General features: G+C 43.4%; 5 protein-coding genes, 2 long non-coding RNA genes and 2 pseudogenes across 7 annotated transcripts in view; 4 read left to right on the forward strand and 5 right to left on the reverse strand.

The window, feature by feature from the left end:
• LOC123072872 (pectin acetylesterase 5-like) overlaps positions 1–1,670 on the reverse strand; it is a 2,903-nt gene extending 1,233 nt beyond the window's left edge. Inside the window, exons 1-6 of the mRNA XM_044496541.1 lie at positions 1,448–1,670; positions 1,293–1,375; positions 627–753; positions 381–460; positions 217–306; positions 1–122 (exon numbers count right to left, since the gene is read on the reverse strand). The exon at positions 1–122 is cut by the window's left edge and continues 3 nt beyond it. Of these exons, the coding sequence (XP_044352476.1) occupies positions 1–122; positions 217–306; positions 381–460; positions 627–753; positions 1,293–1,375; positions 1,448–1,670 (725 nt within the window). The remainder of the gene's footprint in view (positions 123–216; positions 307–380; positions 461–626; positions 754–1,292; positions 1,376–1,447) is intronic.
• Positions 1,671–4,878: 3,208 nt separating this feature from the next.
• On the reverse strand, positions 4,879–7,905 carry LOC123072874 (pectin acetylesterase 5-like; annotated as a pseudogene).
• Positions 7,906–7,960: 55 nt separating this feature from the next.
• Positions 7,961–11,049, reverse strand: LOC123072873 (uncharacterized). Its single transcript, XM_044496542.1, has 4 exons — positions 10,577–11,049; positions 9,398–9,738; positions 8,466–8,752; positions 7,961–8,368 (listed from the first exon to the last, which is right to left on the reverse strand). The coding sequence occupies exons 2-4, from the start codon at positions 9,722–9,724 to the stop codon at positions 8,212–8,214; spliced, it is 771 nt and encodes a 256-aa protein (XP_044352477.1). The 5' UTR covers positions 9,725–9,738; positions 10,577–11,049; the 3' UTR covers positions 7,961–8,211.
• Positions 11,050–28,819: 17,770 nt separating this feature from the next.
• On the forward strand, positions 28,820–31,783 carry LOC123067053 (pectin acetylesterase 5). The gene is made up of 11 exons (XM_044490014.1): positions 28,820–29,165; positions 29,523–29,655; positions 29,774–29,853; positions 29,929–30,018; positions 30,148–30,272; positions 30,371–30,431; positions 30,694–30,747; positions 30,843–30,920; positions 31,007–31,112; positions 31,201–31,346; positions 31,468–31,783. Exons 1-11 carry the CDS (start codon positions 28,872–28,874, stop codon positions 31,576–31,578), a joined length of 1,278 nt encoding a protein of 425 aa, XP_044345949.1. The 5' UTR covers positions 28,820–28,871; the 3' UTR covers positions 31,579–31,783.
• A 3,543-nt stretch (positions 31,784–35,326) lies between these two features.
• Positions 35,327–39,278, forward strand: LOC123067054 (uncharacterized). Its single transcript, XR_006431510.1, has 8 exons — positions 35,327–35,866; positions 35,972–36,027; positions 36,266–36,331; positions 36,409–36,488; positions 37,623–37,709; positions 37,956–38,021; positions 38,314–38,376; positions 38,839–39,278. It is a non-coding gene; the product is annotated as an uncharacterized lncRNA (long non-coding RNA).
• A 1,008-nt stretch (positions 39,279–40,286) lies between these two features.
• On the forward strand, positions 40,287–41,768 carry LOC123072875 (uncharacterized). Its single transcript, XR_006435460.1, has 3 exons — positions 40,287–40,734; positions 40,907–41,116; positions 41,208–41,768. It is a non-coding gene; the product is annotated as an uncharacterized lncRNA (long non-coding RNA).
• A 3,847-nt stretch (positions 41,769–45,615) lies between these two features.
• Positions 45,616–48,004, forward strand: LOC123067055 (B3 domain-containing protein Os06g0194400-like). Its single transcript, XM_044490015.1, has 6 exons — positions 45,616–45,903; positions 46,112–46,152; positions 46,258–46,429; positions 46,585–46,791; positions 46,915–47,005; positions 47,758–48,004. Exons 1-5 carry the CDS (start codon positions 45,661–45,663, stop codon positions 46,948–46,950), a joined length of 699 nt encoding a protein of 232 aa, XP_044345950.1. The 5' UTR covers positions 45,616–45,660; the 3' UTR covers positions 46,951–47,005; positions 47,758–48,004.
• A 5,515-nt stretch (positions 48,005–53,519) lies between these two features.
• On the reverse strand, positions 53,520–53,977 carry LOC123067056 (protein H2A.5-like). The gene is made up of 3 exons (XM_044490016.1): positions 53,945–53,977; positions 53,801–53,911; positions 53,520–53,696 (listed from the first exon to the last, which is right to left on the reverse strand). Exons 1-3 carry the CDS (start codon positions 53,975–53,977, stop codon positions 53,520–53,522), a joined length of 321 nt encoding a protein of 106 aa, XP_044345951.1.
• A 1,693-nt stretch (positions 53,978–55,670) lies between these two features.
• LOC123067057 (protein H2A.5-like) lies at positions 55,671–57,831 on the reverse strand (annotated as a pseudogene).
• Between the last annotated feature and the right edge of the window lie 12,676 nt (positions 57,832–70,507).

Consider the following 70,507-nt stretch of genomic DNA (forward strand, 5'->3'; position numbering starts at 1 on the left):
TCAAGAAAAAACCCAGCATCGGCAAGGCATTTAACTGAAACCTCCTGAGGAAATTTTGCACTAAAATCATCGCAGTGTAGCATCGTGGCTAGACCACCAGCAGAGCAACCTGTAAGAAGAGACTGAAATGTGTAGAAAGATAAGTAATTTTTTTTCTTTTTCAGATTTTTCTTGTTCACATCTAATGTTTCGTCTAAAAACTATACGACGTATGACCTGGGTAGCATTGGCAAGTCCCCTTTCCATGACTTCATCAATAACTGCCTCATAGATGCGCAATCCTCTGAAGTGAAGTGTACTTCCATCCTGCATCCTCACCAACATAACATCACTTCAAGCAACCAAAATAGCGATATCGAAACAGGATTCAGAATAATCACCGGCGCTTGACCTTCCGCATCCCCAGAAAATGATCCCCCGTCGCAGTAGCGCACATACACTTTGTTCCAGTTGTAGAAATCTAATTGGAGATACACTAATATAAATTAGTGCAAGGACATATCAAAGAGGTAAAAATGAGACAAAAGCCTCACTTTATCCAACCAAACAGGAAGAGAGGCGATGTGAAATTATGAGCCATATGGAATGGAAGGGAGTGGTTTGTGGAGAGAAGCGTTGATGATTACCAGGATTCAATTGCTGATCGCTGCTGAGGATCCCAGCAAACAATATCGGTTTCATGAAGTTGGATGAACCGAGATCGGAATTGCTTCGGATGGAACAATCCTTGAGAGTGCTGCACCAGCCTCCTCCCTGGGTGTTTTTCAGTGGAAAAATATATATAGTTCAATCAACTAATTTCCCTGCCTTGAATCTACTTTGTACGTGAACAAAGGGAGTGAATATCAACATCATGTACAAGGGTATAAACAATACATGTGGTTACGCTTAGTTATGAACTAGAGGTTGGGACCGTCATTGCGGGCAGCTTGAGAGGAAGCTATGTACACCTCACCATCATGTCAAAATCTTAAAAAAAATATTCTCGCATCAGATGGACATCACAACCATCTTAAAAGAAAAAAAAGAAAAATGATAGAAAAAAACTTCTCTTGAAAAAAGTCTCCCTACCATTTAAAAAAACTCTAAAAAAAAAATTCTCACCGTGACCAACCAGCATGCGCCACATGGCGTAGCTGGTTGGCCACCATTCTAGCGCCTCTTAATGGGTTTAATAATATTGTAAGATGACGTCATCCTCGGTATGACTTTTTTGTTTTGCTGGTGGCTAAGGAAAGCATATATAGCAACGTATATAGAGAGTAGGAAAATGGGTGGGTGAGACTACCTACCTGTAGATGGATGAGCCAGTTGTTTGCGCCGGTGCCGGAGCCTCTCTGCAGGTGGTAGCCCGGCGGGGTCCCGTCCAAGCACACTGAACTCAAATTAATCCGAGATGAATGGACGGTAGAATCTAATATAGTGCGGCGACTGGAAGGCGGCGTACCTGCTCCCTTCTCCTGCGCACCGGCAAGGAGGGTCAGCGGGACCGTCTCCGGCGGCGGCGCGCAGAACATCATAGAAGGGTGAAGGCCGGCGGCGGAAGGCAGCAGCAGGAGCAGGACTGCCGCCGGGAGGCCCCATGCATGGCGGCAATCCCGCGCACGCCGGCGCTGCGCCGGGTCCGCGTGGAGGAGGAGCTGCTCGGCCTGGGCTGTCCCTGGCGCCATGGCAGTCAAGGGACAAGAGAATAAGAGAAGAATGGCCGCTGCTGCTTCTTCTTATGAAATATTGTTGCCCCATTCGTCGTTTTTTTCCCCGTCCCCCTTTGTAACTTGGCGGGCTGTTAGACAAATGCGCCAAATTTTCTTACATCCAAGATTAGATCAGCCAGATTGCAGCATCTACGTCATCCCCATTTACAAAAAGTACCTACAATTGCATTTCGTTCTTTTTTTTTTCTCCATTTTCCATTCTCAAGTTAGAGTGTTCACAACTGGATTTTTTTTAAAGGCAGTCCCTCCCGGTTCGCCCCCGCAGGCGACGGGAGGGAACCTTAGCCGCCTCCCAACGCCCCTCCTCCCGCTCCTCCCTTGCCTGCCGCCGCCAGAGGGCGTGACTGGGCGAAGCTCGGCCAGCAGCGGCGGCAGAGGGCTCTTTTGCCCCCTTGCGCGTGGATCCAATGCGGGCCGGGTTTGACGGGGCAAGGGCGTCGTGATGCGGAGGGTCGCGGCGGCGCGATCCGGCTTCCTAGCGGCTAAGTAGGAAGGCGGGTGACGCGGATGAGGCCTTCGTGGTGTGGCGTGCTGGATCTTGGCGGCGGCGGCGATCTGGCCCTGATCAAGCACCGCGCGGGCTGTGGACGGCGACGGCGGTCGGCTGGTGCTGCCTTGTGGGCAATAGTGGCCGACGGGGATGGTGGATCGGGGCTGCAGTGGCGGTCCTCGGTGTTCTGGCAGCTGTGTGCGTCTACTCGGCGAGGCACCACGCGGTTCCAGTCAGCTACTGGGTTGGGATGGCGCGACTGCCGATGAAAATCACGTCGACTTCAGTCTTGATGGACGATGGCGGCGTCATCGTCGTTGCAGGCAACTTCATCTCCCTCGGGCTGCTCCGGGGGGAAACCCTAGATCTAGGTCTTCCCGGATCGGACAATGATGGCATCTTCGATGTCATTCTCCCTCCTTGGGGCATCGTTTTGAAGCAAGTGCTGACTGGAAGGGCTCAGAGGCGGAGTGGGGTTTCATCTTCCGCATCGATGACGGTGGATCTCGGCGGCGTGGCTCAGTGGAGTCTCGGCTTCCGATGCGAGTTGCGGACTCGCGCAAGAGGATGACGCTATCTGGCTTGACGGTGGCGTCGACGACAGGCCTGGCAAGGTTGATGCGCTAGTTCATGTTATGAAGATGGATAGGTGGAAGATGGCGGTGGTCGCATCTGAGAGTGCGCCGGACCGGTGGGTGTCCCAGACCCGGCATTGTGGCTTGGTTGGGGCCTTTGGCTTTAGATAATACACATTGGTGCAAAGTCTGGCACCCCTTCGTTAAGTGGATAGGATTAGCGTCAGGTATTGCTGAGATGGTGGCTTCAGCCTTACTGATGTATTGCTTTATAAGGTCTTTATAAATAATTAATAAAATGGCTGTATGCATCGTCCAGATGCAGAGGTGGTCATCCTCCTTTAAAAAAACAACGGGAACCGGCGACGTTGTCGAGTACCCGCCGGTTTGCTAAGTGCATAATGTCTGACATATGGTAAAGGATAATGAAATCGAATGCGAAAAAACCCTTGGCAAAAGCCTAACAATCTCGGTAAAGACGTGCTTTGCTAAGTGTTGCCTGCACGGATTGAGATCCAGTGACTTGTTGTGGACAAGTCATCGGTGAATAGTACAGTGATTGGCCCCCTTCTCCAGACCGTCCGATCAAGGACGGATGAATCTGCATGAACAGTACTCGATCTACAGTGATCCGGTCTACAGGAAGGTCGTACACAGTACCCGGTCCACAGTGTTCGTCTACTGTGTCCACTGCATTGTTTCTGCTACAATAGTTAATCTAGGCTGTCCATCCTTCATCCAATGGTTGGCTGGCCGCCAGTCACGCCGTGACGGTTAGTCATTGGATCTATGTCCTGCCTGTACAACAGCAAAGACGTGCTTTGCCGCGTGTTCAGCTTTGCCGAGTTGGCATTCGTGGCAAACATTTTCTTTTTCTTTTTCTTTTTCTTCTTCTTTCTTTTCTTTTGTATATTGTTTGTTTCAAAAATTTTCCTTTTCTGCTATGTTCTTTTCCACGTTGATTTTTTTTTTTGCTTTCTTTCCCTCTCTCTATTTTACTTTATAGGCATTTAATGAATATAATTCAAATTTAAACTACAAGTGCATTAAAAAAATTGGTAAAATTAGGTTCAGAAATCATGTTTGTACTTTTAATCTACGTTTGCGCCTTTTCCAAGAAAGTAAAAGGAATTCCAAATATCCAGGTGTCAAGACTCGACCTCAAACATGAAGGTCATTATTTTTTTATTCCAAAAAGTGCATTGAAAGTCAGAGAAAACATGAAATTTAGTATGATGTCATTATATCACCCAATAGTCTATGGTGTTGCAAAAAAAAAAATGTGATGTACACCACCGCCTAGAAAGCTGCTCCCCGGCGCCATGACCGTCAAGGACAAGATGGTAAGCTGCTGCTTCTTGTAAAATAAGTATAAATATTGTTGCTCCGTTCCTCGTGTCCTCATTTCCTCATATTCCCTGTAAAATATTGCTGCTCGGCTGTTGCCGCCATGGCCGGCCGTCGCCGGCAAGAGAAATATATGGTTTGATTTCGGCTGCTATCGCTGCTTCTTGTAAAATATTGTTGCGGGTCAGGTCATGTGTCCTCTGCGCGTCGAGATCCACAACAATATTTCTTGAACGTTCGTCAGCTAACAATATTCTTGCATGATCTTGCATGATGGATACTCCTTCCGTTCCAAATTACTCGTCGCTGAAATGGATGTATCTATAACTAAAATACATCTAGATACATTTCTAAACGGATAGCACCATTTCGTGAGACAAGTAATTCGAAACGGAGGGAGTATATATCAAAAATTCAAGATCATATATACCAGACGGATAGCACCATCCCTATTTCTAAAAGGAGTACCTAATTGACAATATCTTCTGTTTTCTTCCCTCCTTTTTATATTCTCAGCCTACAATGTCAGGGAATTCTCCTTTCTGTTTCTCGAGACGAGAGCTATCTATGAATTGAAATTTGAAGCGGCCTTTGGTAAACTAAGAAAAACAACTCCGCTCCTTCTTTTCGAAACTCCACATGCCGGTTTGAAGCTTTAACTATGAATACAACAACAAAGCCTTTGAGTCTCAAACAAGTTGGTATAGGCTAGAGTTGAAACCTATAAGATCTCGAAACCAAGTCATAGTTATGGCACATGGGCATCATTTGGCGCTTTAGCTATAAATAACTCCAGTTTTAATCCTCATTCAATGAACATTTTCATTGGGTGCACCGTCATTTGCAGACCTTGATCTTTAATAACGGGGAGATCAAAGTCATGACAAATGTCAGCAGCAAAACTAACTGAAACAGGGTGTAGCCAAGTCTACACCAGAAGTTTTAGCTCGAATATCCTCATGATTATTGTCTTCATTCATGATGAGTATTATTTTCACTTTAATGGCCAGTACAATATGATGATTGCTGCCTCCCCCCTCCCCTTTTCTCGAACCTTTACTTAGTAGATCTCGACACGGTCGAATGCAGTAACATCCCGTGGAGGCGGCAAACTGTTGCATGTTGGGTTGCACTGATACTTGCAGTCAATCTCTTTGGCTCCTTGGCTCCTTCCAGAGTGCCAGTCTCCAACAGCTTCTGCAATGGTCTGCTCCAGAAAGATGGCGACCAAAATATATCAATACAACAAGAACATGGTGCACCAAAGATAACACGGGTACGCAATGTGATTTGGTATTCAGTTTTTTTTTAAACTCCATGCCTTATTTTCAAGCTTCGGGGAGGTTGGTGAATGCCAAGAGACGCCGGAGAGCGATTGGCAGTGCGTGAAGCATGAATCGATGAACATGCCCCAGTCCTCCTTGTCTTCGACGACCTTCAAGTCATTGACCATCTTATTCCTCAGTCCTATCGATGGAGAAGAACAACAATTTAGTGTTTCACGAAACCGGAAAATCATTTGTGCTGAAGGTGGGAGGAAAAGAAGAAATGGATTAACAGGCTAAGCCAACCATCGAGGACTTCAACTTGTGTAGAATTGCAGTTTCGGATATTTTCCTTGCAACTCAACCATGATTTGTCAGGAGCAGATGAATCAGGTACAAGAACATTTCGTATCTGGCAAAGAATCATCGACAAGACAGTGAGAATTCTAACACAGTCATGTGGATATAAAAACAAGAAGTAAATATTGAAAATTACCTGCCATGAATCATAACTAGGGTTGAGAATAAACATGGGGGTGCGGATGCTCTTAATAAGCTCTGCCGGGAAGAAGCACTAGGAGAAACATTATTTCAGCTAACGAACTTACTGACATAATTTGATGACAGGCCAATGTGTGGGAAGCAAATCAAATTATACAGTGCAAACTACCTCGGTTGGCTCCTTGTTGGCAAGGCAGTCCTTGGGCAACACTTTTCTAACATTCTGAAATAAATTTAGCAAAAAATGAACCAAAAGATCTCAATAGCATTTCGTACCAAATAGCATCAATCCCTAGAATAAAAAATTGTTGCACAAGACTATCCACATGAGAAAACAGAGTTTTACGAAAGCTTGTTCTTGTAGAGAAGTACAACAAGAATTAGAAGACGGCCAGAAAGTTTCAAGAATGTTCGGCAGCTAACCTGGAGGTGAATGACTATCGTACAGAGACCAAAGGGACCTTTTTCCGGATATATCCTTTCTGCCAGAAAAAGTTGGTACTTTAGTTCAGGTGCAATGCTAGTGCATTACTCTTTTTTTTCAAGAGCCCTACTCATCAAGGAAAAACCCAGCATCCGCAAAGCATTTAACTGAAACCTCCTGCGGAAATCTTGCACGAAAATCATCGCAATGCAGCATCATGGATAGAGCACCAGCAGAACAGCCTGTAAAGAGGGCCTGAAATGTGTAGAAACATGAGTTTTTTTCCCATTTCCGCCGCTAAGCTTATATTAACCCAAGAAATTAAGTATCTTTTTTCCATGAGTTCGTCGATAGCTGCTTCAAAGATACGCAATCCTCTAAAGTATAGCGTGGTTCCATCCTACATAAGTACAAACAGAACATTACTTCGAGCAACCAAAACAGCGATACACATCAGACAGAGGTTCAGAAAAAAAATCACCTGTGCTTGAGCTTCCGCGTCCCCAGAAAACGACGCCCCATCGCAGTACCGCACGTAGACTTTGTTCCAGTTGTAGAAATCTGTCAACACGCCGACCAAAATTAGCGCAAGGACATGGAAAGAGATGGAACAAATAAGGAGGCCAACCGAGGATTCTGTAGTTACCAGGATTCTGTAGCTGATCGCCGCCGAGGATCCCATTGCCCATGAACCGTATCGGTTTCATGAAGTTGGATGAACCTTTGGTGGACAGTCTGCTGTCCGAACATTCCTTGACTGTGCTGCACCAGCCTCCTCCCTTGAATGGTCGTTTTTATTTGGGAAAACATGCATGAATGTCAATTAATCAACTATTTGCCCTGCCTTGAGTCCACTTGCTAAATAAAGACCGCCTTTTTGATAGAAAAGAAAAAGGTGATACAGGGAGGCATGTGCTTGATGGCAACAGAAGTTAGGAGCCGGGTCTCTCTTTTGTCAAAGCAGATTTTGGTTATGAAATTTTGTTGTAATATACTATATTTTTGGTGGCGGCTAATTAGATTTGCCTAACTCATGAAAATGGAAAAAACAGCGCAATATTATTATAGCATAATGGATGGATGGTACGGTAGGTACCTCTAGATGGACGAGCCAGCGGTCGGCGCCGTCACCGGAGCCCCTCTGCAGGTGGTAACCAGGCGGTGTTCCGTCCACGCACACTGAAACCAGACCAAATAAACTCCAGATGAATGGCTGGAAGGAAGAAAGCTATATATACAGTATAGTGTACCTGCACCCTTCTCCTTCGCGCCGGAGAGAAGGGTGAGCGCGACGCGCTCCTGCGGCAGTGGCGCGCGGAACAGCCTAGGACGGAGAGGGCCAGCGGCGGCGAGCAGCATCACCGGCAGCAGGGCAGAGACGGCGAGCCCCCGTACCTGTCGACGGCGGCGCTGCTCCTGGGGGAGGAGCTGCTCGGTGGCGGCGGCCATGGCCATGAGGGAGGGATCAATGCTCTGCTCTGGCGGATTTGAGCTTCGTTCCTCCTCTCATGGTGTACACCAGCCTTGCCGCTTTAAGTAAGCAGCTAGCAAGCTAGCTCAACAGTCTGCCACTGATGACTGATGTGACCTGATACCAGTAATGAGCAATGCATGACATTGGACCCAAGATAAGATTAGCACAATGGATGACAACTCCCTCGAAAGGGGATTCAATTATTCTCAGATCTCACCAGTCCGTGGCTACAAACGGAACAGCAGCACACAACGTGTAGCACACTACACTACTTACTGATAAAGGATGCCAGCCAAAAGCTTATATAGAAAGGGCATCTCATCTCATCTCACACAGCCTGGATTTCTCTTATTTATGTACACCAACCGTATCTATCTACACCTCCTCCGGGGTCCGGGGGTCCCAGGCCACCGTCGGCACTCATGACGCCTCGGCGGCGGGGAAACACGTCCGCGCCGCGGCGATCTCGCGTGGGAAGCCGCCTCCGCACTTGGGCTCCTGACTGTCGAAGGCGCTGTAGTCCAGCACCTCGGCCTCCTCCACTTCCCCTAAGCCTAGTTCTTCAGGCGAAGACGGCCTGAGGAGAAAATGTCTGTCAGCGTACGACGATTTCACACGCGTGATTCCTGAAGCGTGGAACCGAAGGTGGTAAAACGAAATGCTTGTGGTCTTACCCGGGCACGTCGAGAGCAAGCGGGTTGTGGGCGGCGTCGTGGAGGCCGCCGCTCTTCTTGCTGTTCCCACGCGACTTCCTCTTCTTCTGCTTCTGTTTCTGCTTGCCCTTGTCCTTCTTCCTGGACCTGGAGCGCTGTTGGTGGCCCTTCACCGTGTGGTCGACAGAGGTGACCGGGGGGTCGTACACATCTGGGGCCCAATTAACGTGGCGGACTCCAGTTGGCGATGTTTCACCACTTCTCTCACGGCCTCCTTTCATAGCGGAGACGAGAAGCCTTGACGTCGACTAGACAGAAAATAGGAAGGGGATGTGTATAAATGATCCGAAGCAAGGCAAAGATAAAGTGCATTTTCCTTGATTACAGTATCATCATATTGTGAAAGCCTAGCTTAAATGTACAACTACAGCAAATGGGAACAGAACTGAACTCAGCGCAGTTTCATGATCAACTTAACATAACAAGTTTAAGCTTAGCTCATTCAAATTCACACCACAGATTGATGAGCCTACAGCCTACACAGCCGGACACAATAACTCAATAGGCACAACAAATCATATAATTGGCCTGGGAACTGAAAAGTAAATGGCATGGTCACATCAAACAAGAGAACTTTGGAAATCCAAATGCAGACAGGTGAAACATGTTTCACAACAAGAACACGGCTGAGAGGCTAGTAATACACCACAACATATTATTGCTGCCTTTTGAAGTTGCTAAACATTTTTCACCTAGGAAAACCAATGTCAGGATATTATAGCAAGAATACCCCTCTTCCTGGTGCCATTCATAATTTCCATTTAGGATGTGGCTACACCAGACCTGACGCACCCCTTTTCCATTCATAGAGATACTTCCTCTAACAGAGTATGCTAAAAGCATCATGGGCGTAGCTGAAGCAAACAAAGCATGGTTTAAAATGTTGAACTCACCGGAAAGGACGACGAACGCTCATAAGTTGAAGATTCCTTTGGTTCAATGTGATTGGAGATTGCATGGGAGCTCCCATCACCTCCTTTGCCTCTCTTTATTCCTGAGCTGGGAGAACCTGAAGTATCCACTTCAGTCTCCAAAGAACCAACATCCCTGCCTTGTTTATGAGTTCCTTTCTGGCTATGATGGAGTTCCACACATGAACGTGGAGCCTGCCCCGCTGGAGGAAGTGCCTCCTCTAGCAGAGCTATGTCATCCTTGCAGACAGAAGACATACCGTGACCCTCCATGGGTAATTTTTCAGAATCAGAAGCCAAATCACCCATAAAGTCACTTGTCACTGCAAGAAAGTAGTTTGATATTAGTGGTATGCATGGAAACTACAGGGTCATCAATCGATAAAATCAATGGTTATCTATCATCATAGTGTGACTGTGGACAGAGATATTATTTTCCTGTGTATGAAATACATTCGAGGTTTCCCGGAAAAATAAAAATACATTCGAGGTGTCATAAGAAGCAGAGGGGCCGGTCAAGTTTTCAACTAACTTGTCATTTGCCAAGCAAGGTTGACCTCATAACCAAAAGAAGTTAAGATGAATTCTCATATTTGTTGAACAAATTAAGTACATCACATCAAGGACAAACAGAAAGACATTAGCAACCATGCTCCACTGTCTCAAATCAAATACCAAAAACAAGAATGCAAACTAAATAACATCAATCTGTAAAGTTTATGGTTATCACCAAAGTGTGACTGTGGACGGACATACATTTTTCTTGTGGTTACAACATTTGAGGGGTCAGAAGAAGCGATGAGAAGTGCCAGCGACAGGCCAGATTACCGGCCAACTTGTAGTTTGCCAAGCAAGGTTTACTTCATAGTGAAACGAGTTTTGCATGATGAATCACATCAGTTGAACAGATCAAGTACATAGCAACCATGTTCCACTAATTCAAACACCAAAGACAACAAATGCCATATCAGCGGATAAAAAAAAATCTGTGAAATGCCAGTAGCAACCCACTCTATTCTTGCTAAACTCTGTCCAGTGATGATCTATCCTGCTGCGCACAAGAGTTTACTTACTAGCCCTTTATTAACTCCCCAATCCCCCAATCGTGGCCGGCTCATTCTGTGCGATCTTACTAGAAACAAACAGGGCAGGATCGCTCACCCTGTGGCGGCGCAGATCGGTACGGCGTGATCCCTGGTTGTAAAGTACCTGAGCTGCTGAGAAGCAATCGGCGATCAGCGGAGCCCACGGAGTAAGCAGATCCGGTCCGCGGTTGAGCGAGATCGGTCCGAGTTGTCGAGAAATGCCGGGGGAGGGGCGAGTGAGGGAGAGGGGTTAGATGGGTGAGGCAGCGCGTAGGTGAGGGGAGGGAGTTAGGAGAGGTGGGAGTGCCAAGGGCGGGGGGGAGGGGAAGGGGGCTTGAGGCGGGCGTCGCCGAACGAGGAGGAGGAGGAGGGTTCGGCGCCCGGCACCGGCTGCATCGTGCCCGAGCCGGCGCGCCGCCGGAGGGACGGCAGCGACGGCGTGGGGGAGGTGGAGTCGGCCGGCGTCGGCGAGATCTGGATGGATGGAAGGTTCTGTTGGCTTGTGTTTGGAGGATGGAATGGGAATGCGCCCTGTGGGAGGAGGACGACGACGACTGGACCTAGGCCAGCTTGTTTCTTCTGTCGGAAATATCTGCAGCAATGGGCCTCGGCTGGGTTCCGAAAGGCCCAGTCAAGATTGAGCCCAGCTCACTCGCTTACCATGTTTGGGAGCAAATCATTAGCTAAGGATTACCCCTCATCTTGTCAGCTGTTGACAAGTGATGCACTGCATGTGTGTCGAGATCTTAAGGACTAGACCCCATGTTAATAGGTTTCAGCAAATATTTTTTCATGAAAAAATCATAAACCGACGGAAACCAAAAGCAAATTCAGTTCTATTTATGAAAAAAAAAAGGCTACCGAGGAAAAAATATGGTTGCGGTTTTCACTTTTTTGAAGCACTGGTTGTGCTGTGGGGGGGGGGGGGGGGGGCACTGATTGTGCTTGTCGTGGAAGCAAGGTTATTCTTCTCTTAGGAGTAAGGGTGTGCTTCTCACAATTTGTGTGTCTTGCAGAAGCAAATTTGTGGTTCCACAAGTAGCACATCATAGTGGCAGAAAGCATAGGTTGTGCCTTTCGCATAAGCAAATCCTTGATGTGCATGTTGTAAATGCGCATGCCATTTTTTTTGGAAGCACATCTGTGGTTCTTGCAAAAGCACAAGTTGTGCCTCTTGCGGAAAAACCAAGCAAAAACGGAAAAGTCAAGAACCCAAAAAATCTAAAATTCAAAAACGCTCATGAAAAATATTTAAAAAATCCAGAGGGAGCGTCCAACACGCCACATGTGGTGGTGGCTGGGGCACCACTTGGCATGCTCGCAAGCAAAAACAAAACACCCTTGCTAGAGCATCCTAAGAGGTAACCTTTAGTTAGCTGCTCTCCTTTCACGCGGTTTATCATGGATGTGTTTGATCAGTTTTTTCAAGCGTTCTTTCTTTTTGTTTCTGTAGTGGTTTTGATAGGTTTTTTACATGGTATTTTTCGGTTTGTTCTCTGGTGATTTTGACTGGGTTTTCCCCGTTTGTTGATGGTTTATGTGTTTACTTCATCCGTCTTCCTCAATGTTCTGTGTGTTATTCACCTGTTTTTTTGTTTTTTTCTTCAATACGTGTCTAATTTTTTTTAAAAGACATGGTACATTTTTGTATATATGTGGAGCATTTTTTGATACACGTGAAATAATTTTCAAATATGGATCTACTCCCTCCGGTCCTTTTAGTCTGCATATAAGTTTTGTCCAAAGTCAAAGTATCTCTAATTTGACCAAACTTATAGAAAAAGTATCAGCATTCACAATAACAAACCAATATCACTGGATTCATTATGTAACGTAGTTTCATATTTTATATATTTGTATTGTACATGTTGATATTCTAAAATATATTTTTTGTCAAAGTTTGACTTGACACAAATCTAATACGCAGACTAAAAAGCACCGGATGGAGTACATGTTTTTGAAACACGTGTTGAAACATTTTTTTTCAATGATACACAACATTTTTACACTGTGTAAATTTTTTTAAGAGTTTTTTACCATTTATGCCGCTAGTAGCATCTCGCTACTCAGCTTTGCCATATGGACTTTCAGCTGCTCAAAAATGCCACTAGACATTATTACTGTCAGCTCAAAAGATATTTACCATGCCATATAACTAAAATAGCAATGGACCCACATGTCAGCACTGCCTCTTTCTCACTATGATACAATGTGGGTCTCACTCAATCCTCAAAAGCGTTCTTATTATCCTGTAAAATTATATGGTTGCTTACCGCTGACAAGTGGGGGCACACTTATCATTGTGAGATACTGTAGAGAGCTAACATGTAGGTCTAGAGGTATTTTGGCCATATAACATGGTCAACGAATTTGACCATACAATAACGGTGTCTAATGACACTTCTAAACAAATATCTAAGGGAACGATGGCATATTTTAAGTGTCTAATGCCATTTTGAGCCGACATCTCACGAAACGATGACTTTTTTAGCAGTGTAATTTCTAATGGCAAAAGTGAGTAGTGAGACATAGCTAGCGGCAATAATGATAAAAACCATTTTCTTAATGTCTTGAACATATTTTTTAAAACATTTGAGCATTATTTTAAATGTCACATGAATTTTCTTAAAGGTATGAAAGATTTTCAAAAAAATTACAAGAACTTTGTATAAACATTTTTTTTCAATGTTATAAATATTTTTTTGAAAAAATTGAAACTTTTACATACATTTTGAATGCCATTAAAAGTTTCTAAAAGTTGTGCCAACGATTTTTAACATTGCATAAATATTTTTTTTAAATGTCAGGGACATTTTTTAAGACACATGAACATTTTTTTTATTTACATTTCTTTTGAATGGCAATAATATATTTTGAAAGTTGCACGGACACTTTTAAGTGCTGCATAAACATTTTCAATATAATATCTGTATTCAGGTTTTGCAATGTAAATAAAATTATAAAGGAAAAATGGAAATAAAAAAATTGAAACCAACGAGTGAACGAAGTAGTGTCCGACGCAACTACGTTTCTTTGGTTGGCCCATTTAGGGAGCGATCTAGGCAACGATCTGCTGCGCTCGGGATCGTTGTAAACGGTACATTGCTACGGCCCGTCTCTTTAGTTGGGGTTTTTATTCTTCTTTTCACTTTTTATCTTTAAAAAAATAATTCGGTGGTTTTTTTATATAGGTTCTCACAGGTTTTATTCATTTTTACTTTATTTTTTACTTTTTAACACATGTTTACATTTTTGTACACAAGGCATACTTTTCGTAACATCAGGAATATTTTTTATGTACATTTAACATTGTTCAAACACATGATGAACATAGACTCAAAAAAATACATGATTAACATTTTCAAAATATATATTTTGATGTATATTTTTTTCATACACATTGTACATTTTTATATACATATAAAATGTTCTTTATACATTAAAAAATTCAAATACATTTTCTTGAATATGTTTTGAATACATACTAAATATCTGTTACATACACGTTGAAATATTTGTTTTCATGATACAAAAAAAATTCTAAACTACGTTAACGTTTTTTTACATTGTCCAAAATATTTGTTGAAAATGTCAAAAACATATTTTGAAACATGCGAACATTTTTTATATTTAAATTATATTTTTGAATTTTCAGGAATATTCTATCAATTACATGAATATTGTTTTGAAACTCCTGAACATTTACAATTTTTTGAAACTCGTGGACATGTTTTAAAGCTACTGCATTTTTTAAAAATTATACTAGTAAGAAAACATGTACATTGTGTTCACTTTTTTTTGAATTTGCAGTGAACCTTTTATAGTAAAATGAATTACATTAAGTTTTTATAATATACATATTTATTGTATATTAAAAATGTAGAAAAAGAATGAATGACAAAAAATGAACCCCGAGTTGGGCTGACGCATTTAGGGCGTCCTTGAGGCAACGTCGTCATGAGTCTCACAGAAAGCGAGACATATCTCCACCCCGTCTTTCCCTAAAAAAAATCGCCACCCCGTCTTCATCGCTTGAAGCGCCCCGAATTGGCACGACGTCCACGCGGACGTTACACCGTCCACAACCCAATAGCACTTCCCTCAATGGCCTTGCTCGATCTAGGTCCTGAGTCGCTCGTCGCTCGGTTGCCCTCACTATTTAAAAAACCATCAGTGGTTTAAGAAAAAGAAAATCAACTTTCAGTTTGCTACCTCGGTTTTGGATCAACACCATAGTATCAAGTTTAGAGTTATGGAGAAATAGAAAGGATTTATTTTAGCATGTGCTGGTTTGCTACAATGCAGCTCAATGACATCAACTTCTAGGGCATCGAGTTTAGGGTTTGAGGGAACTAGCACATGATCAGGGATGGAACTAGGAATCAATAAAAGAGGAGGCCAAACACAAAATACAAATCATTATTATTTTTCCTACTTTACATGAAACTTTGAAAGAATATATGTGCAATTTTCCCAATCTTGGAGGGGCGCCCACCCCTAGCTCCATCACCAAGCATCATAAGAAACTAACATGATAAATAATATTTAAACAATCATCAATAGCATGTACAATGTTTTACCAACACAATACTGGTAAGTGGAAGTAAAAGTCAAGTGGCTTGCTTCTTGCTAACCGGAAAATTCTTCTCTGGTGAATTTCTCAACAATTGTGAGCCAGTATCCATTTTTGGCATGGCTTCTTCACCAGGATAAAAAATTAAAAATATAGATGTAACATGACTTACTACCAACTTCGTACTGCTAGGTAGTTGATGTATATTTGAAGTTAGTTGAGAACTAGTATCCAATCTTGTGCAATATTTTTCTGCAGCAAGATGAATGAAAATATTCATGGAGTCACGGGGGGCTTTACCCCAATATATTACTCAACGATATTGCTTTGCGTATGATGTTCTTTGTACGATATCTGTCTGATGCTGCTATCCACCTCAGATATTTCTTTTACCACTTGATCAAATTGGGACAGAGGAGTGCCGGATGTCGGTCGGACAAAAATTCATCGTACATAGAGTAGTGTTGATTAATAAAAGTGGACATATGCCAAGGCCCAAGTGAGTGATCCAGTTTATAAGGGAGACTGTGTCGAAAACCTAAACAAATTGATCCAGATTATAGAGAAAGAGATCGAAAACCTTACAACTCGAAGGACAATAAATCTTGCTGAAGCAAAAAACACACAAAAAAATTAACACCTAGTACTTAGTGATAACACAACGCAAAGATCAACCTCGTAAGCATAAGGTGTAGGAGATATGCCCTAGAGGCAATAATAAATACTATTACTTATCTCCATGTTCATAATTATGTTTATGTTCCATGCTATAACTGCAATGATTCTCGAGTCTGCAATATCCACGAGGCTCGAAGGAAGACTCATATGCACGTGTGGAATAATAAACGGTAAGAAGTATTCCTAGTTTGGCCTCTAAGACTAGCTCAAGTGTTGCATGATGGTTCCGTTTTCCTGATCATGGGCATGTCTATGCCAGCAACTTTCAGGGCACAATGTTAAGAGAACATTTGTGTTGAATCGACCCGGTTTGATGTTATGCTATGAGATTCATTCGTCACAAGTTAATGGTAAATAACAGAGAGATGTTTAACGTTTGCATGATTCCTTAGACCATGAGAGTATCGAGTTTCTTCATGCTTGCTTCATGAACTTTGGGGTTTGTTAAACGTCATCCGTAAATGGGTGGCTATTACCGCGGCTTACGGGTTCATGGAAAAGTGTGTCAAGTAACTTGATAGCTCAAGATTGGGATTTGCTCCTCCGACAATGGAGAGATATTCTCGGGCCCTCTCGGTGTTATGGTATCCATCATCGTCTGGCCAAACACAGTGTGATTTGATCACAGGGATGGCGGAACACGAAAACGAGAAAAGAGAAAAAAACCAGTAACGAGGTAACTAGCATAGTGGACAAGTTGTTGATCCACGGGGATGCAAGTAAATCTCACCTCGGGTCTTTGTAACATATCGCGAAGCAACAGGAATAGCACACGGCAACTGGAGGTTCACTCGAATATTCATTCGTGTGGGTATAGGGGTCAATATGGGTGTCCACGGCTCCGATGTTGATCATTGATCGGAAGGGGTTCCGGGTCATGTCTATACTTCACCGAACCTATAAGGTCACACGCTTAAGGGTCATATATCTATTGAATACTAGACAGAGAGTCTGAGAGAAAATCACCGAAAAAGTTTCGGACACCGGAAAAGTTTCGGACAGCGGAAAAGGTTCCGCAGAGAGAGGTCATCGGATGAGTTTCGGTGAAACTGAAAATTTGTTTCAGGGGATACCATTAAGTCAAATTGGTTTCGGCACATGCCTGATAATTCTTGGAGGGTGCCAGAATCATTCTGGAAGCTTTCTGGAATTTTCCGGGATAATAACCGGATATGCTCCGGGGCTGCCGGAACCAATTCAGATGTTTTTCGCAGATGAAATTCACTAATCTGAAATTGTTTCAGAACAAATCCAAAATCATTTTAGTGGGTACAGGAATTATTCTAAGACTCACAGAAATATTTTCGGATTTAATGGATGCGAAAAATTGTCTTCATGAATAGTAAAAACGCATTCTTGTTTGCTTTGCGCAGGTGAAAATCACTAAACCGAAATTGTTTCAGAACGTGTTGAAAATTAATTTTAGTGGGTAATGGAAATGTTTTGAGCCCACATAAATATTTTCACTTCGAACGGACGCTGAAAAATGTCGTCATGAATAGTGAAAGTGCTTTTTGCTTGGCTTCTTGGAGAAGCCACCTTGAAGGCCTTTTGGTATTATCCCCTTGGCTTCTTGGAGAAGCCACCCTTGGGCTTGGCCTATAAATAGGGGTGGAGGGGGCTGCCTAAAGACACATCCCTTCTCACATACAAGTGCCGTGCATGATCTGGCTTCTTCTCTCCCTCCCATGAAAAGAGTTTCGTAGAGCCGCAAGGCTGTCTGGGTTCCGGCAGGAACTAGTTCTGGACGGCGAAGCCCTGCCGGATAGATGACACCGTATGTGTGCAACTCTGTAGAAAGATCGTAGTTTCGGTCTTAGTTCGTGAGTGCCTCCCGAAGGGCTGTCCGAGTGACCGTTCGAGTTTCGATGGTCCTCCCGAAGGGCTGTCCGAGTTTTGAGGGTCCTCCCGAAGGGCTATCCGCGACACCGTCCGAGTGACTGTCTGACTGCCTCCCGGAGGGCTGTCCGTGGGGCGGATGAGGGTATACATCCTCGCGGTTGGGAGGTTGTAAATCCTAGCTACGGGGATCTGCACCGCCGTTCGTCATCGACTCTACTTCCCGCTGCGCTACGAGTCGGTAATGAATAAGATCAAACCATGTATGCAGTCTCCATAGTGGTCCTGGGCTGGTGCGTAGGTCGGAAATTTTTTGTTTTCTGCTGTGTTCCCCTATAGTGGCATCAAGAGCCATGCTATGAGTAGATGCAGGTTACGATCTAGAATACATGGAGTTGTATGGGTATTGCATAATATAATTTTGGAGTAGATGAGATCTATTGCTGAAAATTATTTATGCGGGTGACAGATGAAATCTGTTACCCGACGTTCTTGTTGCTTCCCTAGAATTTGCATTTGCTCAATCTCAAGACAGCATGGTGGAATTTGACAAAGTTCTGGCAATCTGTGATCCTGATTGATCATGGAAGTGCTATCAGTTCTTTGGGTTCTGCCGTAGTCAAAAGAAAGATGAATTCGCAGATGAAAGGGCATTGCAGATATGATTTGCACGGGGGTCATGCGTATGACGAAGTTTAGTATGGGGCTCGAGATTTAATTATCTCGTGTTTCATAAACCCTGAGATGTTAATCTAGGAACTTGAATAGTCATACTTGATGATAAAACGTTGGTAGCTGCGGTTTAAGTCGAAACCTTAGAAGCCACGTAAAACTTTTTTTGTATGAACCGATTAGAGGCGTCTAACTTGGTTTTGCAGGATGGTTTGCATGTGATGTGGTATAGCAGTGCTCATAATAATTTGATTATGTATGAGATGACTATATAATGTAAATTAACATGACCTGCGTGTCATGATTCGACATGATGGCTGGAGCCATATGATTGTCACTTTAATGACCTGCGTGTCAACCTTAAGTAATGCACTTATTTTATTAGCTATAGAGATAGCGATATTATCTGGTGCATCGACAAGGTGGTGGCAATCTTAGCGAAGGTGAACACTGACGCGAATGCCGAAGACGAAGAAATGAAATACTTCTCCGTCAGAAAGGGCTATACCATATCATGCTATTATGAATTGCCTGAGATGTTTAGCCCTTATGATGGACCCTTCTTGATTGGGCGGTAGTCGCTTTTATTAGGGTGATCTCTCACAAAAATATCAAGTAGTTAGTGTTCTCCCAAGTGTAGCACCGTCTACAACACGTATCTTTTCGGGGTGCGCCATGTACACATGAGCACGAACAATTAGAGAGGTGTAAGGCGGGTGAAGGTCAGACCTCACTGCGTGATCACTTGCTTGTCTTGACGTTCAGGCATGAAAGTCATGAGCTCGGAACACAAGCATCGAAAGATGAACAAGAGTCACATAGAGATGTGATCAGCATGTTGGCCTACCGATAGAAATTCACGTCATCAGTGATGAACCCGTCAATGGTGTTGAATTGATATGCGGATCTTGAATCACTCACAATCAATTATGAGAGATATTGATTTGAGTGGGAGGGCACTGCAGAATTAACTTCTTTTAATTCTCAGTGCAATTAATTTTGAACACTGTCTAAGTGTTTTTTGCTTAACAGTTGTAGAATAATGGCTCGCGTTTCCACCTTCCCTGTTAAAATTGAATAGCTGTTAAATATCTGATTAAAACTTTACGGTTGGTAATGTAATATGAGGATTGTCCTCAAAAGTGCCGAGAAGGACTTTGTCCTATCGCATGCTTTCGGTATTCTCCCGCTAATGCTATGGATGATGTGACTCTCGTCCTTCGATCCAAAAGCTAGAATTCCGTTTTCAGTCAAGTGCAATATGTTTGCTTCCATGAGACCCGAACTTCGAAAGTTTGGATAGTTATGTGATATTCATGGAATCTGAAAATCATTTTCAGAGATAGACAAAGGCTAAAAGATATGAGATATCCAAAGCAAGGTTTGTTAGCAAACCATTAGTAAAGGAGTTTACTATGCATTAGACTGATAAGAGAGGGATCCAGAAGAAAGCTTTTCATATGATGAAGTTGGATGCTTTTTCTGGAAGTAGGAGAAATACTAAAAGTTAAACTGTTAGAAGTATAAAGGCAATAAGAAAGAAGACTGGAATATCCAGCTCATGTATGAATGTCATACAAGTTTTTGATGTATAGAAGGCTGGTCAAAAGATATAGTTCTTGGGAATTATGATTAAAATTGTTAATCACTAAATTCTTGGGTATTGTGAGTTAATCACAAAGATACCCGCTTGATTGCATTCTGTTGCAACTCAATGTAAGAACTACTATGGCCTGAAAGACTAGCCAGGAATGAGGTTTAGGTATACACAGGGAACATAGTAAATGTTACTATACTTTCCATCGGTGTATTACCGTCTGTATTTATTTTCATAATTCATTTAGAGTTTCACACTCTAGCCCATTGCATAAGGTATCTTGCAAGAAGGTTGTTCATAAGAGAACTTTTCATGTTCAATGTTATGAATAACATAAGGGCCATACTTTCATTGAGAATGAGATGTATGTTATGAATAATGATAATAATATATTACCTCTGGATTTACTTTCATAATTCATTTTAGAGTTTTTAAACACTCTAGCCAATTGCACAAGTTTGTTGCAAAAGGGTTGTTCATAGAAGAACAATTGTTGTTCAGTATTATGAATAACATGAAGGGCCATGCTTCCATCCAAGATGGGATGTATGTTATGAATATTGATGGTAATATGATACATCCATAACGCTGACGCTAAATGTCGCGAGACTATGAGAATACCACACATGGGTGGCACTACATTTGCTCACATTGGAGAAACCCGCATGGAAAAATTCCATTATGATGGATTTTGAAGTCGTTTGATTTTGAATCATCTGACACTTGCAACTTTCCTCCGAAAAGTGAAGTGACTGAAATACCGTTCACAGGCCATAAGGAACGAGCAACAAACTTATTGGCGATCATACATTTTGATGTGTGTAGTTCAATAAATGTTGTTGCAAGTGGTGGATTTATTTATCTTCTGAAATGACTCAAGTAGATATATGGATATTTACTTGATGAGATGTAAGTCTAGATCTTTTGAAATCATTCGAAAGGTTTTCAAAAATGAAGTAGAAGTTATTGTAACAAGAAAATTATGTTTCTGCAATTTGATTGCACAAAGGAATATTTGAGTTACATGTTTAGCGAATGTCTGGTGAGTTGTGAAAAGAGTTTCATAACTTACACCTTCCGGAACACCACTATGAGTGGAATGTTTGTGAAGATGTAATCAAACCATTTATGACATGGTAAGATCAAAGATGACATAAATAAATTTGCCATTATGACTTTTAAAGAGTAATGCTTTAGAGACTGCGGCTTTTACACTGAAAAGAGCTCCATCGGGTCTGTTGAAATGATGGCATGGTATGGTACGCCCAACCATGTTATATCTTTTCTTAACATTTGGAATATTGGGCTTGTGTAAAAGGTTACAAACCTATTCCAAATCAGACAAGTGCTAATTTGTTGGTTATGCAAATTATTGGGTATTCCCTCACCACAATACTGAGGCAAAAAGTTTTGCCATAAAGAACGGTGTGATTTTGAAGAAAATTGTTCTTTCAAAAAGGTGAGTGGAAGAATAGTGCAACTCGACGAGATAAACAGTATCTTCGTCATCAGATCAAAGGAAAGAGACCTTGGAAGTAATTCCAGAGTTTCCTACTGCGACTGATACGGAAGTCTCTACAATAAAATGTATGAACTTCGGTCGAACTTGCAGCTGAACCATGTAGGCAAGGCTCGTGCAAACCTCTCAGGTGCGCAAACGAGATATTGTTGTTAGACAACATTGTACCTATGATACACAAGGAAGCGTTGATGGGCCCTGACTCCGGAATTGGCTAAATGCCAATACAACCCGAGTTAGTTTCCATATAAGTGATTCAAGATTAAAACCTTGATACACACCTTTCGGAAGACTTAGAGTCTAACAAATATTTATGGAACTTAAAACCTATACGGATAAAAATGTTTTATCCATAAAGCTCGACTTGTTGAAATAACAAGTTCAAGAGTTGACTACGGTGAGGTTGTTTTCATCGTAGCGATGCTTAAAGTCGGTTCGGGTTGAACTAGCAATTAATACATATTTCAATCATGAGATATGAAACATGGATGACAATAGGATTTCCATCTGATGGAAATGAAACCAAGGACTTGCATGTCTTACAGTCCAAGGCATTTTGTCTATCCAGAGGATGCTAGTAAGGGTGCAAACTTCAGAGTTCCAGCGATGGACAGAAGAGAGCAAAATGGAGTTGGAATCTTCGTGCTTTGATGAAATGGTCAAAGGGGTTTGACTTCATCAATGGGTAACGAAGATGCTTGTAATTCAAGAAAGTAAGTGGGGGCATAATATTATTTCTGAAAACCTTGTGTGCTTGACACATTGTTAATTGGAAATAAATTTCTTGACACGGATTAGGACTTCATTTGAAAATAGTTTTTTGATGAAGTGCTTAGGCTAAATAGCCTCAATATTAGGCATAATGATCTATGGAGATAGATTTACCTAATAGGGCTAAGCAATAAATACATATTGACAAGATGCTAAAACCGTTTAGCACTAAGAACGACAAGGAGTGATTCTTGCCGAAGTCACATGGAAAGAGTTTTTGCAAGAATCAGTGTCCCAAGACATTGATGAGCAAAATACATGATGCAGATTCCACACACTTTTGTGTTTGGATTAATCATGTATTCCATGGTATGTAAAACAACCAGATATGTCCGATACCCCCAAGGTGTTGCGAGCATGGATACTAAAGTGATCAAAGTACTAATCGTGGGACAACATTGAAAGATGTCATTGAGTACTAGAGTAAGTACTCATGATATGTTTTCTTGCAAGCGGAGATCATGAAGAGTTTGTTGTAAAATGTTACATTGATACAATCTTCATCTTTTCTCCATGCGATTTTTGATTTAAGTTAAGGGTTTTGTGTAATACAGAATATGGTGGCACGGTAGTTGGAAATTGTTCCCAACAGGATACTGTGGTGAATTCTATAACAAATGACTAAGTATATTGACGCTTTAGAAGCGACAAACAAGATGTTGAATCATATAGTTCATTCATGAACTTAGTATGGTTCCAAGATGGCTTTTGTCAATGGGACACTACTGCAGGTAGTTTCTCCATAACTCAGTCTGAGGAATCCAGGTTTGACCTGTGATTCACATACATAAAAGCCAAGTCCACACAAAATATGAATTTTGTGAAAGCGTGAAAACGTGAGCATATGCAAAGATACATACGGAGCTGAAGTCGTCAGATCCGATGGACATCAGACTATACCACATGCGAAGCATTTTTTACACCGGTATGCCATAGGTGTAGAGTGCATTAGCATTAACTAGATTATTGACTCTAGTGCAAGTGGGAGTCTGTAGGAGATATGCCCTAGAGGCAATAATAAATACTATTACTTATCTCCATGTTCATAATTATGTTTATGTTCCATGCTATAACTGCAATGATTCTCGAGTCTGCAATATTCACGAGGCTCGAAGGAAGACTCATATGCACGTGTGGAATAATAAACGGTAAGAAGTATTCCTAGTTTGGCCTCTAAGACTAGCTCAAGTGTTGCATGATGGTTCCGTTTTCCTGATCATGGGCATGTCTATGCCAGCAACTTTCAGGGCACAATGTTAAGAGAACATTTGTGTTGAATCGACCCGGTTTGATGTTATGCTATGAGATTCATTCGTCACAAGTTAATGGTAAATAACAGAGAGATGTTTAACCTTTGCATGATTCCTTAGGAAGGAATCCATATCACAGAGAGCGGATTTGCGCTCCCGCGGCTAGGGTTCCCCCGCTCCCCTCCTGCCGCCGCCGCCTCTCCCGCCGCCGCCGGCCGTCGGCCCCGCCCCCCGCCTCCGCCCCCCTTCCGCCCGGCCCCTCCTCCGGCTAGGCTGCCTCGCGCCGCCTCCCCGGGAGGTGGCCGGGGCGGAGCTCGCGCCCCGCGCCCGCAGGACCCCGCCTTCCCCATCTCCCTCCGCAGCCGCCGGCAGGCGACCCCGGCGTTGGCCCGGGTGATGCCGGCGGCGGCGGGCCTTCCAGTCCCCGCGCGCGCGTGCTCCCTTCCCGGGGCAGGGAGGCGGCGGCGGTGCAGCTCGGCTTGGCTGCGGTCCGGCGGCCCTGTGGTGGCGGCCGGCGGCCGGCGTGGTGACGGCGCCGCTCCTTGGCGGCAAGGCGGCATGGTGGTGCTGGGTGGCCGTCGTCGCGCCCCCGGCCCAGATCTGGGCACGTCGGGCCCAGATGGGGCCCTAGCGGGCCGGCCCCCCGGCATGGTCTCGTTGTCTGCGGCGTGGTGAGGAGGAGGAGCGGCTCGGACTTGGGGCGTCGGCGCCGATGGCGTGCCGGCAGCAGCGCGAAGGCGGGAGCTTTACGGGCCCACGAGGGCTCGGCCGGGCCTGTGGGCCTACGGGCCTGGTGTGCTCCTGCTATTGCGTCCGGACGGCTACTGTCGCTGATAGTGGAGGTGGGGCCCTCCCGCGTGCCGATGGTGCTGATGCCCTACTCCCGGCTCTGATTCTTCGTCGTGCTGTCCTCACTTCGCGGTGCCGTGGTGAGACGGCGTGGAGGCCTCACGACCGCGTTGGCGCAGGGTGGTGGTTGGTTTGGTGGCGGGATCCGAAGCGCCCGAGGTGCGGGTTGGGATCGGGGGAAACCCCTGTCGGCGTGGCCGACTCCGGCGCGGTGGCGCCTGTGGGTGCCGCCTGTCCTTCCGGGAGGGCGTCGGGGGCTTCTCTTCCTCTCGCCTCGTCGTGTACCGGGGGAAACCCTTGGCAGCAGCGTCGTCATCGTCGCGATCCTTCTTGGAGGTGTTGATTGGTGCCGGCGCTTCAGAGTCTTGGAGCCTAGTGGATGAGCTCGGTGGGCCTAGCGATCGCGAGACTTCTTCGTTTTTGTTGATCCGCCGTTGTCGGCATTTGTTTCTTTTGCTCTTTCTCTGTTGTTTCTTTTGGGCGTGACTGTGCTGCTTCCGCCCCAGCACCTATCCCTGTATGATTCGGTTGGTTGCTTTGTATACAAAGCGGGGGGAAACCCTTTTTCGGCATGATTCCTTAGACCATGAGAGTATCGAGTTTCTTCATGCTTGCTTCATGAACTTTGGGGTTTGTTAAACGTCATCCGTAAATGGGTGGCTATTACGGCGGCTTACGGGTTCATGGAAAAGTGTGTCAAGTAACTTGATAGCTCAAGATTGGGATTTGCTCATCCGACAATGGAGAGATATTCTCGGGCCCTCTCGGTGTTACGGTATCCATCATCGTCTGGCCAGACACAGTGTGATTTGATCACAGGGATGCCGGAACACGAAAACGAGAAAAGAGAACAAAACCAGTAACGAGGTAACTAGCATAGTGGACAAGTTGTTGATCCACGGGGATGCAAGTAAATCTCACCTCGGGTCTTTGTAACATATGACGAAGCAACAGGAATAGCACACGGCAACTGGAGGTTCACTCGAATATTCATTCGTGTGGGTATAGGGGTCAATATGGGTGTCCACGGCTCCGATGTTGATCATTCATCGGAAGGGGTTCCGGGTCATGTCTATACTTCACCGAACCTATAGGGTCACACGCTTAAGGGTCATATATCTATTGAATACTAGACAGAGAGTCTGAGAGAAAATCACGGAAAAGTTTCGGACATCGGAAAAGTTTCGGACACCGGAAAAGGTTCCGCAGAGAGAGGTCATCGGATGAGTTTCGGTGAAACTAAAAAGTTGTTTCAGGGGATACCATTAAGTCAAATTGGTTTCGGCACATGCCTAATAATTCTTGGAGGGTGCCAGAATCATTCTGGAAGCTTTCTGGAATTTTCCGGGATAATAACCGAATATGCTCCGGGGCTGCCGGACACTACAGGAATTGTTTTTCGCAGATGAAATTCACTAATCTGAAATTGTTTCAGAACAAATCCAAAATAATTTTAGTGGGTACTGGAATTATTCTGACCCACAGAAATATTTTCGGATTTAATGGACGCGAAAAATTGTCTTCATGAATAGTAAAAACGCATTCTTGTTTGCTTTTCGCAGATGAAAATCACTAAACCGAAATTGTTTCGGAACATGTTGAAAATTAATTTTAGTGGGTAATGGAAATGTTCTGAGCCCACATGAATATTTTCAGTTCGAACGGATGCTGAAAAATGTCGTCATGAATAGTGAAAGTGATTTTTGCTTGGCTTCTTGGAGAAGCCACCTTGAGGGCCTTTTTGGTATTATCCCCTTGGCTTCTTGGAGAAGCCACCCTTGGGCTTGGCCTATAAATAGGGGTTGAGGGGCCTGCCTAAAGACACATCCCTTCTCACATACAAGTGCCATGCATGATCTGGCTTCTTCTCTCCCTCCCATGAAAAGAGTTTCGTAGAGCCGCAAGGCTGTCTGGGTTCCGGCAGGAACTAGTTCTGGACGGCGAAGCCCTGCCGGATAGATGACACCGTATGTGTGCAACTCTGTAGAGAGATCGTAGTTTCGGTCTTAGTTCGTGAGTGCCTCCCGAAGGGCTGTCCGAGTGACCGTTCGAGTTTCGATGGTCCTCCCGAAGGGCTGTCCGAGTGACCGTCCGAGTCTTGAGGGTCCTCCCGAAGGGCTGTCCGCGACACCGTCCGAGTGACTGTCCGACTGCCTCCCGGAGGGCTGTCCGTGGGGCGGATGAGGGTATACATCCTCGCGGTTGGGAGGTTGTAAATCCTAGCTGCGGGGATCTGCACCGCCGTTCGTCATCGACTCTACTTCCCGCTGCGCTACGAGTCGGTAACGAATAAGATCAAACCATGTATGCAGTCTCCGTAGTGGTCTTGGGCTGGTGCGTAGGTCGAAATTTTTTTGTTTTCTGCTGTGTTCCCCTACATAAGGGTGGTTGTGTGATGCAACACCGGTTGTATCATGAGCATGTAAAAGGCGCCACAAGCAAAAGAGGAGGCGTTCTAGGCAGAACATGGTGTGAGAAGACAATGCAGAGGTGAGAGCTTCAACAGTAGCAATGTCGAAACCACCAACATAGGATAATGCAAGGTACCATCATCAAGGAGCTGCACCATCACCAGACCCCCGATCCATCTAACTCTCAACATTAGGGTGGTCATTTCATGTGCCAAATGAGGGAGACGATGAGAGAAGACTCTGGCTCATCACATGCATGGAGAAAGGAGCAACATATATGCTCTCAAAGAAGGATGGTCATTGTCATTGGTGGAGTGTAAATACCTCAACCAAGGATGGTCATTGTCATTGGTGGAGTGTAAATGAAGGTCACACACAACAAGAAGTTGTCAACGACAAAGGACCCAAGAAGCAAAACAAACATTGAGTTGTAGGAAGCTCACATAGCATGAAGTGGAGTTCCGCATGTTTTGGAGCAGAAAAGCATCACGATAGTAGTAGACGGCAACACTATGACACCGATCGATCTGCCGAAGGAGGACAAAAGGGGTAGCAGATGGAAGATTCACAACACCAAGTAGTGTCATTGCTAGGCCCCAATGACACACACAACCATCGACCCCTGGTCGTTCGCACCTTCAACCACACGGAACAACGAAAGAAGTTGTTTGGTTCTCCAACATGGTGCCTCCAAGAAAGAAGTGATGCCGAATAAACCACCATCACCTAATATGGCAAAACCCATCATAGGTTTTCATGTGGATAGAATGAGAAAAGAAATTTGTCGGTGCAATGGCTCCAAGACAATGCATCCACGAGGAAATGACATCCATAGACACATTTGCTGGAGAGATCGACAGGTTGATGCACAATTTTTGCCCATAGCTAGTGCAAACCCACATAACCATGACAACATTAGTATTGCTATTGCCACGTGTTGGCCGGATCTGGCGAGTACTTGCTGCCACGCCTTGCGCCAAAACTGGGCATCACCAAGCATGTAGCGGATCTGCGTGCTATCGTCAACAATGCCACGTCCACTAGCACACACAGATGGTGGGGAAGCATGGAGGAGCGTCACCACTAGCGGTTTGGGGGGAATTTCATGGATGGCACAGTGGCGTCAAGAGTCAGGGCCCATGGAGATTTGGATGCGCGGACGTTGAAAATGTTGGCATCATCGAGGCCAGCCTGCAGGTAGACTGGAGAGGAGGCGCAACCTTCAGCCTCGTTGAGTTGCAACCGTTGTTGAAAAGCTGTCGAAGATGCCAAGCCAGGGAACCGCTCAGCAGCATACCACCATGGTTGGATCTGGAGTCGGAGTTGCGAGATCCACCGGTGAGGAGCTGGACAGCTGACAGGGAGCAGATGACGTGGGCGGGAGAGAGAAAAAAACACTAGAGAAAGTTGCCCCGCCGCCGCCATCTGCCATCGGACGGACTGCTCTGGTGGCGACGAGGTAGTCGTGGAGGGGCTGTTTTCGGTGATGGCGTTGGTGGCCTCCAGAGTCACCCGGGGCGGCCGCTGGGGGGGGGGGGGGTAGGCTTCAGCCTTTTTTCCAATCACCTCTGTTAGTTTGTTGGTTGGATAGTGTTGTCTTAAAGTTGAAGCACCAAATAAGCATGAGAAATTTCCCAGAATGAAGAGGTCTTATTTTATCAATTCATACACTTGTTAAGAAAAAATAATTCATAGTTATTTGCTTCGAAAAAAAGTGAGAAATTTCTAGCATTGTAAGTTGAGAATGGAAAATGAGGGAACAGCCCAAAAGACGTTGGTATGTAGTACTAATTTTTATTAAAAAAAACATTGGGATGACGTAGTGGTGCTATCCCTCTGATCTAATCTTGATATCCATCGAGTGTCAATCTTAATATCCATCGAGAGAATCTCAATCCACGTGAAGACATCGATTCATACGTGAGGAAAACCTATCCGAGGCCACTTGGATTTAGCAAAACCGCAGAAGGTACCATTGCTTGCACCAAATGGTAGTAGGCTAGTAGCAAAGCTCTTTTCAGCTCCAAGATTTGGCGGGTATCTCAGCAATTATTTTGCTTCGCGCCAACTTACGAGAGGACGGGTGGTGAGTGGAGTGCACGAGACCTCACCTCGCTGCCTACAACAATACTGGAGTACTATTTTAGAGGAAGCAACAGACACCGGAACCAAACCATTTCTCTCTCTCTCTCTTACCGGCGACGCGACGCCCATGGCGCTGGGGACAACCGAGCCGCTCCTCCTCCAGCCCCCAGAGCAGCGCCGGCGTCCGCCGGGCTGGCTCGCGTGGGGGCTCCCCGCGGCGCTCCTGATACTGCTGCTGCTGTCCGCCTCCGGCCGTCTCCGTCCGCCGCTTTTCCGCGTGCCGCCGCCGGAGACCGTCCCGCTGACCCTGCTCGCCGGCGCGCAGGAGAAGGGAGCACTGTGCTTGGACGGGACCCCGCCTGGGTACCACCTGCAGAGAGGCTCCGGCGACGGATCCAACCGCTGGCTCATCCATCTAGAGGTTCGTCCTACCATACGCACTGTCTATCTTCCCACCCGTTGATCCATGAATCAGCCGTTGCTTCTTATGATCACGATTCATCCATCCTTGACCCGTTGCTATTTTATTTTTCTTAGTGGATGATCTTTCACAAAATACACTTTTGATAACCAAAAAAGTACAATTTTCATAACCAAAGTATAGTTCGAGATAGAGACCCGGGCCCTAATTTCTGTTGCCACCAACAAGGAGATGCCTTTTCAATGTTAATTTGTGTATCAAAAGATGCCTTCTACATGATGGGGATGTTAAGCAGGTAGACTCAAGGTAGGGCAATTAGTTGACTGACCTGTCTATTTTCAATTACAAACAACCCAGGGTGGCGGCTGGTGCAGCACAACCAAGGACTGTTCCAACCGCAGAATGTACGGGCTCGGTTCGTCCAACTTCATGAAACCGATGCGGTTCGCCGGTGCTGGGATCCTCGGCAGTGATCAGCTGCAAAATCCTGGTAATCCCTTGTGCCTATCTATTTGTTCCATCATTATTTTCCTGTTTGTTTGCATAATCGTACTTCTTTTACCTGTTTGATATGTCTTCCCCACTAACTTTGATCAGCGTGTAATCAGATTTCTACAACTGGAACAAAGTGTTTGTGCGGTATTGTGATGGGGCGTCGTTTTCGGGGGACGCGGAAGGTCGAGCACAGGTGAAATTTCTAAGTTCTGGTCTGATGTCGCTATCTTGGTTGCTTCAAGTAATGTTCTGTTTCATGATGATGTAGGATGGAAGCACACTTCACTTTAGAGGATTGCGCATCTACCAAGCGGTTATCGACGAACTCATGGAAAAAGGACTTGCCAATGCTACACAGGTCATACTTAACTTACAAAGTTCGTATAGTTTTCAACATGAACCGACAGTAAATTACTCTGTTAATTTCAGCAACAACCATTGATTATTTAGTTGTGAACAGCATTCCTCATTTTTCTACCCATTTCAGGCCCTCCTTACAGGCTGTTCTGCTGGTGGCCTAGCCACGATACTGCATTGCGATGATTTCAGTGCACGGTTTTCTCGCGATGTTTCAGTTAAATGCCTTGCTGATGCTGGGTTTTTTCTTGACGTGTAAGACTCTTGAAAACAAATGTGATCCACCAGCTAAAGATTGTCCCAACCGTGATGATTTCAGTGCACTTGAACTAAAGTACCTTTTTCTTCAACAGAATGGATATTTCTGGGAAAAGGTCCTTTTGGTCTGTCTATGATGGCGTTGTTCACCTGCAGGTTAGCTGTTGGACATGCTTCAAACTTTAAAAGACATGCCTTATTTCATAATCAAGCCTTGTGGTCATCTTGTAGTCCTTTTTGCACTTCTGTAAAATTTGAATACCAGAAAAGGCTTTATAGAACTCTGATTTTTCAAGTGCGTAGTCTTGTGCCACAATCAACAAACACTGCAATATTTTTCCGTCCATGTGATTAGTGCCACTTTGTACTAAACGCTATTGAGGTATTTTTTATCCTTTGTTTGATAAATTTATTTCAGAATGTTAGAGAAGTGTTGCCCAAGGACTGCCTTGCCAACAAGGAGCCAACCGAGGTAGTTTCCATTCTGCAGTTTGATTTTCTTGCCATACTTGCTCCTGTAATAGATTATGTCAGTCAGTTCGTTAACTGAAATAATGTTGCTCCTAGTGTTTCTTCCCCGCGGAGCTTATTAAGAGCATCAGGACTCCCATGTTTATTCTCAACTCTGCGTATGATTCATGGCAGGTAATTTGGAATGTTTTTTCTTCTTGCTCTTCTTCCAACTTCTCTTTTAAAGTTCTTACTGTTTTATCAATGACTCTTTGCCACAGATACGAAATGTCCTTGTACCAGTTTCATCGGCTCCTGATAAGTCGTGGTCGAGTTGCAAGGATAATATCCGGAACTGCAATTCCACACAAATCAAAGTCCTTGATGGTCATTCCGTTTATTTTTCCTCTCTCACTCAATACCAATTCCTTTTCCGTGCAATGAAACACTGAATATTCAGCTTCCGTGTCAATAGGCTTTAGGAACGCAATGCTGGGTGCATTGAATGTTGTCGAAGATAAGGAGGACTGGGGATTGTTCGTCGATTCATGCTTCACTCACTGCCAATCCCTATATGGCATCTCTTGGAACTCAGAAATCTCCCCGAGGCTTGGAAATAAGGTAGGGAATTACAAATTCTAACGTAAAACACATTATCTATGTCATCTATTTCTTCTGCGAGGAATCTGCGGCATCTGATTCACCATGTTGTTACTTGGATTATCACAATTTTGTCGAGCAGACCATTGCAGAGGCCGCAGGAGATTGGTACCATGGAAGGAGCCATGGAGTGAAAGAGATAGACTGCGAGTATCCATGCAACCCAACATGCAGTGGACAGTTGCCTCCATAAGTTATTATTAGACCGTGTCGAGATTAATTATGTCAATGAGGGAAAATGCAGATAGCATTCTCTTGTGATGTCCATCATAGTGAGAGCTAGTGTCAATTTAGAATGAAAATAAGTATACTAATGACAATGCGTCAAGTAAAAAGTTCATATTTGTGCGAAAAACTGAGGTTATAAATATTTGGAATAGATCTTCCTCATCCCTAAATTTGTTTCATCACACAGGGGTAACACACTCCCCTTTCCCTTGTGTCGCTCCCGACACCGGGTGTCGGAGTTGATTTTGGCGAATCTCGGGTAGGGGGTTCCGAGCTGCTAGTGTAAGTACGATGGTAACAAGAGACACAAGGTTTTTACTCAGATTCAGGCTACCTCAAAGTGATAATACCCTACGTTCTGCATTGGATTTTATTGATTGTGGATGGAGTACAGAGTACAAGTGTTTCTACCACAAGATCATCTATGGCCTCTACGTGCCCTACCCCTTGGTTTATATAGGTGTCTAGAGGTCTAGGGTTACAGATATGTCGGCTACGTTTTTAGTAGATCATGGTGTACATGACTTCTGATCTTGGAGCGCGCGCCAAGCCTACGGGAATCCTCTTATGGGTGCGACCCATTAGTGAACCACCATGGGGATCCTCGGCCCGACCCACTGGCCAGGAGATGACGCGGTGAGTACCCATAGTCCAAGACACCATCACCAGGGGCACATTACCTAGCACCACCATACCACCCTCCTCTGGCCCCGTCCTTTCGCCGATGTCCCCTGCCTATGTACCCCGGCGGCGGTGGTGGTCCCCATCTCCTAACCGTGGCTGGGGATGTTCGCGCCGGTCTTCGTCTTCCTCGGTTGAGGCGGTGTCTGAGACCTCATCGGCTTGGGTGCATTGGGGTGGCGACCTCATCATTCCCTTCTCCTCGTGGTGGAGTCTTGGTGGTGTGTTGTGTCGTACTAGATTGGGGCCTTGTGCCCGGATCCGGTTGTCGCAGGCCATCACCGTGGTTTGACGGGTCTATGGTTGCGCTGGCCTTTCTCTGTCGCATGGTTGGCAGGGCGACTGCATGGTGTTTGCTCGCGTGCTTGGTTGGGTTCATCCATGCTCGATTTGGGCCCTGGGGCCGGCTGCTCTGTGAGTAGTGTCGCCATAGACACGGCTAGATCTAGCGTGTGGAGCTCGATGAAGCTCGAGATGAGGGGTGGTGGCCCCTGGCTTCTCTCAATGATGGCGATCACCTATTGTCATGTGAACGTGACGGTCGGATCTGATGTTGGTGTTGTGTTGTGTTCCTACCGGCGTGGTGTCAATTGGAACAGCGGGCAACTTGGGTTGTGTGCCTCCTTATGGTGCATGTGGTCATGCCTCCGGTCGTGCAAGACATGTTCCTCACTCTTTGGATATGCGCAGCGTGGACCTCAGCCATGGCGCATCTGCGTTTTGCTATTCGCGGGTCAATGCAGTGGTGCGCGAGCAGTGTTGTGGCTTGTTTGTGCCTTTGTTGCAGTGGTGGTGGTTGTGCCAACACCGTTGCAGGTAGTCCAGCATGGCGGTGTGGCTATTGTGTCCTTTTGTTCCTCTTGATCTCGTTCACGAGGTTTTCCACTGTTGAATGCAAGGATTGATCTCACAAGCTTCGCATCGGCCTAGGCCCTACCTTGGGTCAGAGGTGGCGAGGCATAACGCTATAGGCAAAAGCTTTAGTGAAATGCATTGAGATCAGAAAGAACACCAACGGCGAAAGCACTCTGCTGGGCCGACACTGACACTGAGAGACAAAAGCTAGGGGAGCAATTGGGATTAGAGACCCCAATGGTCCTAGCCGTAAACGGTGGATATTCTTTGATGGGGGTTGTTGTCAATGATGTTGGTGATGGGGAACGAAGCATGAAAAACAAAAAATTTCCTACAAACACCCAAGATCTAATGTAGGAGATGCATAGAAACTAGAGGGAAGTGTATCTACATACCCTTGTAGACCGAAAGTGTTAGCGTACGTAACGCTAGTCGTACTCTTCACAATCCAATCACGGTCTAGTGTTGAACAGGTTGCACCTCCGAGATTAGCACACGTTCAGCTCGATGGCATCCTCTCCTTCTTGATCCATCAAGAGAGGGAGAGGAGGTAGATGAGATCGGGACCAGCATGGCGATATGGTGGTAGTAGCAGCAGCGGAATTCCGGCAGAGCTTCGCTAAGCGTGTATCAAAGAAAGGTGGGAGCAGTTGGGATAGACGGAGAGCCAGGGTGAAGGAGTGCAACCGCCCGTGCCCCTCCCCACTATATATAGGGGTGAGGGGGAGGGGGCGCCGCCCTAGTCCCTCCTCCAAGGGATGGGGCGGCCCTAGGGGGAGGCTTTCCCCCAAGCCAAGGGGGGGGGGGGCTCCCACACCTAGGGTTTGTACCCCTTTGGCTCATGGGCTTGTTGGGGGGTTGGTGCGCCTGGCCCAACTAGGGCAGGGCGCCCCCCCCCCAGCCCACATGGGTCCCGGGGCTAGCGGACCCACTCCCCCCCTCCCCCGGCAATGGACTCCCGGAATCCTTCGGTACACTTGCCGACATGCCCCGAACTTTTCCGGTAGCCAAAACAGGACTACCCATATATAAATCTTTACCTCCGAACCATTTTGGAGCTCCTCGTGATATCTTGGATCCCATCCGGGACTTTGAATAACCTTCGGACTTTCCGCTATTAATATCTCATTACTACCCTAGCGTTATCAAATGCTAACCGTGTGACCCTCCTACGGGTTCAGAACATGCAGACATGACCGAGACTCCTCTTTGGTCAATAACCAATAGCGGGACATGGATGCCCATATTGATTCCTACATATTTAACGAAGATCTTTATCAGTTGAACCACGAGTCGAGAATTCAGTTAATCCCGTATGAAATTCCCTTTGTCCGGTGATATGTTACTTGCCCGAGATTCGATCGTCGATATCTCCATACCTAGTCAAATCTTGTTACTGACAAGTCTCTTTACTCATTCCGCAATACAAGATCTTGTGACTAAACTCATTAGTCACATGAAGCTTCTTGTGATGTTATATTACTGAGAGGGCCCAGAGATATCTCCCCGTCACACGGAGTGACAAATCTCAGTCTCGATCCATGTAACCCAACAGACACCTTTGGGGATACATGTAGAGAACCTTTATGATTGCCCAGTTATGAAGTGACGTTTGATGGCACACAAAATATTCCTTCGGTATCCGGGAGTGACATGATCTCATGGTCCAAGGAACATATACTTGACATGAAGTAAGTTGTAGCAAATAACTAAACGATCCGATGCTAAGTTTACGGTTGGATCCATAGCAAAAAATGCATCAATAATTCTAAGAGTTTATATTTATTTATGAGGTTCACATGGCGTAAGCATGCAAGCTAATTTGTTGTGCCCGTTTTTTTGTGTGAGGCCATGTTTAAAGTGTGTTAAGAGTTGTATCTACAATTATAAGTTCGCCTATGCATTTAAAACAAAACAGAAGCTAGCCAACTCATCTCCAGAAGGCTCACCCTGATTTGAAGCTTCGTTGGCCATCGGATCTGCATTCTGTCGCATTTGAGCCATCGGATCTTCACACCGGTTAAAACTATTTTTCACCTTGCAGTCGTTTTCATTGTCCAATGACGGGTGGGCTCGCGCGGTGCGCTGGTTGGCTGAGTTGCCTGTTTTCGCGTGCAGGGCGTTTTGCCCAATCCGCACCGCGCGCTCCGCACCCAATCCCCCGTCCTCTCGTCTCACCCCCGCACCAGCCGCCACACAACCCTAGGTCTCCTTGCGCTTCGTTCCCCGCTCGCTCGTCCCTCGGTTCTCCTCATCCCTCCTCTGCTCCGGCTGCTACGCCGCCTCTCCCTCCACAACGCGACCAGCTCGAGCTCCACCTCATCCATCTCCATCTCAAGGAGACGACTGCACAAGACGTCCGGCGCCGTCACCATCGTCCTCGGCACAAGTGAAGCACGGGATGCTCGCTGCGTCGCCGGCGTCCTTTCTCTCGCTGCCACCACCACCCCGACCGAGCCATCCCCGTGCTCTCACTGAGCCTTCCCCTCCGGGCTCACTGACCCAGGTGGCGGAGAAGGAGAGGGTGAGCTCGAGGGGCAGGCAAGGGAGGAGGGCGTGAGCCCTCGTTGATGTGGTCTCCGTCAGAGGCGACGAGGGATGGATCCGGAGGCCGGGAAGCTGGAGGTGGAGGCCGCGGCGGGGCGACCACTGGTCCACGGACCGGGAGGATGACGGGGAGGGGAGGGCGAGTCGCCCCCCACCACCACTACGCGCAGGTACTTCCCCTCCCCTCCTTCTTCCCTTGATCTATCCACTATCTCTCCCCCGCCCTATTTCTGTGCTGGATGAACCCCTCTAATTCATCTCTTCCTATTTTTTAGGTTTGCGTTGGGGATTGATTCCTACTAGTGAAATATGCAAGGGAGCCGACCTACAGGTCAGTCCTTTTACATGACATGCGAAATCTTTAGGCCTTGTTCGGTTACACCCTGCCTGAAGGGGATTGGAGGGGAATGGGATTTGGACGGGATTTGACTTACAGGGGATTCAATCCACTTCAATCCCTATCAAACCCCTTTCAATTCCCTGTCAACCGAACACAGTCTTAGTGGGTTCCTGTTTCAATGCTGAAGAAGCATAACTTCTGAGTGGAAGGATAATATTATGTTTTCCAGTTTCATGTATAGCTTGAGCTCGCGGCAGAGACATGGAAGGTCGGAAAATGAAGATATGGGATGAAGGTGCTCGCACTGAATATATATAGTATTTCTTCTGCACCGAGCCGGATAGTTTAGCTGATAATTTTTTCGTTCTGCAGCCAAGCAATGGAAGATAATGGTAACCAAGGCCATCTTTGTTGGTCATGGATTTAGAAGAAAGCCAACAGAGTATGAAAAGGTTCTCATGGGACTCACCTTGAACTGAAATCTTTGTTCAACCTTGGTATAATTCTGTGATAGAAACCCCAGGTGGTCCAATATTTTGTTTGTTACTTTAGTGCGTGTTATTTTTGGTTTGTTATAACCGAATTTACAGCCTACTATATGTGCATTTCTTTTATTCTGTTTTGGTGGGTTCTAAACTATGAAATTAGGAAACATATAGTTTATTAGTATCACATTTGTAAAATCATGCATATGCAGGAGCTCAGCAGTCTACCGACCTAAATTTCTCCCCAACTTATGTCTTTTTGTTCAGTCAAGAATTTTAGGTTTCCTTGGTCACCACGGCCTCCTCTCTACTTGGCTCTCCTCTATCTTGCTTCTCTATAAAAAAAATGGAAACTACCATGAGAGATAAATGCCAACTGAAAGTTAAATTCTGTTAGAAAGTTAAATTCAGTTAGAACCAAGGTTTTGGTTACCGAATGAGGCATTTTTACCGAGGGGGACTGGTAAACGCGGTTACCACGGTTACCTAGAAATACCGATAAATACCGAGAATATTTCGAACGAATTTATAGTTGAATTTTGAATTCAAATAAGTTAATAAACGAACATTTGAACCAGAGACCTCTCAAAACAGGAAGTAGGTTGCTACCAACACGCCAGAACCAACTCTCATGGCATTAATTAGATCCTACGTACTTTACTACAAATCGAGTGTTTAAATTCAAAAAATTCAAAAAACTGGTATTTTTTGCTTGGTACGTGGATTTACCGAGGGGCGCGGAAATACGCGGTAACCATGGGAAATCTCAAAATTTCGACTGGTAACCAAAACCTTGGTTAGAACTAGTTTTTTGCACGTGTGTTCTTGATTCTTCATGTACGACCACATAGTAGGGACGCAACAAATATTTGTTAGCTAGGTTGCTTGCCTAATGAAGCTCCCATGTGGACCATTTACTGCTATGTGTTATTGGAATTTGTTTGTAGTGTTCGCTCAGGCTAAAGAAATTCATGTCATTTTCCTCCATTTATTTCCCTTTATGCATAAGTGCTACCTTTGGCAATTGCTCTGTCCAGCCTATTAATCACTGAGAAAGGTTTTGATGCAATCTGCTGAATAAGCTCACATTGTTGATTGCAGGATCATAAGATGCTTTTACACATGATTGTGTGATGCTCAGAGACATTTCGCACATAGAAACTTCTTGTGAAGCTTGATTTTATTCAGGTGCCTAACTGACTACCACTTCCTCGGTGTTTGTGCTTACGAGCATGCCGTAAACTTCTTGTGAAGCTCGCTGTTTCATGTGCCTAACTGACTGTCGCTTTCTATGTTCATGCTTATTTGCATCCAGATGGTGATTTTGGGCTGAAAGATTATTGCAAGCTTAGAATCTTTTAAATGTCCTTATTTACATGATTTGTATGATAAACTTCCAAAATATTCATTCAACGTTGCTATTTTTCTTTTCAGAGCCATATAATTTTTTTATAGAAACATGAGCAGAGTAAAATGGACACAGCTTCTGGTACATCTGAGGTATAGAATCGGCAATCTTCATTGAATGTTGTAACATATTTACAACTAGATTCAGTTTTAAATCAGAAATAGAAGTCGTTTAAGTTTCGGATAGTTATATGATGTGCCATGTGCATGCTTTACAGTTACCTTGCAAGTGTCGTGATGTTGCATAGATATTTGTTTATCTATATGAATGTTGGACCCTGCGTGATTGATCTTATTTTGTTCCTATGTGCGAACTAGCTCTCCTTTAGTAGTGTAGTACTTCTATACTAAACTGAACCGGGAATGGTTTGATTGTGCTCTGTAGGACAGTGTGATTTCTTTTCATAGAATGTTGTCATCTATATCTTGCTGAAGTACAGAACTATTGGTTAGTTAATTCTCTCACTCATCAATTTACAAATTCAGTATTTTATTTACATGGGGCTTGGCTGGTTTACGTTTAATTCATGCATCATATATGGTTGTTTAGTTCAGACTTGTGCATGTGCATGCATTGGAATTGATTTAACAAAGATATATCATGATTCTGTACATAAAAATAGTATAAGTATGCATGATCTATGAATAAATGCTCGGATATAGTTAGTCGTGAGATAGTAGGAGTACCATGAGCTTACAACTTCTGGATATCGTTAATACTTAATGGCCTGTAGTTGTTCAAAAATCTGGAATGTCTTTCAAGAACTGTTGATCAGTGTTGCTATGAGTATTTCTTAGAGTTTTGGTTGCATGGATGTACATTAGATTAGCAGAGGTTCTTATTTTACTTTGTCCAGAAGAGGGGTTTTTACTAATTTTTGTTCACAATTTTTATCTAACTTTCTATTAGCACCGACGACCACAATGGGATGGATCAAGCAGCCAAGACTCAGAGTGTGGTCGGGCAGCGCCATGAGGCAGATCTGTGCGGCGCAAGGGGCGGCAGATGCGAAACTGAAGCTTCCCCGCTAACTTCGGAGCAGTCCACTACTAGGAAAAGGCATGCTAGTGGCGCACCAGTTTTGCCTTCTAATGGCGCACTACTGGTGCGCCACTAGCATCACGCCATTAGAATTAAATTCTAATGGTGCACCACTGGTGCGCCATTAGTATCTGGTGTTCTAATGGTGCACCACGTAGTGCGCCGTTAGAATTGCCCACAGTGCGCCGTTAGAATTCCTCCCAGGATAATGGCGCACCACATAGAAGTGCGCCATTAGTAACAATTTTTTTTTCAAATTTCACGCACGCTTAACTTCAGAGTTCTATTCAACCCCAGCAACAACTCACTTCACAGGCACTTGTTGATATATCTAGCATATCAATCCTATTATACCTTGTTGTTGTCTAGGACTTTGTTCATGTTCATGACTAATGAAATTTTGAAAAATATTTCAAACTTCCCGGTCATATTACGTATCATTTTTTGAAAAAAAAATCAAAAATAATATATTCAAAACCAAAAAAAATTCCTGTTACTAGTGGCGCACCACATCCACGGTGCGCCACTAGTAAGTTTGAATTTTTTTGAATTTTTTTGCCTCTAGATCTCGAAAGCCCCGGATGTAACTTTTCGAGTAGATGATTTTTCATATAAAAAACTTTTTAATCCGAGTTCGTATGCAAAAGTTATGCCCATTTTACAAATTTCCAGAGAGATTTTGCAAATAAAGTCGAAATTCATATTTGTAAATTTTCCCAACAACTAGACCACATATCACATGGGAAACTTATTTTCTTTTATTTTTTTTACATTTCCATCATTTTCTTTTATTTTTTTTAAAACTGAAAAGGCGGTCCAGGGGGTGCATTCGGTGTTGGGCCAAGTTAGTAATGGCGCACCGTGGGGTGGTGTGCCATTACTAGTTACCCACGGTGCACCATTACTAGTTTTGAAAAAAAATAAAAAAATGATTTTTTTTGAATTTTTTTTGAAAAAAACTTAGTAATGGCGCACCAGTGGACAGTGCGCCATTACTAGTCCATTACTAACAAATATTTTTTAAAATTTTTTACTTTTTTTTCAAAACTACTAATGACGCACGGCGGATGTGGTGCGCCATTACTATGTCAACTAGTAATGGTGCACTATACAACGGTGCGCCATTAGTAACAATTTTTTTTATGTTTTTTTTAAACTACTAATATCGCACCACACACCAGGTGCGCCATTAGTAATATATTACTAATGGCGCACCAAGACATGGTGCGCCATTAGAATATAATAATGGCGCACCACATGACAGGTGCGTCATTAGTGGCCATTCCATCTATAGCCTTTTTTGTAGTAGTGGTCAATTGAGCAGATGGACACAACGGTACGTAATTCGTCATATTTAGAATAGCTAGGAAAAGTGAAATGTGGTTTTTTTTTAACCTAAGTGAAAAGTGGTTGGTTACTTCTGAAATGGAAATTAGTAAAATCATCAGAAAAAAGTAGTAACTCTTCAGCTTAAAAATTGTAGCAATATTAGTGTTGGTCGGTTGAAGATTGTGAAGTTCAGTCCCCAAGCTCTGAATCATAATCCTGATTAGAGTTCTTGTCATATTTAGAATAGCTTGGAAGCTTATGGATTCGTCGTGCTATTTCTGAATTTTTTTGATTTCGTTCAACAGCGAACCCAGAAGGGGGAGGCTCCTGAATAATTCATAGGACAGCAGCTGAATAATTGGAAGACTCATTTTGTACACACAGGATAGTACAAACAACATAATGCTCAGTCATTTTTGAATTAGGTTCAGATAGGTATGGCTTATGGGTCTTGTACTGATAGTACTAACAATGTTGATTAATCCTTTGATGGAACTTGTTAGCAGCTTTGGCCATATGGTTTGATGTGCTTAAATAATCAATATATGATAGTACTGTGTATAGTATCAGCTGCACTGAAGATATAAATTCTGTTTTGTGCAAGCAGAGTGAGGATTGGTGCTGCCTCCCCTGGTAGGAGCCAAATGTCCTAATCGAACTACTGTCATGGAGAGGGCAATACGTGGATTTGCTTCAGATATTGGAGACAACGCCATTGTGCCGAAGCTTTGAAGCATACGATTTTTACAATCTGTATTTATGGGAGAAAGGATTTGGCATTCGATATGCTAAAAGCTGTCTGAATGTCGAGAGGACGGTATGTGAATCTGGTTTCAATTCTTTCTTTATGAGCTGGTTGTTTCACTAACATGTTCATCGTCTCATTTGTCGTTAAATTGTGGTTGCAGTGGAAATCTATTGTGGATAATACTGGTCTTGCCAGCATTAGTGCCCTACTCTGATAAGGCTGCTGCAGTCTGAACCATTCATTGCCTGGCACGTATGCGCAGACGATACACTGACGATCGCACAAGCACATCAACGTGTACAACAGGTATTTGATGAAGAATTTGAGGCAGGACAATTTGAACCTTGCTAAAGTGCACAACATTAGGCAGTTTCTTTGGGTCGACGGAGAATGTGCCTTTCACAAAAAGAGCTTCAAGGAGCTTGTGTGGCAAAATAATCCGCGAGCAAGCGGCTGATGATGTTAGTTAAACGATGGAGGTGTTTGCGGAGCTTGGTTCAAAGGATCCTCACTTCACATATCATGTGCAGGCCGATAAGGAGGGGAGGATAAACGCACTCATGTGGGCAAATGGGGACAGTAGGCTGGTGCAAAAAAGACTGTAGCTTATTCTTAAATTTTTTGTCTCTATACTGAATTTGATGTGTACCGATAAATCATGTGGCGTGTGAGATCCATCATGCAGTTTAACTGCTAATCCCAATTATGTTATGCATATGCCCTGAAGCTGATATTTTGTGTTCTCCTATACTGAAATGTCAAATTGATTGTGTGTATGATTGGATACTTCTGCAGAAAGTACATTGAACGTGTGAGCATTATGCAGATGGAATTGTACTGAATCAAGTAGCACTGTTTTGAGCTGTAGTTTGGACCTGAACTCCGTTGCATCCAGGATGCATATTAGTCAGAATACGCCCAAGTACAGAATCTCATAGGTGATGGAGCTGTAGTTTTGAGGTGTAGTCAGATTCTTCTGTACTAAAGTATAGATAAGCTGCATCAAGTCGGGCCTGAAGCAGTTATCCCCTGCCTGATCACACTATTCAACATCCATCCATCTTGCTATCTTGGTGCAAAGCAGGACTAAAATGGCTCCGTCCGTCTTCTCCGAGACTGAATCGGCGATTACACAATCGCATGCACTGTTACACACTGTTTTGAAAGTTGCCTGTATTGGGGGCCGGTGATGATCTCGGTGGCCTGAGATTTAGGCAATATAGAGGAAGGGGGAAGGTGTCGAGGTGTACCAGAGAAGATTGGTAGCTGCAACGGTGCGCGCGGAATAAATGATCTGACAAGATGCCGTCAGTACAGAATCTTGAAGATGATGGATCGTATTGTTTCCTTCCTCCCGAGCCGCATGCGACCTGACTGACGCCGTAACTTTTGGTTGTTGTCAGATGTGGGGCATCGCTACTGGATAAAATATCAATACAATAACTATACATGACAAAATACGTGTTAGGTTGGCCATCTCGGGGCGTTGGTACGGCAAGGATAACGAGACCACAGGCGCTCGCACTCACAACAACACTTCCATGTTATATTCTGCCTTTGTCAGTTTGCTCGAGCTTATTTTCACATCTCATCATATTTACACCTCTCCGTCGACTGCCACCTATCATGGAGGGAGATGGCTTGGCCAGGCCGTCAACACCCGTCGGCAACTTCCGGCAGGCGTCGTCCCGTTCTTCCGTCCCTTACTTTGATGCCTTCATGGCAAAAATCATTAGCAGGAGCAAGAAGGTTAAGCACCAATTATGATTAAAGTTTTGTCTCTTTTGTGTACTATGCATGATTGATCTGATTTTGCGGGTCAGCTTACAAATTCAAGTAATACGACTATTGCAATGCATCTTACTACATGTGTATTTATTTGCATTGATATTTTCTCCTCCTTAGGCTCCAAATCGTTTGTGGGTCATAAATTATTGTGCATTATTGATGATTAATTTGCAATTTAAATGACAACAGGGTTATAGTGCAATGGCTTGAAATGTGACCTTCCAGTCAAGAAATTTCCTCTGTGAGAAACTTATGTGAAGAATGATGTAATTAAGTTAGCAATTTACAGTTTTGTTTGATAATTGTAACTGAATTGTCAATGGCCAGTTCTCTCGAATAATGAGTTACTCCCTCAATTTTACAATAGAGATAATTTGTCAAAATTGCGTTTTTGTAATGTTTGTGGTCTTCTCTTTTCTTTTTCTTGATTTGTATTGTATATGCTACTCGCATATTTGAACATGCATAGGGCCTCTTAGTGTTTAACCCTGACTATAAAAATCCATTGATAGAAGCTGGGGAGGGCCGAGATGAACATCCGGCTCCCTGGGTCTAAGCCATCGAGATGGTAGAGACGACGTTTCCATATCATCTACTCCAGCAGCCGGACAAGGCATATAAAAATCATGGATCCTTGCTCCCCAGGCCGCAAAATGATCATAGTGATGTCTACGACCTCCTCCTAGATGTATTAATCTCAATCTCATGTTTGGTTTTCTTCCCTTTTCTCTTCTAATGATGTAATTTCTTTTACTAAGATAACATCATGTTTGTTGTAATGCCTTATTTGATGTAAGATCCCTTTTTTACTTTGAATGAATTTACTGCATATATTTCTTATTTAGTTCAGTTCATCATTCAGAGACGGTGGAATATTTTTGTCCTTCACAGGTTAAATGAGCATTGCGTAGTCCTTCACGGGTTAAATGAGCATTGCGTAAAAGTATGTCTAAGTTCTCTTTCTTCAAGTGCTTCAAGTAAATCAAATTGTTTATTCTGAATTTAATACCTTTTAATAATAATCATAATGAGAGAGGGGTATGCTTCTCTCTCTCTGGGCAAATGTTACTTTAGACAACATGTACTAAGAAATAAAAACTCTGGAAATGTGTTTGAATCGCACAAAAAGAGTTCGTAGTTCTTATTCATACTTGAAACACGTGAGGCACTGCAAATTAAACCATGTTTTTTCTCAAGGCACACATGGATTTAGCAGACCACAACTAAACCGACTGTATATACATGGCTTATCCTTAGTAAAGGAAACTATTTTCATCGCGAACATGGCTTTAGTTGAAGGTTCTTGCAGCATGAAACTACTTTCATCGACAATATGTCTTCAGCAGGTCTCTATGCCATTGGCGCAACGGGTCAACTAGTTGTTATAACACCTGATTCAAGTACGCCGCTTCACGCGTTATCTGTTTGCGGCTTGCATGCACAATTCCGAAAATCCATTCTCGATGGTGAAGCTAGCGTTTACAGGGGCTGCTGCGGCAGCATCCCCTTGTCAGTTGGAGCCTCCAACCTTATCACTGTCACTTCGGATCGCCCTCTGGTGCCGGCGTGAGGGCTGCACGATTTAATGGAACCTGCAGCTCTTGGATATGTGGCTCTTTGGTTCAACCACAAACCCGGCACAAGATGCACCATCTTCCCATTGTCACTTGCGTGGACAAGCGTCTGCGTATACTCTTAGATGACAAAACCTCCCTGCTCCACCATGATCTCGGAGACAACGCCACAGCAACGGAGATAGAGCAGAAGGAGAGACACACCTGATGGAGTCGTCGCCGCCCCCTCGCCGACACCATCCATGAACTCTACGCTGCCGATATGAAGGATCGACAAACATACGATGCCAGCAACTCCGAGACGTTGCCATGAAGGACACAGCCAGCGTGGAAGTAAAGTTGAGGCAGATTTATTCGTTTGGGCGCCGCTTCCACCACCACAACGGCGCACCACGACCTACAAATCAAAACCCTAACTACAGAGTGAAGGAACGGGGTCCCCCTCCCTCCTGCTGCCGGAGCAGCAGCCAGAGGGAGAGGGGCCAACGCACTCACCGGTGGAGATCGGTGGAAGAAGTTCGCCTCCCTAGTCGCCTGGCTCCTGACGGCGGCTAGGGTAGGGAACACGGCGGAGCCGCAACAGGGTAGGTTCCTATTCCTAGTAATGTTAGACATGCCGGCTTCCAAAGTCGCATCATTGGCTCGTTCCGAAGGTAGAATACATCAATGTATTTTACTTTATTTTTCAAGGTCATTTGTAATACTTGGTTTGGTTAAGATATGTGGTCCCTAAGTTTAGGAGGGTCCTGTTCTAAAAAAAATATTTAGGAGGGTCCTGCGGTCAATTACAGGTTGGTCATCCGGCCTATGCGCCAACTGCATGGTTGTCACGTGGAAAGCGAAGCTATAAGAAATCTCTATCACGTATCAGACAGACTTGTTTCGTTTTCTAAAAGTTTAGGGTGGAACTACGTCTTGTATGTTCTTCTAATAAAATATAAAATGGCAAGAGTACGGTTTTTTTTTTTTTTTTGCGGGTGTAAATGGCAAGAGTACGTTAGATTTTGTATATGCGGGATTTGTTTCTGGAATTTTGCAACGAATATCGGTCCCTGACGAACTTTCTTGGCCGTAAATAAAGCGTGCTGATCACATCAACGGAATCCCTGAGAAAGCGCAAGTGATTTCGAACGTTTGAACTTTTGAATCTCGCCCAATTTATAGGCCGCCGCAGCTCATCTCCTCCAATTCATTCATTCTGTTGCGTTGCGTTCGTCTCCCCAACAGCAACGAGAGAGAGCGAGAGAAGAAATGGCCGGAGCGCTCGCGTACGAGGAGCAGCGCCGGAGGCAGATGGAGGAGAACGATCGCAAGCTGGAGGAGCTGGGTCTGCACCAGCTCTCCGCAGCCGTCAGGGAGGCCGCCGGCCGCAAGCCCTCGCCGGTCAGATTGGAGGCCAAGTCTGTGAAGCCGAAGCAGGTGCCGCGGGACGCCCCGGTCCGGCAGTCCAGCCGTGTGGCCAGCCTCCCCAAGCAGCCCAAGTACCGCTACGAGGTACTCCCTCCGTTCGGAATTACTTGTCGCACAAATGGGTGTATCTAGACGTATTTTTGTTCTAGATATATCCATTTCTGAGACAAGTAATTCCGAACGGAGGGAGTACTCCCGTGGTTTCCACTTTTGTTTGCCTTCATTCATTCACTTACTAATCCAACAATGCATCTTCTACTATTAATTAACTTGGTGTCATGCGTGGATGTAGGATGACTACCCAACCTTGGTAGAGAAGAAGAAGATTAGGAGGTACATTCCTCTCCATGCACCGAAACATTTGATTTGATTTGATTTGATGCATACGTACTTACCACACTCTAGCTAGCTTATCTTTATCGATTGATTGTTTTTAAGGAGGGGGAGCAGCACGAGGAGTGACATAATTAATCGAGTGGACGCCACAGACGAGGCCAGACTCCATGCCAACTCCGAGGCCCAGGAGCTGCTGCGTAAGCTGGTGCCCGGCGGCAACCCCAGCTTTGTCAAGCCCATGAAACAGTCTCATGTCACCGGAGGCTTCTGGCTCGTAATTAAGCCCCACTCCCTCTTGCATTATTCACTTCACTAGCTTCCCTTACTGAAACTTTCTCGGTCTCTCTGACTCTTTTTTTTTGAAACAAGTCTCTCTGACTCTAATGATTGTATTACTGAAACTCTGACATTGAATTGTATTACGACCAGGGCCTCCCGTCGCACTTCTGCGGCCTGTATCTCCCGGGGAGTGATGATACCATCACTCTGGAGGATGAGGAGGGCGTCGAGTACAAAACGCGCTACCTCGCGCTTAAGACGGGCCTCAGCGCCGGATGGAGAAGGTTCGCCTTGGACCACAACCTGGTTGATGGTGACTGCTTGGTCTTCGAGTGGGTCGTGTGGAATACCTTCTATGTGAGATTTCTTATTTGTTATTATGCGTTCCGTTGTTAATTTGGAATATTATAAATATTTGATTGAAGCTCAATCATATTACCCCGGCCCTTTGATATAGCCGTTGTTATGTAAATGATGTAGGTCTACATTATCAGACAAAGTTCCTACTACAAATGAATGCCGAATGATGAGGGTGTGATATACTGAGATTCGAAGATTCACATGGGAGCAGGTAATTTGTTCATATTATTGTCAGCATTTGTTGAAAATTTGAATTGAGTATTTTGAAAGTTTATTTATAAGCCCTTTTGTTGTGTAGTAGCCACATGGCTGGTATAATCGTGAAACTTCTGTTTCCGTATGATTTTGCCCACCGTAACTTTGTGTCCTGCATTGCCGTTAGTTGTAAACATGAAAAGAATAACTGTTGGCTAAAATTTTCATTTCTGCAAAACTAGTTAATTACAGGGATGCTAGGGCGTTTATAAAATTAATTTGATATAGTTCTTTTGGGTATGTATAGTATGTCTTAGATGCCTTATGAAATACTCTACTTTTGTTGGCTTGCCCGGTATATGGGCCTCTGGAATGTGTACTCCACTTTTACAAGTTGACCTGTAGTTTTGTGCATCAATATTTATTTTCATAGGAAAGTTATTGGAATGTCTACCACACACACCTTGTTGTGTTTGCAGATTCAAAGAATGATAAGACCACATTTCCTCAACCAAGTTTTTTCTACATTTTGAGTCTTCATATCTGCCCATGAACGTGTCATATCTGAGGGGGATGCTTTAGGTTACTAGTTTGTAGCTTTCTATACATGTTTAGTGTGTTGGTTTGCGATTTGTTGATGACCACCAGCACTTAGATGTCATCTACTTCCGCACTTCACTATTTTCTCCTACCATACATAATTTATTAGCATTGTCTAACCTTAACCTTGTTCCCTTTTACCAAGTTTTATTTGTTTTTGTCAATTAGGTCTACTTGAAGGAATTGGACGACGAGTTTGCAAGTTGAGAAGTTCATGGATTCTCATGGTAGTTATGTTTGGACTTTTATATGGGAACCGATGACATTTGTAAATAATTCATGTTTCCCAATCCTTGTTTCCATCCGACTTTACGTGATTTCCCATTTAACCTACTATCCATGAACACATAAGTTGGGTATTCCTTTTGCTTCTATGATCATACAGACATACTTCCTCTATTTTTCTTTGTAAACCAAGGCCACAAACTCATATTACAGGTACCAAGTTGAAAATTTAATGCCTTGCTTTGTAAACCAAATTTACATTTTGTTTACTGGGATCGTTAATACACCGCACGCATGCAAAAAAAAGAAATAAGAAACTGATTGGAGTGTCCTTATGACTGCATGCATGCAAATATTAAATTGATTGCTAGTACGAGGAAATATTATTAACTTTGGGCAGCACTAGCAATCAGACTACTGATACCTTGCTTCCCATGAGACTAGTCGCCCACGTAGGATTAGAAGCACGATAGTTGTCCAAACTGCTAATATGGCCGATGCATGGTTTGTTTGTTGGGTCGTTAATTAATTGCTTATGCTAATATGGCCCATGTTTTTTTTGAGGGAACTAATATAGCCCATGTTTGTTGGTTTGGGTTGTTATTTCTCCTGTAATTTCCTCCGGTTAAAATGTCCACTAATTTGCTTCCTAATCGAATGCTTCCTAGATTGAACGTTTGCATTAGAATGACAGTTCTAGGATGTTAGTGAAAAATAGTTTCCCATAAATCATGCCAAATATCGTTTATTATCAAAACAAATTCTGGCAAGTTGTGATTTGCTTCCAACAAACAAATATAGGAAAATATTGTTATTGGAGATACAATTTTGTGCAGCCCAACATGCTTAGGTGGCATGGAAGGATTATTGTTTACCGATAAAAGCATCATTTATGAGCATTATTATTTATTGAAGCATCCTTTTATGGTGCAAGGGGAACATATTTTTGATCGCATTGATAGGAATATTTTTGTACCGGCGAAAGCATTATTTCTGTGCTATGGTAGCATTTCATCCGTTGAAAAAATATTTTGATTTAGCAGAAACAATATTCGCATTTGGTGGAAACATTTGCATTTCGCAAATAAATTGTGCGGAAGTAAAACAAGAATATACACCGGCACAAATTTATTCCTTAAGAACAATATACACCTACTTTTGTTTCACAAAACATTAATAATTTAACTTCTCCATAGCCAGCATCACCACGTGTTGAACTAGCCAATCATGGGTGAGGTCCACGCGCATCGGACTTCTTTGTCATCAACAAGGCAACCGCCAACATGCAATGGTGCCTAGCATCTGCATCACACTCAACATTGTGGCCATTGTGCTAGAAATGAAGAAGCATTCTAAACTGGACAGAAAATGTTTGTACAGCAAAAACATCAGTGGCAAACAATGAAGCATGCACTAGTAGTTGTTGAAACAATTTCTTTGTTGCAAGAAGCAAAATGTATGTACAACAATATCATTAAAAACATTAGGGTCTTAATAAATTTTGCTAAAAACAATGCCAGTAAAAGAAGCGACACTAGCCATGGTTGAAGCATACAACACAACTATTTGAACCAAAATGTCTATAATAAAAGAAGCATACACAGGCAATGGTCGAAACAAAAGTCTACTAGCATGGAACATATATGAAACTCAAATTTAGAATCAACTGTAATGCATGGAAACCTCGATGAGAAATGATGAAGCATACAATAATAATGGTTCAATAACTTTAGTCAAAGAAGCTACATTGGTCGTGGTTGAAGCACACACTAATATTGAATGAAGTAGAAACAAATATTGGATGAAGCAGAATGTATATATACAATAAAATAAGCGGATAGTGGCAATGATGGAAGTAGAAATTCACTGCCATGGATATGTTTTCAAGAAATTAAGAGAGAAAGTAGGGAGATCACGTTAGTGCGACCAGCGGGAGTTAGGCTGCCTTACTGTCTTCTATGTGCTTCTTGTAATCCAAGCACAGAATCATGCAACATATGTAGCAAATTCATTGAACATATACAAAATTAGTAGGAGATCTCTAGAATGCTTCAAATAATATAAATACCCCAATGGAAAAAGAACAATACAAAACCATGCTTCCTCCATTATTCATGTAAAACACAATGTTGAGGTTGTGTTGGAAGCACGTTAATGTTGAAGCAATTACTATTATTACTGGAAGCATGGAAGGCATATGCATGTTTATGAAAAAGGGAAGAAACATATCAAATTAGGATGGTAAGCATATCATTAGATAAGTCGACGTGTTGACTCGGGTTTTTTTTACTCAACTTTTTTTGTATATGGAAGCATCTCTAGATAAGGATGAAAGCATCCCATGATTTTATTTGAATAAACCCATAAAATTAGTTGAAATGGTAGATAAGTAAAAAAATGAAGGATTACATATTTCTGATCTTAAAACTAACTCAACCAAACAAATTTGTCTGAACTAAAATGGGCAAAAACATGATATATCATTGATCGGTTTGAATAATATACAATCTAACAATACATGTCGAAGTTGAGAAGAGATCCAAACCTATGGAAAATTCAGGAGCTACGGCACTGGTTGGTCGAGTCGTTCGCGCGGTCACGCCTGATGTTGCCGCCACTGCCAAGAAGGGTAACCCCGGTGATGCGAAATGCCACAACCAACACCCACGGTGGCGCCTAGTGATGTGAACCATCACAACTGACAGGAATCGATTGCAAGATGCAGGGGAAGGTGGAGATGGGGGCAAGCATGGAGCCAGAGAGGTTGCCAGGCATGGTGAGAACGATGGCGCAAGCAATCAATTAGGATTTGTTCAGCATAACCGTGACTGCGTGATTAACATTTTGGTGGGCAGCTTGATACGCCTTTGTCGTATCTACTTTTCCTAACGCTTTTGCTCTTGTTTTGTACTCTAATTTGCATGATTTGAATGAAACTAACCCGAACTGACGATCATTTCAGCAGAACTACCATGGTGTTGTTTTTGTGCAGAAATAAAACTTCTCGGATTTGTACGAAACTTTTTGGAGATTTATTTTAGAATAAATAAAAAATACTGGAACCAAGAACCACCGGAGAGATTGCCCTGGCTGGCCACGATACACCAGGGCGCGCCACCCCCTCCAAGCGCACCCTGGCGGGTTGTGGGGCCCTTGTGGCCCCCCGAACCCTAATTCCAACACTATAAATTCCTGTTTTTGGAGAAAAATAGGAGAGGAAGTTTCATCGCGTTTCACGATACGGAGCCGCCTCCGCCTCTTGTTTTCCATCGGGAGGCCAGATCTGAAGCCCGTTTGGGGCTCCGTAGAGGGGAATCTTCGGTCTTTGTCATCACCAACCCTCCTTCATCACCAATTCCATGATCCTCCCCACCGGGAGTGAGTAATTCCTTCGTAGGCTTGCTGGTCGGTGAGGGGTTGGATGTAATCGAGTTAATTTTGTTAGGGTTTGATCCCTAGTATCCACTATGTTCTGAGATTGATGTTGCTATGACTTTGCTATGCTTAATGCTTCTCACTAGGGCCCGAGTGCCATGATTTCAGATCTGAACCGTTTAAGTTTTGACCATTATATCTATGTTCTAGATCCAATCTTGCAAGTCATATGCACCTATTACGTGTTATGATCCGTAAACCCCAGTGTGACAGTAATTGGGATACTTTCCGGTGATGATCGTAGTTTGAGGAGTTCATGTATTCACTATGTGTTAATGCTTTGTTCCGGTTCTCTATTAAAAGGAGGCCTTAATATCCCTTAGTTTCCTTATGGACCCTGCTGCCACGGGAGGGTAGGACAAAAGATGTCATGCAAGTTCTTTTCCATAAGCACGTATGACTATTTACGGAATACATGCCTACATTATATTATGAACTGGAGCTAGTTCTGTGTCACCCTAGGTTATGACTGTTATATGATGAATATCATCCAATGAATTCACCGATCCAATGCCTATGAGTTTTCCATATATTGCTCTTGCTGAGTTACTATTGCTATTGCTACTGTTACAACTGCTACAAAATTCTTACTGCTGGTACCCTTACCATTGCTACTGGTATCACTTCTATCAAAACTATCATACTACTATGTTACTGATCACTTTGTTGCAGATACTTAATCTCCAGGTGTGGTTGAATTGACAACTCAATTGCTAATACTTGCAAATATTCTTTGGCTCCCTTGTGTTGAATCTATAAATTTGGGTTGAATACTCTATCCTCGAAAAATTATTGCGATCCCCTATACTTGTGGGTTATCACAGCTCCCATCCTTAATTACTGGGCGCATGGATTGGAGAAAGAGAAAAATATTTTTGACCGTGTGATTGAAACATAGTCGATGGTACATGACTGGTCAGACAAATAGAAAAGATCAAACGTGGGAGGGATAGAGTTTCCCATTAACTTTTGTCTCGATTACGATTACTGTTGGTGGCCTTGTATAGATGCAAAATGTATTTTTCATAGTGGCCTTGTATAAGTAAATGGAGGGAGTATTTAGATTTACATCGTGTTTTATGGTTTTTAAATAATATGGTCCACAAGTACTAGTAGATATGTGGTGTGGTTATATTGAAGGTAAGAGGGAGAAGAATGCTTCAATCTTCATCCAATGCCTTGGGGAGGTAACAATAATTTTATTAGAATCTACCACGTGTGCTTTTTTTACACATTGATTCTTATCAAATCTTTAGATGGATATTTGGAATAAAAAGTTGTTTTTAGTGAACTTAACTTTCAAATGCTTATCCTTAAATAAAACTGGCGAGGAGGGTGTCACTTTTGTTGGTAGGTGCCATGGTAGGGGGCGCTATCCGCGAGACATGGGGTCTCCACCATTGGATGAGGGAATGTGGGTGTTGGGGATCGGCTTGGACGGGAACAATCCGTGGGAGGGGCATGATGCGTGTGAGAACAATCTCCACTGTTTGGAAGGTCTAAGTAGTTGGGATCAACTTAGGGGTGCAAGCAATGTGACCTACGGTCTCCCTCATTGGATATGGAAGGTGCAAGTGGCTACGATCAGCTCTTGCTTAGTTTCTTTTATTTCTGTTCCTATAGAAATGAATTCACCATCGTCGGAGGAAGGTCCAAGTGGGATGTTTCAGGGGGAGGGGCATGATCTGTAGGAGGGCCCGGTCGGCTAATCATTGTGCAAGTATATTTTGTCTTGTGTCTCGTTTCATTTCTTTGGCAAACAAATTTTGAAAATTGGGCGTCATGGTTCTGAAAAATGTTGCATTAACATGTCTGCAAGTTTTAACTTTTGGCTTTGCTCTCAAATAGTGGAATGGACACTATTTTAGCTCCACACAAACACTTTTCACACAATGGACATTCTCTTCCATTTTCATCTCTGCTAAGCCATATGACATACACTTGTGAATATAAATCTAACTTGTGCAACTCAGCTTTTATAGGGGGGTAGGGGGCTTCACAGGAGGGGGCATGATTGATGATCCACTTCACATGGCACGACCAATGTTGGATTGGGGAGTGGCAAGTGACATGAGTCAGTTTGAATGGGCACAATCCGTGTGAGGGCCAAGGTCGACCAAACGACCGTCGTTGTAATTTTCCATCATCAAAAAGAAAAGGCACAGATACATTACTTCATTTCAGTATGAGGATCCAAGCCAAGCAAAAACTCGTAAGGTAAACAAATGGCAGAGATGTGTTATTCTTGGATTCTGTTTGAAGTTGTTATGCTAGTGCATGTTGGCCTTCTTGGAGAACAACACAGAGTGGATGTTGGGCAACACGACAGTGTGGGCGATGGTGATGCCGTCAAGCAGGTTGGAAAGCTCCTTGTCGCTGCGAGTGGTGAGAAGCAGGTGGGGCGGCATGATGTGGGTCTTGTTGTCCTTGGCCGCATTGCCCACCAACTCCAGCATCTCTAGTTTAAGGAGAACACCGAGACGAGATCAGTTACCACTTTGTTGAGCATGAAAAGAACATGAATGTACGAGATCGGCCGTTGGTTGGTTACCTCGGCAACAAGGTATTCGAGGACGGCGGCGAGGTGGGTGGGGGCGCCGGAGCCGACGCGGTCCGCGTAGCAGTCCTTCTTGACATAGCGCCTGATGCGGCCGACGGGAAACTAGAGTCCAGCCTTCATGGACCGGGTCACCACCTTCTTTCGCTCGCCGCTCTTCCTCTTGACCATCTGCCCTCCTTCTTCGGCGAACTTGAATCTCTCGAAATGTGGGTGCCGACGCTGGTGGAAGTGAAACGAGGGCACCGCTTATATATGGGGAGGTGCTCCGTAGTAAGGGGAGCGATTCGCATGACGTGCGGTCACCACCGTAGGATCTGGGAGGGCGGGCGGCAGGGAACGACTCGGAGGGGCACGATCCGCGGGAGAGGGTGTGATCTGTGTGACCAGTGCTCTCCGCCGTCGGATCTAGAAGGTGCAAGCGGCTAGGATCGGCTCAACCAGTGCAATCCATGTCACCAACGGTCTTTGCCATTGGGTCTGCAAGATTCATGTACAACTATGCTTTTCTTTAAAAATCTCACTATAAAATATGAGAAAATAACGAAGAGGGATTAAATAAAAATCAAAAATAGAAACAAATGAAATGTGAAAATGAAATATGAAATAAAACTTGAAGTAATAATGGAAAAAAATGATGAAAAATTATAGAAAAAACACAACCGCGTGGAAGGTTCTAAAAGCAGTTCGCAGCTTTCCATCGACCGGCGCGCCTATGTGCCGCCAGTTGTGAGTCCTACCGAGGCTCACCTACAGGGAGCACATGTTGGGCCTGCCCAGTAACCGCGCCATATTTGACATCATGTTTTTTTGCTTTTTCTTCCGTTTATTATTCATATTGTTTATATCCTTTTTTTGCTATTCTAATTTCTTCATATATTCATGCATACAATTTTTTAAAATTCTATATAAAAATGCTAATCATGTGTATAATTTTTTTGTGAAATTAATAAAACATCAAACGTTTAAAAAAATCTACATGCACTTAAACATTTCGTATAATTCTAAAAAATGTAAGTTACATTTATAAAAAATGTTCACGGATTTCAAAAATGTGTTTGTGACATCTTCATAAAAAAGTATACGTGATGTTAAAAAATGTATAGCACCATTAAAAATTGTACATGAAATTTGTCTTCATTCTGAACAAACTGCAACAACAGTTGTGTGGCTGAGTAGGAAGCAAACATGATCCATCATAGGCACGAGACCTTTATCCGAGGGACACATTATTAGGCTCCATTAGGCATACATTATTTTTAGAAGGGAACCATTTGCAGTTGCCCCCTAAAAGATTTTAGCTAGGTTAGAATAGCTTTGCCTTGCTTTTTGCCCAGTTTTCACTGGGCCTGTGCTCTGCCTTGTCTTGGATGTGAGTTTCTAAAAAGAAAGAGGGAACCATCTGTTGGTATATGGCATTAATTGATAGCGGGGGAAATAACTGGACTGAATATGCTTATGGCATCTAGCAGATACGTTATTACATTCATTTTGTAGTGGGCTATGGTGCTGTATAACTGCACCGTTAGCGAAAATTTGATATTGGTTGCACTATAAGTATTAATTGTACTAGATGTTATATGAGAAGGAGATATTTCTGCATTATGATCCAGTAGAAGACTGTCATTACACAACACAAGATGTGAAGAATTAATCTGTAGTTGTGACAATAGATAAGGGACAACCGGATTTGCCGGCGGATGCGCATTATGGGAAAAATGGTAAACAAAGTTTATGTTTAGAAAAAAAATGGGAAACGACATTACTTCTTTTCTTGGTATGATAATCCAAGCTAAGCAAAAACTCGTAAGGTAAACAATTGGCAGAGATATATTATTGTTGGATTCTGTTTGAAGTTGATATGCTAGTGCATGTTGGCCCTCTTGTAGAACAACACAGAGTGGATGTCGGGCAACATGCCATTGTGGCGATGGTGATGCTGTCAAGCAGCTTGGAGAGCTCCTCGTCGTTGCAAGTGGCGAGTAGCAGGTGGCACGGCATGATGTTGGTCTTCTTGTTGTCCTTGGGCGCATTGCCCGCCAAGTCCAGCATCTATGATTTAAAGAGAACACCGAGACGAGATCAGTTACCACTATGTTGAGCATGAAAAGAACATGAATGTAGGAGGTTGGTCGTTGGTTGGTTACCTCAGCAGAAAGGTAACCGAGGGTGGTGGCAAGGTAGACGGGTGCGCGATACGTCTCCAACGTATCTATAGTTTTTTATTGTTCCATGCTATTATATTATCCATCTAGAATGTTTTATATGCGTTTATATGCTATTTTATATGATTTTTGAGACTAACCTATTAACCTAGAGCCTAGTGCCAGTTTCTGTTTTTTCCTTATTTTTGAGTTTTACAGAAAAGGAATAGCAAACGGAGTCCAACTGACGTGCCAATTTTTGACGATTTTTTGTGGACCAAAAGAAGCCCCTGGAGTGAAAGAGTTGGGCCAGGAGAGTCCCGTGCTGCCCACGAGGGTGGGGACGCCCCCCCCCCCCTGGGCGCGCCCCCTGCCTCATGGACAGCCCGGAACCCCCCCCCCCTCCTGACGTGAGACCTACGCCAAAAAATCCTATACATACTAAAACCTCCAAAAAATAACCTAGATCGGGAGTTCCGCCGCCGCAAGCCTCTGTAGCCACCAAAAACCAATCGGGACCCTGTTCCGGCACCCTGCTGGAGGGGGGATCCCTCACCGGTGGCCATCTTCATCATCCCGGCGCTCTCCATGACGAGGAGGGAGTAGTTCACCCTCGGGGCTGAGGGTATGTACCAGTAGCTATGTGTTTGATCTCTCTCTCTCTCTCGTGTTCTTGAGGTGGTACGGTCTTGATGTATCGCGAGCTTTGCTATTATAGTTGTATCTTATGATGTTTCTCCCCCTCTACTCTCTTGTAATGGATTGAGTTTTCCCTTAGAAGTTATCTTATCGGATTGAGTCTTTAAGGATTTGAGAACACTTGATGTATGTCTTGCATGTGCTTATCTGTGGTGACAATGGGATATCACATGATCTGCTTGATGTATGTTTTGGTGATCAACTTGCGGGTTCAGTGACCTTGTGAACTTATGCATAGGGGTTGGCACATGTTTTCGTCTTGACTCTTCGGTAGAAACTTTGGGGCACTCTTTGAAGTACTTTGTGTTGGTTGAATAGATGAATCTGAGATTGTGTGATGCATATCGTATAATCATGCCAACGGATACTTGAGGTACATTGGAGTATCTAGGTGACATTAGGGTTTTGGTTGATTTGTGTATTAAGGTGTTATTCTAGTACGAACTCTATGATAGATCGAACGGAAAGAATAGCTTCATGCTATTTTACTACGGACTCTTGAATAGATCGATCAAAAAGGATAACTTTGAGGTGGTTTCATACCCTACAATAATCTCTTCGTTTGTTCTCTACTATTAGTTACTTTGGAGTGACTCTTTGTTGCATGTTGAGGGATAGTTATATGATCTAGTTATGTTATTATTGTTGAGAGAACTTGCACTAGTGAAAGTATGAACCCTAGGCCTTGTTTCCTAGCATTACAATACTGTTCACGCTCACTTTTGCCACTTGTTACCTTGCTATTTTTTATATTTTCAGATTACAAATGCTCATATCTACCATCCATATTGCACTTGTATCACCATCTCTTCGCAGAACTAGTGCACCTATACAATTTACCATCGTATTGGGTGTGTTGGGGACACAAGAGACTCTTTGTTATTTGGTTGCAGGGTTGTTTGAGAGAGACCATCTTCATCCTACGCCTCCCACGGATTGATAAACCTTAGGTCATCCACTTGAGGGAAATTTGCTATTGTCCTACAAACCTCTGCCTTTGGAGGCCCAACAACGTCTACAAGGAGAAGGTTGTGTAGTAGACATCAGTGCGCCGGAGCCGACACGGTCTGCCTAGCGGTCCTTCTTGGGATAGCGCCCGATGCGGCCGAACGGAAAGTGGAGTCCAACCTTGATGGACCGGGTCACCGCCTTCTTCCGCTCGCTGCTCTTCCTCCCGACCATCTCCCCTCCTTCTCTGGTGAACTTGAATCCCTCAAAATGTGGGTGGTGGTGCTGATGGATGTGAACGCGATAAGACCACTTTTATAAGGGGGGGTGCTCTGCAGCAAGGGGCGTGATTCGCATGACATGTGGTCGCCACCGTCGGATCTGGGAGGGCGGGCAGCAGGGATCAACTCGGAGGGGCACGATCCGTGGAAGGGGTGTGATCTATGTGACCAGCTTTCTCCATCGTCGGATCTGGAAGGTGAAAGCGGCTAGGATCGGCTCGGCTGGTGCGATTCGTGTCACCAGCAATCTTTGTCGTTGGATCTGGAAGATTCAAGTGGCTATGATTAGCTCGCGGGTGTGATGCATGGGAGGACCGGATGGACTAATCAGGATTTGTCGTTGGATCAGAATATTTTGTCCTCGCTTTGGTGTGGGAACTGAATCCGGAAATTGGGGAGGGGGAGATTAGACTCTTTTTCACACCGAAGTTTTCTTTTTTTGGTATTCGTCAATCCCTTTTTTGGTATGATTGACTGGGAAATTCCAAGTATTTCTCGCACCAATGAAGAAATTCAAGCATGTCATGAGGCACTCAACAAGAAAAGGCATCCCGTGAAGAAGATCAAGAAGGACAAGGTCCCAAAATACATAAGCATCTAGGAGTGATTACAAGGAGGTCAATAAGACAGACTTTGTTTCCATGCGCATTGCCAATCCATATAATTAAGAAAGGAATAATAAGTAAATCCTCACTTTTGGAATAGGATGCAATAGAAAGTTTATCATGAGGTGATGAAAGGATACCAGACTAAACTTTATGACCAAAAGTGTGTCAACTCCCGCAGAAGCATAACTATGCTTCTCAAGTAAACTAACTTATGCTTCCCTTCAATGAACCACAATTATGGTTTCCTCGCAGAATGAGACACACATGACACATGTGCTCCATCCGAAAGCACAACATACCCATGCTCCACAAGAAGAACACATGTGCTCCACACGACACACCCTAGCTCTGACAGATAAAACTTGAAAGCAACTGGAAAACAAAAAATCCCCAAAAAATGGAAACCAAGAAAAACAAAAACAAAATGCCCCAATGCGAGAAACAACAAAAAATGTTTGTGACATTTTTAAAAATGTTCCCGCATTTAAAAAATATGTTCGACGTGTTTTAAGAAAATATTTTTGCAATGATAAAATAATGTTCATGTAATTTAGAAAAACAAATGTGTTGTACAAATCAGAAAATAAATGTCCGTGATATTAAAAGTAGTGTTTAAGAACTTTTCAAATGTTTGCATATTTGCAAAAATGTTCATGGAAAAATGTTTGATGTGTCACAGGAAAAGTTTACTGTGCATATAGAAAAATTACAATGTAGATTTTGCAAATGTTCCAACATGTATTCAGAAAAATGTTCACAGTCTATTAAACAATGTTCAACCTTTTATGTGAAAATATTCAACCTGTATCCATAAATGAACATCGTGTTTTTCCTTAAAAAAGCGACTATATAAAATGAGAAAATAACAAAGTGGAAATAAATAAATAAATAAAAATAGAAACCAATAAAATAAGAAAATGAAAGAAAACTGAAGTAACAACCGAAAAAAAAAGATGAAAAACTGTAGGGAAATACAACCGCGTGGAAGGTTCTAAAACCAGTTCAGGGTGTTCCATCGACGGGCGTGGCTATGTGCCGCCTGCTATGTGCGCGAGGTAGACGGCGGCGCCGGAGCCGACGGGGTCCGCGTAGCGGTCCTTCTTGAGATAGTGCTCGATGTGGCCGACGGGATACTAGAGTCCAGCCTTCGTGGACTAGGTCACCGCCTTCTTTCACTCGCCGCTCTTCCTCCTGGCCATCTCCCCTCCTTTTTTGGCGGAATCTCTCAAAATGTGGGTGGTGGCGCTGATGGATGTGAAACGAGGGCACCGCTTTTATACCAGGGTGCTCCGTAGTAAGCGGCGCGATTCGCATGACATGTGTCCGCCACTGTAGGATCTGGGAGGGCGGGCGTCAAGGATCGACTCGGAGGGGCACGATCCCTGGGTGGGGGTGTGATCCGTGTCACCACCGTTCTCCACTGTCGGATCTGGAAGGTGCAAGCGGCTAGGATCAGCTCGACTGGTGCAATTTGTGTCGCCAATGGTCTTTGTCGTTGGGTCCGGAAGATTCATGTGGCTACGATTAGCTCGGGGGCGTGATCCGTGGGAGGACCAGATGGACCTGTCAGGATATGAAAATCTTCTGTCCTCGCTTTGTTTCGTTTTTTCCTTTAGTGTGGGAACTGAATTCAAAAATTGGGGAGGGGGAGGTTAGACTCTTTTTCTCCCCGAAGATTTTGTTTTGTTTTGTTTTGTTATTTTTGGCAATCCCTTTTTGTTTTTGGTATGATTGACTGGAAAAAATCCAAGTATTTCTCGCACTAATGAAGAAAGTCAAGCATGTCATGAAGCACTCAACAAGAAAAGGCATCCCATGAAGAAGATCAAGGACAAGGTCCGAAAATACATAAGCATCTAGGGGTGACTACAAGGAGGTCGATAAGAACGATTTTGTTTCCATGCGCATTGCCAATCCTTATACTGAACATAGGAATAAAAAGTAAATCCTCACTTTTTGGAATAGATGCAATAGAAAGTTTATCATGAGTTGATGGAAAGACACTAGACTAAACTTTATGACCAAAAGTGTGTCAACCCCGCAGAAGCATAACTATGCTTCTCAAGTAAACTAGCTTGTGCTTCCCTTGCAATGAAGCATAATTGTGGTTTCCACGCAGAGTGAGGCACATGTCCATCCGAAAGCACAACACATCCATGCTCCACAAGAAGAACACATGTGCTCCACCGAACATACCCGAGCTTTGACAGACGAAAATTGAAAGTAACTGGAAAACTAAAAAATCCCCCAAAACATTGAAACAGAGAAAAACCCCAAAACCAGAAGAAAAAAACCTGCCCTAGTGCGAGAAATAGAAAATTGTTGCTGACATTTTAAAAATGTTCCTGCATTTAAAAAATATGTTCATTATGCTTTAAAAATATATATTTACAATGATAATATAATGTCCGTGTAATTTAGAAATGTTTCGTACAATTCAAAAAAATGTCTGTGACATCAAAAACAGTGTTCAAGAACTTTTCAACTATTTGCACATTTACAAAAATGTTCATGGATACATGTTAAATGTGTTACAAGAATAGTTTACTGTACATATAAAAAACGTAGAATATATTCAACGTATATACATAAAATGTACATCATATTTTTCTTTAAAAAGTATTTAGAATAATGACATGTAAATTAGACAAATGTTCAAAATGTATTTAGAATAATGTTCGCCATCTATTAAAAAATTCAACCTTTATGTCAATATATTCAACGTATATACATAAAATGTACATCGTATTTTTCTTTAAAAAGCCGACTATAAAATATAAGAAAATAACAAAGAGGAAATAAATAAAATATAAAAATAGAAACAAATGAAATATGAAAATGAAAAACAAAATAAAACTTGAAGTAATAACGGAAAAAACTAAAAAAGGATGAAAAACTATAAAAAACACAACCGCGTGGAAGGTTCTAAAAGCAGTTCGTAGCGTTCCATCAACGAGCGCGGCTATGTGCAGCCTGCTGCGAGTCCTACTGAGGCTCACCTACAAGGAGTACTTTGCTTAGAATTTCAAAAATTGTTAATTATGCCATTCAATTTTTTTAATCGTCTATAGAAAAATGCTAATCGTGTGTATGAACTTTTTGAAATTAAAAAAACATCAAAGTTTAAAAAAATCTACATGCATTAAAACATTTCGCATAATTCTAAATATGTAAGTTACATTTATAGAAAATGTTCACAGGTTTCCAAAGTGTGCTTGTGACATTTTCATAAAAATGTACACATAATGTTAAAAAATGTTTAGTACCATAAAAAACTGTACGTGAAAATTGTCTTCATTATGAACAAACTGCAACAACAGCGGAGTGGCTGAGTAGGAAGCGAACATGATCAATCATAGCACGAGACCTTTATCCGAGGGACATATTATTGGCTCCATTTTGTATATATTTTTTAAAAAGGGAACCATTTGCAGTTGTCCCCTAAAAGATTTTAGCTAGGTCAGAATAGCTTTGCCTTGCTTTTTGCCATGTTTTCACTTGGTTTGTGCTTTGCCTTGTCTTCGACGTGTGTTTGTGAAAAGAAAGAGTGAACCATCTGCCGGTATATGGCATTAATTGATAGCGGGGGATAACTTGAATGAATATGATTATGGCATCTGGCAAATACGTGATTACATTCATTTAGTAGTGGCCTATGGTGTTGTATAACTGCATTATAAGCGAAATTTTGATATGGGTCACACAGTAAGTATTAATTGTACTATATGTTAAATGGGAAGGAGATATTTCTGCATTATGATCTAGTAAAGACTATCATTACACAACAAAAGATGCGAATAATTAATCCATAGTTGTGAGGATAGATAAGGGACAATCGGGTCTGCCTGCCAACTCCAGCATCTGTTGTTTAAAGAGAACACCGAGACATGATCAATTACCACTCCATTGAGCATGAAAAGAAAACGAATGTACGAGATCGATCGTTGGTTGGTTATATCGGCGGCAAGGTATTAAAGGACGGAGGCGAGGTCGACGGGGGCGCCGGAGCCGACGCGGTCCATGTAGTTGGTGAACGTAGCGATAATTCAAAATTTTCCTACATATCACCAAGATCAATCTAGGAGACGCTAGCAACGAGAGAGAGGGAGTGCATCTTCATACCTCTTGAAGATGGCGAAACGGAAGCGTTACAAGAACGCGGATGATGGATTCGTACTCGCGGCGATTCAAATCACGGAAGATCCGATCTAGCGCCGAATGGACGGCGCCTCCGCGTTCAACACACGTACATCCCGGGGACGTCTCCTCCTTCTTGATCCAGCAAGGCGAGAGGAGAAGTTGAGGGAGAGCTCCGGCAGCACGACGGCGTGGTGGTGGACCTTGTGGAATTTCTGCAGGGCTTCGCCAAGCTCTACGGAGGAGGAGGAGGTGTTGGAGAGGGAGGGGCTGCGCCAGGGGAAGCGGTGCGGCAGCCCCCCGCCCCCCCACTATTTATAGGCGAAGGGGAGACAGGGCCGGCCCCTTTAGATCTCATCTAAGGGGGGGCAGCCAAGGGGGGGAGCTTGCCCCCCAAGTTTGGTGGGAGGCGCCCCCACCCGTAGGGTTTTCAACCCTAGGCGCCTTGGGCCCTTGGAGGCGCACCAGCCCACCAGGGGTTGGTTCCCACCTTTGTTCAGCCCACTAAGTCCCCGGGGCAGGTGGCCCCACCTGGTGGACTCCCGGACACCTTTCGGTGGTCAAGGTACAAGACCGATAACCCCCAAAACTATTTCGGTGACTAAAACTGAACTTCCCATAGATAAATCTTTACCTCCGGACCATTCCGGAACTCCTCGTGACGTCCGGGATCTCATCCGGGACTCCGAACAACCTTCGGTAACCACATACTATTTCCCATAACAACTCTAGCGTCACCGAACCTTAAGTGTGTAGACCCTGCGGGTTCGGGAACCATGCAGACATGACCGAGACATCTCTCCGGCCAATAACCAACAGCGGGATCTGGATACCCATGTTGGCTCCCACATGTTCCACGATGATCTCATCGGATGAACCACGATGTCCGGGATTCAATCAATCCCGTATACAATTCCCTTTGTCCACCGGTATGTTACTTGCCCGAGATTCGATCGTCGGTATCCCAATACCTCGTTCAATCTCGTTACCGGCAAGTCTCTTTACTCGTTTCGTAACGCATGATCCCGTGACTAACTCCTTAGTCACATTGAGCTCATTATGATGATGCATTACTGAGTGGGCCCAGAGATACCTCTCCGTCATACTGAGTGACAAATACCAGTCTTGATTCGTGCCAACCCAACAGACACTTTCGGAGATACCTGTAGTGCACCTTTATAGTCACCCAGTTACGTTCTGACATTTGGTACACCCAAAGCATTCCTACGGTATATGGGAGTTGCACAATCTCACGGTCTAAGGAAATGATACTTAACATTAGAAAAGCTCTTAGCAAACGAACTACACGATCTTGTGCTATGCTTAGGATTGGGTCTTGTCCATCACATCATTCTCCTAATGATGTGATCCTGTTATCAACGACATCCAATGTCCATGGTCAGGAAACCGCAACCATCTAGTGATCAACGAGCTAGTCAACTAGAGGCTTACTAGGGACATATTACGGTCTATGTATTCACACATGTATTACGGTTTCCGGTTAATACAATTATAGCATGAACAACAGACAATTATCATGAACAAGGAAATATAATAATAACCATTTTATTATTGTCTCTAGGGCATATTTCCAACAGTCTCCCACTTGCACTAGCGTCAATAATCTAGTTACATTGTGATGAATCAAACACCCATAGAGTTCTGGTGTTGAACATGTTTTGCTCGTGGAAGAGGTTTAGTCAATGGATCTGCGACATTCAGATCCGTATGCACTTTACAAATATCTATGTCTCCATCTTGAACATTTTCATGAATGGAGTTGAAGCAACGCTTGACTTGCCTGGTCTACTTGTGAAACCTGGGCTCCTTGGCAAGGGCAATAGCTCCAGTGTTGTCATAGAAGAGAGTCATCGGGCCCGACGCATTGGGAATAACTCCTAGGTCGATAATGAACTCCTTCATCCAGATTTCTTCATGTGCTACCTCCGAGGCTGCCATGTACTCTGCTTCACATGTAGATCCCGCCACGACGCTTTGCTTGCAACTGCACCAGCTGACTGCCCCACATTCAAAATGTACATGTATCCGGTTTGTGACTTGGAGTCATCCAGATCTGTGTCGAAGCTAGCATCGACGTAACCCTTTACGACGAGCTCTTTGTCTCCTTCATAAATGAGAAACATATCCTTAGTCCTTTTCAGGTACTTCAGGATATTCTTGACCGTTGTCCAGTGTTCCATGCCGGGATTACGTTGGTACCTCCCTACCAAACTTATGGCAAGGTTCACATCAGGTCTGGTAAACAGCATGGCATACATAATAGACCCTATGGCTGAGGCATAGGGGATGGCACTCATCTTTTCTCTATCTTCTGCCGAGGTCGGTGATACGTCTCCAACGTATCTATAATTTTTGATCGCTCCATGCTACTTTATCTACTGTTTTAGGCAGTATTGGGCTTTATTATCCACTTCTATATTATTTTTGGGACTAACCTATTAACCGGAGGCCCAGCCCAGATTTGTTGTTTTATGCCTATTTTAGTGTTTCGAGGAAAAGGAATATCAGACAGAGTCAAAACGGAACGAAATCAACTGGAGAAGTTAATTTTGGAAGGAAACCAACCTGATGGGCTTGGAGTGTACGCCAGGGGAGTCCCGGGCTGCCCACGAGGGTGGAGGGCCCCCCCCCCCCTGGGCGCGCCCCCTACCTCGTGAGCGACCCGAAGGTCCACCGACGTACCCCCTGCACCCATATATACCTATGTACGCTAAAACTTCCAGAACAGAAAATAGATCGGGAGTTCCGCCGCCGCAAGCCTCTGTAGGCACCAAAAACCAATCGGGACCCTGTTCCGGCATCCTGCCGGAGGGGGATCCCATCACCAGAGGCCATCTTCATCATCCCAGCGCTATCCATGACGAGGAGGGAGTAGTTCACCCTCGGGGCTGAGGGTATGTACCAGTAGCTATGTGTTTGATCTCTCTCTCTCGTGTTCTCTCTCGTGTTCTTCTATGGCACGATCTTGATGTATCCCGAGCTTTGCTATTGTAGTTGGATCTTATGATGTTGCTCCCCCTCTACTCTCTTGTGATGAATTGAGTTTCCCCTTTGAAGTTATCTTATCGGATTGAGTCTTTTATGAACACTTGATGTATGTCTTGTGTGGGATAATCGTGGTGACAATGGGTTATTCTATTGATCCACTTGATGTATGTTTTGGTGATCAACTTGCGGGTTTCGTGACACTTGGGAACCTATGCATAGGGGTTGTCACACGTTCTTGACTCTCCGGTAGTAGCTTTGAAGTACTTTTATGTTGGTTGGATGAATCTGAGATTGTGTGATGCATATCGTATAATCATGCCCACGGATACTTGAGGTGACAATGGAGTATCTAGGTGACATTAGGGTTTTGGTTGATTTGTGTCTTAAGGTGTTATTCTAGTATGAACTCTTTTATAGATCAATCCGAAAGAATAGCTTTGTGGTGGTTTCGTACCCGACCATAATCTCTACGTTTGTTCTCCGCTATTAGTGGCTTTGGAGTGACTCTTTGTCGCATGTTGAGGACTTGTCATATGTTCTATCTATGTTATTATTGTTGAGAGAACTTACACTAGTGAAAGTATGAACCCTAGGCCTTGTTTCCTACCATTGCAATACCGTTTACGCTCACTTTTACCGCTCGCTACCTTGCTGTTTTTATTATTTCAGATTACAAAAACCTATATCTACTATCTATTTTGCACTTGTATCTTCATCTCTTTGCCGAACTAGTGCACCTATACAATTTACCATTGTATTGGGTGTGTTGGGGACACAAGAGACTCTTTGTTATTTGGTTGCAGGGTTGCTTGAGAGAGACCATCTTCATCCTACGCCTCCTATAGATTGATAAACTTTAGGTAATCCACTTGAGGGAAATTTGCTACTGTCCTACAAACCTGTGCACTTGCAGGCCCAACAACGTCTACAAGAAGAAGGTTGTGTAGTAGACATCAAGCTCTTTTCTGGCGCCGCTGCCGGGGAGGTTAGCGCTTGAAGGTATATCTTTAGATCTTGCAATCGAATCTTTTTGTTTCTTGTTTTAGCACTAGTCTAGTTTATAAAAGAAAACTACAAAAAAATGGAGTTGAGTTTGTCTCATACGCTTCATCTTTTTAATATCTTTCGTGAGTATGATGGAAAGGATAATTGTGCTCAAGTACTAGAAGAAGAAATCTATAGAATGTTTTTATATGATGAGCATGATTGCAATGTTGTTAGTATGAATTCCTTGAATATCCATGATGCTAATGATATGCAAAGCCACAAGCTTGGGGAAGCTATGTTTGATGGAGATGATATTTTTTGTCCCCCAAGCTTTTATGAGCAAATTTACTATGATGAAAGCATGCCTCCTATCTATGATGATTATTGTGATGATACGTATGCTATAAATAAGAAGTTTTCTTATGTGGAGAGTAGAAAATTTTCTATGCTTGTAGATCATGAAAAGAATGCTTTAGGTGCTGGTTATATTGTTGAATTCATTCATGATGCTACTAAAAATTATTATGAGGGAGGAACATATGCTTGTAGGAATTGCAATAATGTCAAGTTTCCTCTCTATGTGCTTAAATTCTTGAAGCTATGCTTGTTTTACCTTCCTATGCTTGTTGATTATTGTTACCCTAAGTTGTTTGCTCACAAAATCCCTATGCATAGGAAGTGGGTTAGGCTTAAATGTGCTAGTCATATGCTTCATGATGCTCTCTTTATGTTTCAATTCTTATCTTTTATGTGAGCACCATTCTCATCATCATGCCTAGCTAAAAAGGCATTAAAGAAAAGCGTTTGTTGGGAGACAACCCAATATTTATCCTTACTGTTTTTGTGTGTCCACATGATTATGCTACAGTAGTAATCATGTTTTATAGCTTTTGCTTCCATAAAGTGCCAAGTAGAACCTTTGGGAAGACTTGGATGAAGTTTATATGATCTTGCTGTGAAAAACAGAAACTTTAGCGCTCACGAGTTTAGCTGCCATTTTTTACTGGAGAGTTCTTTTAGGTTGATTCTTTTTGAAGATGATTAATATACAAATTGCTCAGGTCCATCAATTTATTTCATAATTTTTGGGGTTCCAGAAGTATACGTTTTATACAGATTACTACAGACTGTTCTGTTTTTGACAGATTCTGTTTTCATTGTGTTGTTTGCTTATTTTGATGAATCTATGGCTAGTATTAAGTGGTATGAACCATAGAGAAGTTAGAATACAGTAGATATTACACCATTATGAATTTATAATGAGTTCATTACAGTACCTAACTGGTGGTTTTATTTTCTTATACTAACGGAGCTTACGAGTTTTGTGTTGAAGTTTTGTGTGGTTGAAGTTTTCAAGTTTTGGGTAAAGATTCGATGGACTATGGAATAAGGAGTGGAAAGAGCCTAAGCTTGGGGATGCCCAAGGCACCCCAAGGTAATATTCAAGGACAACCAAGAGCCTAAGCTTGGGGATGCCCCGAAAGGCATCCCCTCTTTCGTCTTCGTTCATCGGTAACTTTACTTGGAGCTATATTTTTATTCACCACATGATATGTGTTTTGCTTGGAGCGTCAATTTATTTTGTTAGTTTTTGCTTTCTGTTAGTTAGAATTGTGTTTTGCCTCTTTAGTTTCAATAAAAAAGTCAAGGATAGCCTTTGCCATGCTTATTTTGCTAGTATACATGTTGCTGTTTGAAAACAGAAAGTTCACTTCTGTTGCAAAAATTCCCTAGAAAAGTCAGAGCATGGTCTAACGTTGAATCTTTTTGCATATATAGATATGAAAATTTTATTACAGTGGGAATTTTAGTTCATAATTTTTGGAGTCAGGGAAGTATTGATACTCTTGCATTCTTTACAGACTGTACTGTTTTGGCAGATTGCTGTTATGTTTGCGTTGTTTGCATATGTATGCTTGTTTAATGATTCTATTTGATGATAGGAGTGTTAAACATGCAAGGCATTTAGTATTCATTGTTGAATAATAATTTTAGTGATTTGTTACAGTAGAGGATGATAAGGTTTTGCGTTGGTTTATACTAACCTATCTCACGAGTTCTTGTTGAGTTTGTTGTGGATGAAGCTTTTGATAAAAAGAGAAACCATGATATGAGAGGAATTAAGGAGACACAAAAGTTCAAGCTTGGGGATGCCCAAGGCACCCCAAGATAATATTCCAAGAAGTCTCAAGCATCTAAGCTTGGGGATGCCCCGGTAGGCATCCCACCTTTCTTCTTCAACAACTATCGGTTGAGCCTAAGTTTTTGCTTCTTCACACGAGTTGTGCTATCCTTGCATTGTAGTTTTCTTTAGCTTTGCTTGCTGTTTGAATGAAGTATCAAGATCTGAAATCCTTTAATGAGAGAGAGCCATACATGATATAGAATTTGTTAGAATACTCTATGTGCTTCACTTATATCTTTTGAGCTTGATAGTTTTTGCTCTAATGCTTCACTTATATCTTTTAGAGCATGATGGTAGTTTTATTTTGAAGAAATAGATGAACTCTCATGCTTCACTTATATTATTTTGAGAGTCATTAATAGCATGGTAATTTGCTTAATGTTAATATACTTGGTATTCAAGATATGTGAAACTTTCTTTTGAGTGTGTTGAATACTAAGATAAGTTTGATGCTTGATAATTGTTTTGAGATATGGAGGAGATAATATCAAAGTCGTGATAGTTGGGTGATTATGAATTTGAGAAATGATTGTGTTGAAGTTTGCAAGTCCCGTAGCATGCACGTATGGTTAAAGTTGTGTAACAAATTTGAAACATGAAGTGTACCTGGCTTGTGCATCCTTATGAGTGGCGGCCAGGGACGAGCGATGGTCTTTTCCTACCAATCTATCCCCCTAGGAGCATGCGCGTAGTACTTGAATTTTTGATGACTTCTAAATTTTTGCAATAAGTATATGAGTTCTTTTGATTAATGTTGAGTCCATGGATTATACGCACTCTCACCTTTCCGCCATTGCTAGCCTCTTCGGTGTCGTGCATTGCCCTTTCTCACCTTGAGAGTTGGTGCAAACTTCGCCGGTGCATCCAAACCCCGTGATACGATACGCTCTATCACACATAAACCTCCTTATATCTTCCTCAAAACAGTCACCATACCTACCTATTATGGCATTTCCATAGCCATTCCGAGATATATTGCCATGCAACTTCCACCATCATCATCATGACATACATTACTTTTGTCATATTGCCATTGCATGATCATGTAGTTGACATCGTATTTGTGGCAAAGCCACCATGCATTATTTTTCATGCATGTCACTCTTGATTCATTGCACCATTCCGGTACACCGCCGGAGGCATTCATATAGAGTCATATCTTGTTCTAAGTTTCGAGTTGTAATCCTTGTGTTGTAATCAATAGAAGTGTGATGATCATCATTATTAGAGCATTGCCCAATCAAAAAAAAGGCCAAAAAGAAAAAAAAGGCCCAAAAAAAAGGGCAATGCTACTATCTCTTTTTTCACACTTGTGCTTCAAAGTAGCACCTTGTTCTTCATGTAGTGAGTCTTATATATTGTGCTTCAAAGTAGGACCTTGTTCCTCATGTAGTGAGTCTCATAAGTTGTCTTTTTATACTAGTGGGAATTTTTCATTATAGAACTTGGCTTGTATATTCCTACGATGGGCTTCCTCAAATGCCATAGGTCTTCATGAGCAAGCAAGTTGGATGCACACCCAGTAGTTTTCTTTTTGTTGAGCATTCATAGCTCTAGTGCATCCGTTGCATGGCAATCCCTACTCCTCATGTTGACATAAATTGATGGGCATCTCCATAGCCCGTTGATTAGCCTCATCAACGTGAGACTTTCTCCTTTTTTGTCTTCTCCACACAATCCCCATCATTATATTCTATTCCACC

The sequence above is a fragment of the Triticum aestivum genome, chromosome 3B, assembly GCF_018294505.1.
Source record: "Triticum aestivum cultivar Chinese Spring chromosome 3B, IWGSC CS RefSeq v2.1, whole genome shotgun sequence".
NCBI classification, from domain to species: Eukaryota; Viridiplantae; Streptophyta; class Magnoliopsida; order Poales; family Poaceae; genus Triticum; species Triticum aestivum.

Coding starts and splice junctions, on each gene's coding strand:
- LOC123072873 (XM_044496542.1), bottom strand. CDS start 9,724: ATGGGTGATTTGGCTTCTGATTCTGAAAAATTACCCATGGAGGGTCAC. Junction 8,753..9,397: donor AGCGTTCGTCGTCCTTTCCG/GTGAGTTCAACA, acceptor TTTTCTGTCTAG/TCGACGTCAAGGCTTCTCGT. Junction 8,369..8,465: donor CTTGCTCTCGACGTGCCCGG/GTAAGACCACAA, acceptor TTTTCTCCTCAG/GCCGTCTTCGCCTGAAGAAC.
- LOC123067053 (XM_044490014.1), top strand. CDS start 28,872: ATGGCGCTGGGGACAACCGAGCCGCTCCTCCTCCAGCCCCCAGAGCAG. Junction 29,166..29,522: donor GCTGGCTCATCCATCTAGAG/GTTCGTCCTACC, acceptor CAAACAACCCAG/GGTGGCGGCTGGTGCAGCAC. Junction 30,432..30,693: donor ATGGCGTTGTTCACCTGCAG/GTTAGCTGTTGG, acceptor AATTTATTTCAG/AATGTTAGAGAAGTGTTGCC.
- LOC123067055 (XM_044490015.1), top strand. CDS start 45,661: ATGGCCGGAGCGCTCGCGTACGAGGAGCAGCGCCGGAGGCAGATGGAG. Junction 46,153..46,257: donor GAGAAGAAGAAGATTAGGAG/GTACATTCCTCT, acceptor ATTGTTTTTAAG/GAGGGGGAGCAGCACGAGGA. Junction 46,792..46,914: donor TCGTGTGGAATACCTTCTAT/GTGAGATTTCTT, acceptor TAAATGATGTAG/GTCTACATTATCAGACAAAG.
- LOC123067056 (XM_044490016.1), bottom strand. CDS start 53,977: ATGGTCAAGAGGAAGAGCGGCGAGCGAAAGAAG. Junction 53,912..53,944: donor AGAGCGGCGAGCGAAAGAAG/GTGGTGACCCGG, acceptor GCTGGACTCTAG/TTTCCCGTCGGCCGCATCAG. Junction 53,697..53,800: donor TCGAATACCTTGTTGCCGAG/GTAACCAACCAA, acceptor GAGATGCTGGAG/TTGGTGGGCAATGCGGCCAA.